The 72,089-nt window shown below is 34.4% G+C and overlaps 3 protein-coding genes across 3 annotated transcripts; 1 reads left to right on the top strand and 2 right to left on the bottom strand.

Annotated features, from left to right (window-relative positions):
* Positions 1 to 21,425: 21,425 nt before the first annotated feature.
* LOC109003418 (protein arginine methyltransferase NDUFAF7 homolog, mitochondrial) lies at positions 21,426 to 48,562 on the top strand. Its single transcript, XM_035692703.1, has 14 exons — positions 21,426 to 21,564; positions 21,644 to 21,684; positions 21,773 to 21,884; positions 25,172 to 25,254; positions 26,035 to 26,100; positions 27,250 to 27,350; positions 34,412 to 34,530; positions 35,020 to 35,060; positions 37,332 to 37,420; positions 37,781 to 37,958; positions 38,034 to 38,150; positions 46,409 to 46,453; positions 46,907 to 47,035; positions 48,045 to 48,562. The coding sequence occupies exons 1-14, from the start codon at positions 21,507 to 21,509 to the stop codon at positions 48,177 to 48,179; spliced, it is 1,314 nt and encodes a 437-aa protein (XP_035548596.1). The 5' UTR covers positions 21,426 to 21,506; the 3' UTR covers positions 48,180 to 48,562.
* A 456-nt stretch (positions 48,563 to 49,018) lies between these two features.
* Positions 49,019 to 54,255, bottom strand: LOC109003419 (probable pectinesterase 29). Its single transcript, XM_018981530.1, has 7 exons — positions 54,111 to 54,255; positions 53,765 to 53,853; positions 51,044 to 51,231; positions 50,675 to 50,834; positions 50,323 to 50,529; positions 49,976 to 50,223; positions 49,019 to 49,178 (listed from the first exon to the last, which is right to left on the bottom strand). Exons 1-7 carry the CDS (start codon positions 54,253 to 54,255, stop codon positions 49,019 to 49,021), a joined length of 1,197 nt encoding a protein of 398 aa, XP_018837075.1.
* Positions 54,256 to 59,691: 5,436 nt separating this feature from the next.
* Positions 59,692 to 62,396, bottom strand: LOC109003420 (60S ribosomal protein L13a-2-like). Its single transcript, XM_035692357.1, has 4 exons — positions 62,018 to 62,396; positions 61,373 to 61,489; positions 61,154 to 61,241; positions 59,692 to 60,100 (listed from the first exon to the last, which is right to left on the bottom strand). Exons 1-4 carry the CDS (start codon positions 62,287 to 62,289, stop codon positions 59,957 to 59,959), a joined length of 621 nt encoding a protein of 206 aa, XP_035548250.1. The 5' UTR covers positions 62,290 to 62,396; the 3' UTR covers positions 59,692 to 59,956.
* Between the last annotated feature and the right edge of the window lie 9,693 nt (positions 62,397 to 72,089).

Below are 72,089 nucleotides of genomic sequence, written 5' to 3'. Positions count from 1 at the left end.
TAAAAAGAGAAAATTTATCATTTTAAAAATAATATTATTATAATTTTAATTTTTTTTAAAATATAACTGTATGAATTTATATAAATAATTTTTATTTAAAAATTGTATGTAGATTAACTGTTTTTAAAATCTAAATAAGTAAAATATTTAATACTTTATATGAAAATGAAATGAAATGTGAAGTTTATATCATTATTGTACTGATCAGAGTAATAATGCAAGTGACATTATAACTAGTTGTGATCGAAAACCCAAGATCTCATGTATGCGATTGTGATGAGTAATTCCAACAGCAAAAGAAAAAAAAAAAAATTGTGTAATTTCAAGCAAATGATGATGATAAGCTACAATACCTATATACAACACTACTCTACAGTAAGATCACGAGTGCCATTCAAATCACACATGCATCAATGAATTGTCATAATTCCATGCATGCATGCATCTCTATCTTGCTGTCCTCTTGCCTTAACACAGCTCTCTCTAGTTTGAACATGGAGTTGAGATTGAAATGACATGACAGTACAATCTTTTAATAATTTTGTTTTAAATTAAAGATATTTTTATAAAGTAATTATAGGAGTATAATTTATTTTATAAAATATTTTTATTTAAAATTCGTTTGAACAATAAAATGATATGAAATAAAATAATTTTAAATTAGTTAACTTAAATATTATTAAAATATTATTTTTAAATATTATTATTATTGTAAAATTTAAAAAAATTAAATTATTTATTATATTTTATATAAAAAAAATTATAATAATAAAATAATATGAGATGAAATTATTTTTATATCCAAACGATCCCTTAAAATAAAGTAATAATAAAATATATATTATATATAAAATAAAGTTGTGTATTTAAAAATATTTTATTTACTAAATTCACCTAAAACAAGATGCTTAATTCCGGGATCTGCACTCAAAATGTTCTATACATGATTACCAGATTTTAGTCCTGCTTGAACACATTAATTTAGGTTACGTTTGGATGTTAAATTGAGTTGAGTTAAGTTAAGATAATAAAATATTGTTAGAATATTATTTTTTAATATTATTATTATTTTAAAATTTAAAAAAGTTGAATTGTTTATTATATTTTATATTAAAATTTAGAAAAATTATAATGATATGTACGGCAACAATTTCACACAGCTGGTGGATTCACTCACAGGCCGGGATATATATATGAGCTTTGCTACACAACCTCCACCACACTCCACACTCCACACTTTTTTAAATTTTTTAAATTTTTAATATTTTTTTAAAATTTTTTTTTGAGTTTATTCTTTTTAAATTATTTCAAATTTTTTATTCATTATTCATATAATAAATATTTAATAAAAGAAAAAAATAATAAAAATTAAAAATAATGTGGAGTGTGGAGGTTGTGTGAATAGTAGGAGGTTGAGTAGATTTTTTGTATATATATATATATGACAGTGCTAACGTGCAGACCAGCTTTGATTGTTGGGCATGCTCGTTAACATATAAATCTCTCTTTTTTTATTTTTTTTTTATTTTATATTTTTTTAATATTTTTAAAAAATAAAATAAACATATCAATATATTAAAAATCAATTTTTTAATTATTAAATAACAAAATTAAATACATAAATAATTAAAATGAAGAGATAAAGTTAAGGGGACATACTAACATTTTCATATATATATATATATATATATATTAGGTAGGGTACGGGGTGGTTGGAAAAGGGAGACAAAGCCAATCCAAAAGAAGGAAGGCCAAGAAGACAAAGAGCGGGAGGGCATGATGCAATCTGGACCCCTCCACGTAGTACTTGTACCAGTAGTGGATCGATGCTATTCATTGGAAGAGGAACTCATGCAGACATTGGGAAACAAGCTGACAATGAACTCTCAGACAAAGATGTCTTCCAAATCTCCAATTATATATGGTGGTGGTGGTGGTGATATTGGTATATATAGCAGTAGTACCACAACAGCGGTTCCTTAGTCTTGTTGACAAGACGGCCTGCATGCATGCATGCACCTCTTTCACTTTGAATCATATCATGCAGAAAGAAAAAGAAACATATACATACATAATAAATTACAAATTAACCAAATAAAAAGCTGTTATTGGTGCAGCTAGCAATGGAGTGAGTCAGAGACATATCAACAATCATACGTTATCCTTTGTTATATATAAGCTTTTTTGATTTGTAACAGAAAAGAGTGAATATAATATAATATATACATCTGATGAAAATCTAGTTAGGCTCTTTTTTCCATGTATCTGATTTGAAAAAAGTTATAATAAAGTCTCGTTTGTATTCGTAACTCATCTTAATTCATCTCATCTTATTATTACAATTTTTTTAAATTTTTATACAAAATATAATAAATAATTTAACTTTTTTAAATTTCAAAACAACTTTATCAAATTTCTACACAAAATATAATAAATAATTTAATTTTTATTTTACTATTCATAAATCATTTCAACCCATATCAATTTAACTTATCTTTAAATCCAAATCACTCGTACTTAAATGAATTTCTATTCATTATAAAAGAAAAATGAATTGGATGTGTAACATGGGAATGGATGGAGTTGCCAAGACAGACTTTTTTGCTTTACCTCTTGTAATTGTTTTTTTAAAGGAAATATTGACCGATTAAGAAAGATGATTTGCCTACTGATTAAAGAACAAATTTTGGATGATTGCCTTATTGATCACTTGGTGTGTAAGTAACCTAACTTCTTTGTTAATTAGCACAATGAAAGGATAAGTGGTCCATAGATATTATTAAAAACAAAGAATAATAAAAATTAGTTTTTTTTTTTTTTTTTGTGATGAGAGACTGATGTCCCATTTTGATATAGAAATACTCTCAGTTTATCTCATCTCATCATTATAACTTTTCTAAATTTTCATACAAAATATAATAAACAATTTAATTTTTTTAAATATTAAAATAATAATAATATTAAAAAATAATATTTTATTTAATTTATCTAAAACCATATCATCTTATCTCATTTCATCGCATCTTACTATCCAAAACGAGCCCCGAGGCAAGCTGACAGATAATACAAACCAAATGCAAAACAATTTAGTACTTGAGGCACATTAAAGAAGATGCACAGGTAAATAATTGGCTACCTTCTTATGCCAATCACTATCAATATTAAGAAGATAAGCTTTAATAAAACACCAGTGATCAAATGGAGAAAGGAACATTCTTTAATTAATTGGCAAACTTATATTACATTCTTAATTTTTCTTTTGCTCCATATTCAACACAAACTTTTTATAAACAAGTTGATGAGTACCATCACCTATCTTTTTCTTCACCAGCCTGCACTATATAATTATATGATCTCTATGGTCAATTAAAATATCACTATTCTAAGACCCCATTTCCAATTAGAATCAACTGAAAGAAACAGCTGTGAACATTTTATTTTGGGGGAAGGATAGGTTGGTTTTAGTTGAGATGGTTTTAATATAATGAAATGGGTTTGATCATTAATTGTTTCAAGCTTAAGGTCATGCACCATATTTTAAGACTAATCAATGTTGGGAAAAAGGTCTCTAGCTAGATTGGCATTGTCATTAATTATTTAAAAACGACCCCAAAAAAAGACATCAAAAGGCATGAAATGGTCCGGCAGACCAGTTACATCATCCATGTTATTAATAAATATAAATTTTTCTTTTTTTTCGACCTATACCCATAAAATATTACCCAAAAAAGAAGAAGCAATCACGGCCATGGCCAATTCCCAATATTCATATGATGATCATTTGTCAGGCAAACAAGAAAAAATAAATAAAAGAAAATATGAGGATCTAAAGTATCTATGTATGTGTGAATGAGAGTGTGTAGTACTGTGGAATTGATCAAGGGTCCCCTCCACCAAATGATAAAAAGATGCACAATGTTACTCTCAAGAATAAGACCCACGTGAATGGAGGTTGCTCTCTTTTCACCTTCAAGGAAATTAAGCGGGTTTAGATGTATGAATTGATGTGAGTTGTGCAGATCAGAGCTGGCTGAGAGCCTCACCTTGCATTTTGGGTTATGATCAAGTCAACCCATGAAAGTGATCTTCATGAGGACCACTCTTCTTCTTCTTATTCTTCTTCTTTTCCCAAAACAAAAAGCATATTGAGAGCCCCATGATGCAAACCACCCAATGCCATCCATGCATGCTTGTATTCATTCAACCTGGGCCACCCATAACCAAGAATATGCTAGACTATTGCACTGAACCTAAGTACTACTCCAATATATATATGAGTTTTGCTATGTACAAATAAGTTTGTGTACCAATTTGCATATTAATGTTGTTGCCTTCACATTCTAAATTTAAATTAGCAATATTTTTAATAAAATTTACTTTCTGACCAATCATATTGAATGAGTACGCGTATTAGTACGCATAATTGCTTACAATTAGATTTTTCATATATATATATATATATGAGCTTTGCTATTCATAAGTCTCATACACTACATATCATAATTTAAAAAAAAAATAATTTTTTTTTGTTTTTATCTTTCTTAAAATAATTGAATTCATCTACTTATCATTTACATACCACACATTTAATAAGAGAAAAAAATTAAAAAAAATAATAAAAGAATGATATATGGTGCGTGAGACTTATAAATAAAAAATAAGTTGAGGCCACTACAAGAAAAATATCTTTCTGCAGCGCCAACTTTTAAGTGGCTAAAAGTGGCCAGTTTACACAACAAACATATATATTATATTATATATATAAAAATATATATATATATAAATATATCATGTATGCATGCATGTATCTGTGTGTGTTTTATACCTTTCCATACTTTGTGGAGTAGGGGGCTCGCGCGGTTTATATCCATTATTGGGGCCACAGTACTTATATTTTCATTTTTGGTTCTTTAATTTCTATACTGTTAATGATCAAAGTACCAAAAAATCATGATATATAGGGCTTCACCTGATCTCCAAGACTGACATAATTAGATAGATCTACTATCGATCGCTTGTGGGGAAAAAAAATATATATCTTTACATGACAGATTAATTACTATAAATTTTAAAACATTCATTAATTAGTTATCTAGAACGACTCATTAATTTGAGAACATATAAAAAATACTGAAAAGTGTGAGTCGAATCTTTTGGCCATAATATTAGTTAAAATTAAATATAAAATTTTTCTAAGTACTTTACAGTATTTATATATAATATATATAATTATAAGAAAAATATGCATTAATAACAGATTATTTGTGACGATAACGATTATTTATAATAAAAATAGACTGACAAGAAATAATTATTTTCGTTAAAAATAACTGATTACAAATAAATAAATTTTTTTTTTTTTTGGTAATGATTGACTTTTTCAATATTATTACTCATTAAAAAAATAAAACGAATTTATTTCTGCATCATGCACTCCATCCTTGTACAATACATGTCCAAGATATGCACCTGCAGCAGTAGTAGTAGTACTAGCACATAAATCTGGATATATACAAGAAACGATTTAATATTCGAATAAAAAAAATCATCAATTCAACTCTTTTTCAGCTTTGACATGATTGATTAATATATCATGTAAAAGTGAATAAATTAAGGGACGTTGAATTAGGTTGCAACAATCTATATGATTGGAAAGCTATATTATTATGTTATTTCACAGCAAATACAAGAAAAAAGTTCATAACTTATATGCATGTAGCCAGTAATATTATTTATTTGCGATGAAAATAACCATTTTCCATTATTATAATGAGTCATTCTCATTGAAAATAATTCGTTACAAATAATTATTTTTTTTTTGTAATATTGAACAAATGAGAAACATATATAATAATATGAAAAATTATATTCGTCATCTTCACACACTACACCATACACTATACATACTTTTTTCCTTTTAATTTTTTTTTTCTCTTAGGAGTGGTTTGGATTTAGAGATGAGTTGAGATTGATTGAGATGGTTTGTGAATAATAGAATAAAAATTGAATTATTTATTATATTTTGTGTGAAAATTTAAAAAAGTTGTTTTAAAATTTGAAAAAGTTGAATTGTTTATTATATTTTGTATGAGAATTTGAGAAAGTTGTAATGATGAGATGAGATGTGTTACGAATACAAACGAGACCTTAAATGTGTAGTGTATGGATGATGAATAGAAAAATTCAATTAGTTTAAGAAGAATAAAACAAAATAAAATAAATAAAATAAATATGGTATGTAAGGATGATGAGTAGCAAAATCTTAATAATATTAATAATAATAATAACAACGTATAAGTGTAATATCACATGGGGCTGTTGATCAATGAACCACTCTTTGGCAAACCAACTGCTCCAAGTGACTCATAAAATAAGAAGATTCTGAAAAGAAGGAAAGAAAAATACACTCTTGAGGCAATGATGGAAGCTGATCCAAACATGCTAAGCCAACTATCATTAGGATAGATGCATGATGAATTGGACATTTTTGGATATACATGATGGATCGGACTAATGTTTTATATTTATATATATATATTGCTATTTATTTAGCCCCTAATTTATTTAAGTTTAAACCTTAACTTAAGTAAGTAGTAGCCGTACACATATTTTATAAACAATGATACCAGCACATTCACATTGACATGCTTTTTATTTTTTTATTGATTTTTTAGTTAAGTTCATTACTAACAAATTATTTTAATGAAAATTTGAATTCTTGACCTCATATATCCCACCATGTGCTATTAATTTTGTCCAATAGACCTTTCTACGCGCGCTCGCACACGTGTATATATATAAGTTTCATTAGATAAAGAGTTGGTGGTTATTACGTTATGAATTAAACTATCCATCAGTCACTATTTAATACCATATACTCCACTTTTTATAAAAAAAAAATTATCAGATATGGAGTGTAGAGATAAATAGTAACTTATGTATATATAGCAAAATCCTTTGAGCCATATATATATATATATAGGAAATGATAGATGTCCCGCTGGGGGCTATGCAGTAGCCCTCACTCTCAATTTTTTTATTTTTTTTACTTAATAATTAAGGAGATATTTTTTAATAATATTGTGATTTTTTTTTATTTTTTTAAAAAATATTTTAAAATGTTAAAAAATTCACATATGAAAAAAAATTTAAAAAAAAAACAATCCCATGACTAGCAGTGGCTTCCAGCTCCGGCTAGAGCAAAGTGGTGGCTATAGAGCCATCCTCTATATATATTTACATTGATAAAATATTATTTATGCTGATTAGTCAGGAAAAATAGCCTCGGTCGGGTACCATTTCTGAGCCAAAAAATGAGGTTGTTCACTTGTTCCCAAGTTGGTAGGATAAAGTAGTCCTAAACTAAGCATGAACAGCCTAAGATTACGGGATCAGAGGCATTTTACTAAAAATATGTAAAACTTTTGGAGACAACAATAACAACAGAAAATAAAATGAACATAGCAGCTTCAGAATCTCTTATATAAATATCAACAACTTATATCCAACACATTCGTGTTTATAAGTATACGTCTGCTTATATAGTCACCATTTTCAAACTATGTGAATGGGATTTTGTTCTCATGAGCATTTTCATTGGTTTAGGAAAAGTTTTAGACAAGTTTAACTAATATGCCACTTTTTAGCTTTTGGTTAATCACTCAAAACTTGAACTACACATTGAATTAGCCATCTCACTTTTTATGATAATAAAATAATAATATTTTTTAATCTTTTATCTACTTATTTAATGCCTTATTTATTTTTTAAATACTTTTATTTTTATTTTCATAATTTCCAACAATCTATATAATAAAATACATAAAAACCCATTTATCAACCTAAATTAACTTCATTTTCAAATACAATATATTAAAATATATACAAAATTAATTCACAAAGGAGTGAGAAATAATATAAAATTCATTTGGGTAAGTTACTATAGCTCAACGTATTTGTTGAATTACCGTAGCTCATAATCAAATTTACATACCAATACCTAATCCAGTGTAGAAGTTTTAAGGAGGATATTAATTAAATTTTAGTTAAAGTTGAAGTATGGCTAACCAAATAAAGATGCTCTAAGGTGGGGAGACGCTTTAGGCAAAGTACAATGAAAAGCCCACACCACACATGGGCTTGTACTCTAACAAAACTAACTGTTGGTATTTTTTAATAAATAGTATTTATCAATAACGTTTCTCTCTTTAAATTGGTTGTTTTTAATGTTTTAGTTGCTCAATTGTTTTCTAAATGCTCATTATCATCCGTTTTAACAATCAAGCCGTTTGAACTTTAATTTTATCAGTTAATTTCTTACCGACTCTTTGTTAATGCTCCCTAAGTTTCAGCCGTTGGTTTTTTCTTTAATATTTGGTAGTGGCCGATTGTTCATTGTACCGTTTTTGAGAAGTACGTTATTATATTTCATCGTGTCATTGCATAATTATGAGTGTTTTTGAATTGTTTTAAATTGAATGGAGGTTGGCATTAATGGGTTGTAAACGTTGGTTTCTTTATTTCACTTTATTCATTTTTCCATTTACGTCTATCAACTATATATATGTATATATTTGTATAGTCTTGCGGATGGTATGGAGAAAGGAATATACTTTGGAGAAAGTGTGATAAGAATAACAAGTTTAGTGAATATATATTTTTGAGAGTATTTCCAGATAAAAGAGATGTGTTCTTTTGAGTGGAACTTTGAACTCAACCACTTGTGTAGAGTAGGCTTGAGTCATATGACGATCAGTTGGGCTGTTGTATCCTGGAGGAGTCAAGTCAAGAAGATTTCTGCTGCACTGGTTAAATTGAGATTTTGTACACTTCAGAGGGCTTGAATCTCCTTAAAGAGAGCGATATTTCCGTGCCTCAGTCCAAACTGGCTTCGTCTTAATTTTTATTTTAATTGTAATTTTTATTATATTATTGTGTAATTTCACCAACACTAACCATGCCACACATTTCTTCCTGTAGTTTGAGAAGTGTATTATGAGGATACCTTATTATTATTTATTATTTATTAATATTTTTTTATCTATTTTTTATTATTATTTATTACTATTTAATATTCTATCATTATTTTTTATTATTATTCACAGAATATTTGAGAATACTTTTTACTATTTTTTCATCTACTTTTTTTACTATGATATCATGCATAACAATCCATGAAAAGTTTAAGCCACATCTCTAGGCCGTGTTTCAAAATGACTAATCAATGTTTCAATTGAAACCCATTTGAATTATACAAAGAACAAAAACTTACAACTTTCGAGTAATATAATTTCCCATATCTTCTTGTACTCAATTCAGTGTATTAGACCATGTGCATTGATTTTATTCTTTTAAGTAATATAATATTTTATTCTTTTGTTTATAACCATGCTTATTTGGAAACAAAACATATTTTAATAACCATGTCTCCCTTTAACAATCCAACAAGTAATATTTCAAGCTATGGTTGGCCTGAGCTTGGGGCTATCATCCATTGCTTTTGCTTTTGGGCTCCCTAATTTGACGAGCATATATTGATTGCAAAAGACCATAAGGAATATGAGGAGAGAGAGAGCTGTATCCTCGCACCTCAAAAAGGCCATTTGGGTCTAACTCATCTTGCACCAAATTAACTAAATTACAAATAGGATTATAAAGAAAAAAACTCTATTAATTGCTTTTAATAATCATTATTTCTGTTAATTATTTTTTAATTATTTAATATCACGTTAAAGACGATGGGATGATAATTTTAAAAACGTAACAAATAGCGCTTTTCAACTGTAGATAATTTTGAAATTTTTAGCATAATATTTTATTTTATTTTTTTATTAGAGTTCTTTATGCACTTATATTAATACTTTTTATAAATACCATCAAGGTAATATAATAATTTATCCCTATCTTCCTATAAAATCTTAATAGTTGTGAATTAGGAAAAGAATATAGACAATAAAAATAAAAATAAGAAATGTTGTAAAACTAAAAAGAAGTGGCAAGACAATTGGAATATACCAATGTAAACTTAGCTATTCATAAACTTAATATCTTTCTCTTTAAATTTATTGTTATATAAATAATTCTCATGACACCTTTTTATAGGCATAAAAGGGTAATGAATATAAAGTGATGATACATGAATTAATAAGATATATTGATGAATTTAAGAATTCCAATAATTGGTACATGAATGAGAATTCTAAGAGTCGGTACATGAATGAGCTAGAATTCTAAGAGGTGGAAACCAAATGGTCATCCACCAAATTCATATTTGCATTTATAATGCTCCCCTTTGGATGATCATACATAAAAAAAAAAAAAGTCTCGTTAAAGTCTTGCTAAGAAAAAATCCGATGGAAAAAAAATCTAACGGTAAAGAACAAATAGTACAATATTCTTATATACCTTGAAATGTTTTAGAATTGTCTCGTTAAAACCTTGCAAAGAAAAACCTAGTGGGAAGAAACCTTAGCGAAGGAAAAGAAATGGACAATCCTTATGATAATTTTCTCTCCCTCAAAAATATGTAGAACTTCAATAGCTTACAATGAAAGATCTTTAAGTTGACGCATTCTAATATCATATACCAACTTCTTAAATGTTACAGTTGGTAATGCTTTAGTGAATAAATCCGCCAAATTATTACATGATCGTATTTGCTTGACATTAATATCATCGCTCTTTTAGAGCTCATATGTAGGGGTGTAAGGTGGCCGGTCTGGACCGGAAAAACCGACCTGACCGACCGGTTCGGTCCGGACCGGACCGGACTGAAAAAGTATAGAGTCGGTCCTGCTCCAGAAAGTTGTAGAATTTCGATCTTCGGTCCGGTCCCGGGGTGGAGATTTCTCGGACCGACCGAAATTTTTTTTTTATAAATATATTATTTTATATAATAATTGTAAAATAAATTATGTAATTTTCATCTAACCTATCCCTATTTAGAATATAAAATTTTAAATATGTAATTACAAATTAATATTATATTAATCATATATTATCAATTAACCTATCAATTCATAATTAACTAATGTGTGACCACCAACATCTATGAGACTATAAGAGTCTAAGATTATGACCTAAGTTGCAACTTGCAAGTAAATATAAAGTATGTATGGATGTATGGAATCATGGATAATTAAATTATTTATGCTTATTAGTTATTGCTTCATATACAAAATGTAAAAAATTGTAAATAGCTCATTATAACTAATACTAATATATAACTATACTAATAGTATAATATTAATACTATTATATAGTCTAATATATTATATAGCTATACTAAATCACTAAGTTTATAACTAATACTAATATATAAGTATACTAATAGTATAATATTAATACTATTATAATGTCTAATATATTATATAGCTATATTAAATCACTAAGTTTATAACTAATACGAATATATAACTATAGTCTAATATTAAATATAGTTATACTAATATATAGGTTTATAACTGATACTAATACTAATCACTATAGTCTATTAAAAATTTAAATGTATTACAAATATATATAAATTATATTTATACTAATATATAAATTTATAACTAATATTAAATTACTAATACTAATCACTATAAATCTATAACTATCACTATAGTCTATTAAAAATTTAAATGTATTACAAATTTACAAATATATATAAATTATAATTATCAATTTTTCAAACCATAAAATTTTTAATTATATTAAATATAGTTATACTAATATATAAATTTATAACTCCCATATTTGAAAAAACGGTACCGTTTCCATGGATAAGAAACCCTAAAGTCCCTTGTCTCTCAATCCCTCGTCTTTGTCTCTGTCTCGTCTTCACAGAATCACAGATTCACAGCCCAACGTCTCGCGTCGCGGCTCTCGCCTCTCTCAGTCCCTCAACTCGCCTCTCGGTCAGTCCCTCGTCTCGCCTCTCTCAGTCCCTCGTCTTTCCTCTCTTAGTCCCTCAAGTCCTCAACTCCCTCATCTCTCCTCTCTCTCTCGTCTCTGTCTCTCTCGTCCCTCGTCTCGCCTCTCTCTCGTCAGTCATCCTTCCGAGGGACACCCTCCATCCCGCGTCTCTTAATCAACCACGCACAGACCCACTCACCCACGCATAGACCGACAGACACTCAGCGAATTGGCCTCACAAATTCACAATCAATTCACGGTAATGGACTTATGTAAATATGTTGTTACTTTCAAATCTCAAAGACTCAAATCTGGTAGATGGTTTTATTGGAGTTTTTGAATCCGAAAATTATTTACCCCTAATTGTGTTTGTGAATTGTGATTAGGTTTATGAATTGTGTTTGTGAATTGTGATTATGTTTGTGAATTGTGATTGGGTTTGTGTTATTAGGGTTTTGTGAATTGTGAATTGTGATTAGGTTTATGTTATTAGGGTTTTGTGAATTGTGAATTGTGATTGAGTTTGTGTTATTAGGATTTTGTGAATTGTGAATTGTGATTGGGTTTGTGTTATTAGGGTTTTGTGAATTGTGAATTGTGAATTGTGATTTTGTTCGTGTTATTAATAATTAGGGTTTTATGAGGTTTATAACTTTAAGAAAATGATGGTTGAAGTGTAATGTGGGAGTAATGAGTATTGTAAATTTGTATTGCACATTTATAACTTTACATAGCTTCAGCCTTCATGTTAAAATAAAGGGCATATTTACAACGTTAAAATAAAGGGCACATTTACATTACACATTTAATGTTGATCAATGACTAAACCCAATGTTTTTTCAAATATTGTTAATGTTTGCATTTTTCCTAAAAATGCAGATTATGTATTTTTAGGTCAAATATTTTTTGTAAGAACTAAACCCTTAATTATTCTTGGTGAGATCGTGTAAGAACTAAACCCTTAATTAGTATTTAATTATTGTTCTTTCTTTTCTAGATGGACTATATTCCAGAATTGATTCCACAAGATTCTACTACAGATGATGTAGAGTCAACACAGACTACACATGGGCAAGGCATCCCTCCACTCCCACCTAATGTAAGTGTTAATACTAAACCGAGTAGTAGTGGTAGACATAGGTCAATAGTTTGGGATCATTTTACAATAATATCAAAATGTGATCCAACTAAACCTAGGGCTGCATGCAATTACTGTGGTGCTTCGTATGCATGTGATACGAAGACCAACGATACAAAGTCCATGAAGTATCACATTGAAAAACAATGTAATAAATGTCCATTGAATTTGAGACAGACGGATAAGTCTCAAACTACTCTCGGTTGGAAGGCGGGTATAGGAAGTGATAGTGGGGGATTTGTGCCCATATCATTTAGTGTTGAGGCTTGCAGACAAGTCTTAGCAGAAATGATTATTCTTGATGAGTTACCTTTTAGGTTTGTTGAAGGAGAGGGTTTCAAGAAGTTTATGCTCATTGTTTGCCCTAAGTGGGTAAGGATTCCATCCCGTGTTACGGTTGCAAATGATTGCTTTAGTGTGTATATAAGGGAAAACATTAAGTTAAGAAGTGCTTTTTAAGGGCAACGAGTTTCCCTCACCACGGATACATAGACATCCGTGCAAAACCTCAATTATATGTGTCTCACGGCACATTTTATTGATGATAATTGAAAACTACACAAAAGAATTCTTTCTTTTTGTTTGGTTGAGAATCACAAGGGTGATACACTTGGTAGGGCCATAGAGATGTGCTTGCATGATTGGGGGAGACCGAAAGTACTTGCAATCACACTTGATAATGCAAATTCTAATAATGGAGCAGTTTCTTATTTGAAGAAAAAAACCAAGTATAGGAAGGACACTGTTTTGGAACATGAATTCTTGCATGTTCGGTGTTGTGCCCACATCCTAAACTTAATTGTCCGTGAGGGGTTGAGGGAATTTGATGAGTCTATTGTGAATGTGAGATGTGTTGTGAAATATGTTAAGTCATCACCTCAAAGGTGGAGTACATTTAAGAAATGTATTGGGTTGGAAGAAATTGTAAACAAAAGTGACATTTGTTTAGATGTACCGACTAGGTGGAACTCCACCTATCTTATGTTGGAAGGGGTTTTAAAATTTCGAAAAGCTTTTGAATGGTTAGAAGAAGAAGATTCGGGGTTCCTTAGTAGTGTTGGAGACGATAATAACGATGATGATCAAATTGATGATGTGGTGAATAAGGAAACATCAAAGAAGTTAGGGCCTCCCAATAATAATGATTGGGAGAATGTAAAGTTATTTGTAAGGTTTCTTGAACTATTTCATGATGCAACTTTATCTTTTTCGGCGAATGAATATGTAACTTGCAACTCCTTTTTTCTGGAGTTAGTTAAAATATCCGATGCAATTGATGTAGAGTTTGAAATAGGAAGCCCTGTGGTGGGATTAATGGCCACAAATATGAAGAAAAAATTTGACAAATATTGGGGCGATTTAGATAATATGAATATGTTATTGTTTGTTGGGATTATTCTTGATCCTCGGTATAAGATGCGATATTTTGACTTTGCATTAGAATGCATGTATGCCAATGATCCCACAAAAGTTGTTGATTTGAGTTGGAAGGTTAAAAATGCTTTAATCCGCATGTATGAGGCATACGCTGATAATGAGGGAGGCAACAATTCTGATCTACAACAGCAGCGCACAAGTCTTCCACGTGAAGAAGTAAATTCTACAGATGGTAGTGGTAGTGGTAGAGTTGATAGGACGACAAAAAGAATGGTCATATTCAAGCAACGGTTACAGTCGGAAAACACTTTGGGGAGCAAGAATGAGATTGATAGATACCTAGCTGAAAGTTGTGAGGAGGCATTCCCAAGTTTTGACATTCTTATTTGGTGGAGGGTTAATTCAGTTAGATATTGTGTACTTTCAAAAGTTGCATGAGATGTATTCGCAATACCGGTATCTACAGTGGCCTCTGAATCTAAATTTAGCACGGCGGGTCATGTCCTTGATCCTTTTCGAAGTAGTTTATCTCCGATGATGGTTGAAGCTCTAATTTGTACACAGAATTGGCTTCGTTCTTCTTCTACTCCAATCAACCTTAGGACTTTAATGAATGAGATGAAGGATTTTGAGAAGCAGTTGGGTATGTTTCTTACTTACTTCATTTTATAACTGTTTTTTTTATAAGTACTTCATTTTATATCTTTTCTTTTATAAGTACTTCATTTTATAACTTTTATGATTTATAATACTATATATTATGAAAATTTATATAATTTGTTTTGTTTCTTTATTGTATAGAACTTGTTCGGGACGATGACAATTCTATGGAGGCTTCAAATATAATGTCTACAACCAATGCAAGTTGATGAGGTGAATTGTATTTTAGCTCGTTAGTTTTCAATTTTCAATTTTTTTATTTGCTAATAATTCCTTTGTTTACACTTTACAGCGTATTGTGAAAACTAAAAAGTGAAAAGTATGCCAAGTCAAAAGATGGAGGAAGCTAGGACTAGGAGCTGCCAGGAGAATAATTGTATAATTTGCATTGATGTAAATTGTAATTTGTATTTAAAGATTTTAATTTTTCAGTTATTTGGGACTTGTATAATTTTTAGTTTTTATTATCTATGCTTGGAAATTGTTTTTTTTTTTTTCTTTCTTTCTTTTAGAAGCCAAATTTTACTTGGGAATGTTTTTTCAATTTTCTTTCATTATCTAGTATAATTTTTAGTTTTAATCTTGTTTAAATTGTTTGGATGGATTATTAGGAAGAAAATCAAGTGGTTATTGATTTTTTGAAGTTTCTGATGGATATAGATAAAATTTATTTTTTGTAGTAAAACTTTTTATTTAAATTTATTCACTATAATTTAGTTAGCATATTGCTTTCTAATTTATTATTTTTTAGACTGTAATTTGTATTTTTTTATAAGCATTTTGTGGGTGGGTTTATAAGTTGTATTTTTTTGTTTCAAATTGGATAAAATGTTAGTGGATTTTACTATTGAGCCGAAAAAACAGAAGAATAAGGTTGGGCTATTGGCCCATCTAAATTCGGTTGGACCGACCGGACCAGACCAACCGGTCCTTATGCTATTCGGTCTGGTCCAGGATGAGAAAACCCTGGATTGAATTGGTCCGGTCCGGTCCACAAAACCTCCTCGGGATCGACCGGACCAGACCGAATTCACCCCTACTCATATGTATAAAAGAACTTTGGCAAAATATGTTTGATTCTAGCTATTGCATTTGATATAGCCTCATTTGATTTGTGTGATTCAAGCAATATTATCTTTATATAATATTGTTGGACTATCTTTGATTGTATATAAACCATATTTTTTTTTAATGTGTTGAATTATTGATCTTAACCAAATACATTTTCGGCTTGTTTCATGAATTGCAATAATCTCTAAATGGTTGGAAGAAATAACAATTAATATTTACTTAACAGATCTCCATGAAATAGTTATACCTCCACAAGTGACCATGTATCTTATTTGTTATCTTCCTTTATACGGATCAGAAATATAACTCGGATCTGCATAACCAACTAATTGAGGATTTGATCATTTTGGATAAAATAATCTCATGTCAACCATTCCATAAAAATAGTGTAGAATATGTTTGACCCAATTCTAGTGCATTCAAGTTGGTACAGAACAATATCTTACTAATAAGTTAACTGAAAATGTAGTGTCTGGTCGTGTGCAATTTTCAAGATACATCAAATCACCAATTTCACTTAGATACGGTATTTCAGAATCAAGAATTTCTTCTTCATATTCTTAAGGGTGAAATGAGTCTTTTGTTTTTACATTAAGTGACCAGACAACCATTGGAGTATTCAAAGGATGAGCTTTTTCCATGTAAAAGTGTTTTAGGGCTTTTTCTGTATATGTTGACTGATGGACAAAAACTCTATTTAAAAAGTGTTCAATTCACAAACCAAGACAAAATTTTGTTTTTCCAATGTCTTTAATTTCAAACTCAATTTTTAAATAATTTGCGGCTTTTATAAGCTTTTTTGCAGTTCCAATAAGATTTAAATCATCTACATATACTGTAACAATAACAAATCCAGAATTTGACTTTTTGATGAAAACACATAGGCAAATTAGATTATTTTCAAATCATTCTTTTATTAAACATTCACTAAGACGATTATGCCACATGTGTCTGTATTGTTTTAATCCATATAAAAGTCTTTGTAACTTGATAGAATAAATATTTCAGAGTTTTGAATTACATGTTTTAGTCATTTTATATCTTTTAGGAATTTTCATATAAATATCAGTATCCAGTGATCCATATAAATATGTTGTAACAACATCTATTAATATCCAAACTTTTTGTGACTACCAAGCTAATAAAAAATTTAAATGTAATTGCATCCACTACATGAGAATACGTTTCTTCATAATCACCAGGTTTCTGTGAAAACCTTGTACAATAAGTCGTACTTTATATCTTACAATTTCATTTTTTTCATTACGTTTATGTAAAAATATCCACTTATATCAAACAGACATCACATCTTTAGGTGTTTGGATTACATGTCCAAATACTTCATGCTTTGTTAGCGACATCAATTCTGCATGAGTTGCTTCTTTCTATTTTGGCCAATCATTTTTACGTCAACATTCTTCAATAGTTTTTGGTTCATTGTCATAATCACTTCTAGTGATATCAAGAGCAACTTTAAATAAAAATATGTTGTCGACAATAATTTTATTTCTATCAAATAATTCTCTCGTACTTACATAATGTATCGAGATCTCATTATTTTTAAATATATTTTTCTCTTCAAGAGATAATTCTTTAGGAAATTCCTCTTCAGGGGATTTCGTTTCAAGGGATTATATTCTGGGAAAATTTTGTACAGAAAGTTTAGATGGATTTATAACTTTTATTGCCTGTTTTGTAGGTATGATCTCTTCAAGAGCACTGATTTTTTTTATTTATGCTTTTCTCTTCTAGGGAATTTTATCATCTACACCGATAGATATTTCAAGCTTCAGACATGTTTTAGATACATTAATCTATCGGGACGTCAATCTTTACTGGAGTATTAGAAGCTGGAATATAATATTTTACTATTTTCTTATTATCAGTAAAGACATTCGGTAATTGATTGGCAATAGTTTGCAAATGAATGATCATTTGAACTATTAGTTCACATTAATTTGTACGATGATGAAAATGAGATAGTGTTAAAGGGTTCCATGTTGTTTGTTTTTGTGCTTCTGGCAACTTTTCTTCCCTTAAAGGAAGGAAAACTGTTTTATCAAAATGATAATTTTCAAATTGAGCTTTAAAAACATCTCTCGATTTATCTAATGATGGATGGAGATTAAAAACTAAAATAAATTCAAAGTCTACGTTGAAAACCTATCTTAGAGTGTTGGGAAAGTGCAATTGGAATATATACAAGACAACCATAAATACGAAAATAAAAAATATTTGGTGGTTAGTCAAATGCAAGTTGAAATGAAGAATATTTATTATAGGCTGTTGGTCTTATTTGAACCAATAATGTAGCATGCAAAATTGCATGTCCCCAAGTAAAGACAAATAGTTTTGTTTTCAGAAGTAATAGTCGAGTGATTAATTGCAGACATTTAATAAATAACTCAGCTAAACCATTATGAGTATGTGTATGAGCAACAAGATGTTTAACATTAATCTCAACTGACATGCAATAATTATCAAAAGCGTAAGATGTAAATTCTTCCGCATTATCCAATCGAATAAACTGAATTGGATAATCAGGAAATTGAGCCATAATCTAATAATTCGTGTAAGAAGTCTAGTAAATGCAACATCTCGAGTAGAGAATAAACAAACATGTGACCATCTAGTTAATGCATATATTAAAATTATAAAATATCTAAATAGCCCACATGATGGATGTATAGGCCCACATATATCACCATGAATTCTTTGTGAAAATGATGGAGATTCAATAACTATCTTGGAAGGGGATGTTTTGATAATTATCTTTCTTTTGGAACATGCTACACATGGATAATCACTTGGTAAAAAAAACCTTTTGGTTCATTGATGGATGTTTATATGAATTTTCAATTATTCGACATATCATGATTGATCTCAGATGACCAAAACGATCATGCCAAACATAAAGATCTTTGGATCAGAGCACTTCTGGTGTACTACAATATGTGATTCAATTGTTTTCAATATTGTATAATTTAACCTAGAAGTGAAAGCTGACAATTTTTTTAATACGAGTTTTTGACCCAAATTTGTTGTTGTAATACAAAAATATTCATTACTATATTCATTGGTGATTTCAACATGAAAACCATTTCGACGAATATATTTAAAACTGACTAAAGTTTTTTAGATTTTGAAGAACACAAAACATTGTCAATACAAAATTTTGTTCTTTTTGGTAACATAATGTTGCCTCTTCCAGAGCCTTCAATTAGGTTCGATGACCATAATATTGTATTGACGTTGGCTCTATTTAATGTTAAATATTGAAAATATTTCTTATCCTAATTGTGTGTGTTGTATAATTATCTTTCAGACACATATTTACCAATCATTTTGGAATTAGTCAATACATCAATAGAACTCATATATCCTTATAAACAAAAATATGTATAAAAACTTATTAATGTAAAAGAATGTTTAACATTATGTATTAAAAGATAACAATTCAAACATAGTGTGATTATAGTAAAAAAAGAAAATTAATTACTATGATCATATGCATCACTAATAAAAGAAAATCATTTTCTCCATTAAAATCTATAAATAAACCAGAAATATGGATATAAGTTAGGTCCATCATATTTGGATTATCCAAATATGTTAGATGATCTTCTATATCTTAGTAGTTGTCAAAATTCATTTCAACCTATTTTTCTTTCTCCTTCATAGATGATTGATATAAGTTTACCAAATGTTTGCATGTATGATAGGTATGTGACTAGTGCCATTTCATACTACACCAATGACATTTATCTATATATTTTTTTACAGACTTATTCTGTAAATCTTTATCTTCATCTTACTTTGTCATAATATGGTTTCACTTCTGGCGGTATAGAGCATTTTCTTTGAGAAAGTTTGAGTACACTCCCCTTAATTCCGATATTTTCTTTCTACCACGTCTGTGACCACAGTTTTTCTTATTATGACGAAATGAATTTCCATTTACTTCAGAAAAATGGAGTAGAACCAGTTGGACGAGACTGAAGATTTTTTATTGACAACTTGTTATTTTGTTCAGCCACTAGTAAACAAGATATTAGTTCAAAATACTTAATAAACTTTTGCACTCAACATTGATGCTGTAAGAGCACATTCAAGGCATGAATATGTTATATGTTTTATTTCAAACATATCATTATTAGTGATTTTTTTTCTCTACACAATTTCAATTGTGCAACTTTCGATTTTTTAATCATAACAAGTTTCTAAGAGGATCATAGTCTTTTGGGACATGTATTACTCCCTTCAACTATTCTATAAAATCAAATGATATTTTATTGTGAGGTACTTTGTCTTCAATAAATTTATTGCTTTAAAACGATCCTTTAGAGATTCTTAATTTATTTCCTTAATAGTATTGAATGAGAAATAAATATTTAAAATCGAACTGACATATAGAAGAAAATAATATTCATTGCATTGATATGATAACATTATACTCTATATAATATCAAGATTTTATAGAATGGTTTATATCACAATATGCATATATCAATATTTATAGAATAGAAACTTATAGTGGTTCGGAAAAGTTGCGAAGTATATATATTGCCAAAAATCGAAATAACTTAACAGTTGGCTAGAGTCTCGTACTGATTATGTATTGTAAAATTAAAGAAAAATAGTAAGAGAATTGGAAGATAACAATATAAACTTAATTCTTTAGGAGCTCAACATCTTTTTATTTGAATTTCTTGTGTTATATAAATAATGCTCACGACATCATTTTATATGCATAGGAGGATGAAGAATATGAAGGAATCATACATAAATTAATAAGGTACATATTAAATTTAGGAATTCCAACATTTGGTACATGAATAAGAATTCTAACCTTATTTGATTATGCAGTTTAGATAAGATGAGATAATATGTTTTATTAAAAGTTAAATAAAATATTATTAAATTATAAAAATTTTAATATAATTTTTATTTTGAGATTTAAAAAAATTAAATTATTTATTACAATAATAAAACCAGATAGATTAAATGTGAGTTTGGATCCCAAACTCATATCAACTCATCATTACAATTTTTTCAAATCCCAACACAAAACATAATAAACAATTCAATTTTTTCAAATTCTAAAATAATAATAATATTAAAAAATAATATTCTAACAATATTTTATCATTTCAATTCAACTCAACCCACTTCAACATCTAAACACGCCCTAAAGGATTTGTATATCTAAACCGCACTAATGGTCATCTATCAAATTCCTGTATCCATTTATAATTAGAAAAAGAAAGAAGGGAAAGAAAAACCCTTAACAAATGGGGTTTTAAGAATCGGTTGCCTTCAGCACATCACTGACAGAACCCATCTGATAACGGAGCTCCAAGATATGGTCTCTCGCAGTTTCACCACCAAGAAGCTTCCCCTACTCTTTCATACTCCCAAAGGTACACTCTCTCTCTCTCTCTCTCGTTCATTTCTCTGCAGTGATTCCATCTGAACATTCATGTGCTCCGCTTTTTCAAGCCCTCTTCTCCACGCACATTGTGGGCGACAAACCGATCCTTGTAAGCAATTCACTCTCTCTCTCTCTCCACCTCTTTTCTGAAATTTGAGTGTTGGTATTTCTTGGATAATTGCTGTTCCATTGGATAGGTTCGGGATTTCATACATTCTGCGCTTTACGACCCGAAACATGGCTACTTCTCTCAAAGATCGGGGTCAGTCGGCGTGCTTGAGAAAAGCATTAGGTTCAATCAGCTTGAAGGTGCTTCCAGAGTTTTTTACTCCACATTTGATATATTCTGTTTCACACACAACCGCTCAATTTTTTTTTATGAGTAAACGGTAAATATAATTTGAACTTAGGATTCATATGTAACTCAAGTATAATGATTGAACGGATTATGTATGAGATTTTTGGCCTGTTGGTTTTCAGTATTATGTGTGAAACAATGTTGGAACAGTGAACTAAAACATACACACGCACTCTCAGTTTGAGCTTAGGATTCATATGAACTCGAGAAAATAGATTGAACGAATTATGTATATGATTTTTCGCCTATTGATTTCAGTACTTATGTACAAAACAATGTTAGAACAATGAACCAAAATTATGCTAATATAATAGATATTGAAGATAATAGTGGAGTAGATGAAATAGAGGGGTGTTCAGTGCTGTTATAAATGAAATGGAGGACTGACGTTGCATTGTTTCTAAATTCCAAATGCTTTTTATTTTTGATAATGTTCAAGTTGCCTGAGAGAGTTTTAAAACTAGGTATGTGATATGGTAGAGGATGACTGTGGGTAAGAAATCAAATGTGTGAAAATCAAGCGTGGTTGAATTTTGGATTTGAGGTGGATGCATGGCTGTAATGACTAACGTGGAAGCCTGAATATCTGTGGGAAACTTAAAAGGGACAAGGGAAAATTTGATGGAAATCTCTCTAAGATTGATGTTATTTTGCACGGAAGGTCAGTAGATGGGTTAGTTGCATTTAACTGAAGTGGTGCAATAGGGTCCCAATGAAGCACCAAAATTTTAAATATAGGTGGAATGAAAAGATTTGGGTGCCTGCCATATGATGGGAGCATGTGACCCTTGATAACTTCACATGGCAAAGCAAAAAAAAAAGGGAAAAGAAAAGAAAAATCTTGCCAACAACCTCAAGTGGTAGGCTCAAAAGGGTCTCTACAAAGTAAAACTGCAGCTTTTTATTCCAGCTCAAAGAGTAATGATACACATTGCTATCCTGTACCTTTACTGGTGAAATCAATTTTTTTGCTAAATTTTGATTTAGAGCTCTTTTTATTCACCAAACATTTCAAATACTTAGCCCAAATTTTTAGCTGAATTAATAAGTATCTAATCTTTGTGTCCAATGTCTGGATTGTCTTATATTTGTCCGATCCTCTGAAATTAATGTAACCCTAACACTTCTGCTTTATTGGTAAAATTATTATTTTTTGATCGTTAAACAAGATTTTATTGATCAAAGATTCAAAAGAACAGGCAAAAGCCCAAGTATACGAGACATATACAAGAACAATGTCTTGGCGTGTTTAGTTTAGAGATACAAGGAATGAAACGACAAGTCATGAAAATCTATTACAATTGACCAATGGAGTAAAGTATTGAAAAACATACTTCTAAGCTCATCCACTGACTGTGTTTAATCTTCAAAACTTCTTTCATTCCTTTCCCTCCAAATACACCACCATAAACATATTAGAACCATCTTCCAAATAGGGGCGATCTGAGAGTTACCCTGAATGGCTGAAGCTAGTAGGTCCACTACCCCGTCTTGACATCACCCAAGCTAATCCCACCCGAGCAAAAACTTCATTCCACAATATCCTAACAATCTCACAATGAAGTAGTAGATGGTCAACCGACTCTCCACTCTTTTTACACATACAACACCGATTCATGACTATGATTCGACGTTTTCTTAGATTGTCTAAAGTGAGGATCGTCCCCAAGGAAGCTGTCCCAAAAAAATCTTGCCTTTAGGGGCGTTGTTGTCTTCCAAATACTCTTCCATGGGAATGAATTTGTACTGTACATTGTCATGGTTTTGTAGAAGGAGTGGACTGAGAACTTCCCTATCTTAGAAGGGCACCAAAAGATCTTATCTTCAACTCTTGCCAACAAACGGGCGGAGTACTTTGAAAAAGCCTTAATTTCCTAATCTTGTGCATCTCTAAGGAAGGTAACGTTCCATTGGGGAGTGCCGTTAGAGAGATGAAGAGGTCTGCAATCGAGGCTTCTTTCATGCTTGCCATGCCATAAACTTGTGGAAAAGTTTCCTTGAGCACTCTATCACCACACCATACATCGTACCAAAATTTAATTTTGGATCCATCACCCACTTTAAAGCGGGTATATCTTGAATATGTGTCCCAACCTCTTCTTATATGCTTCCATAGCCCCACACCATGAGGCCCACTCACCTCCTTGGTACACCATCCTCCCCATGGTTCCCCATGCTTCAATTCAATGACAATATTGGTAAAAAAATTAATGTAACCCTAACACAAATCGTATCCTAGTGATGTCTTGCATAAAACGTTCAAGTATGACAGCAGCACAAATGGCGGAATCAAGAAAGAATTCATAAATGATGGGCACTTGTTTATGATATAATGGTATGAAATGATGCTCTCTAGAAGCTGGTTTAACTAGAGAATATGACTATTAAAGGGTACTAACTGCAGTATTGGTTGGCAGTTCTTTAAGACATCTTAATTTTTAATGGTCAATTCGCCTCCCAAGGACTTTTTTTTTTTTTAATTGGTAAACAAAATTTTATTGAGAATAGGACTAGGCAAGAGTCAAAGGACACAGGACATATACAAGAGTATCACCCACGCATGATAATCTAGTGTACCTGAAAATCATGAATGTTCATGCCATTAGAATCAATTACAATCGACCAATGGGGTAACATATACAAAAAGGAAGTTCTAAGCTTTGCTTACGATCTTCAAAGGACTATTTGTACATTGCTAAACCATAGGAGTTGCTATTTGCTCTACTATAAGCTACAGTTGGACTCTAACCTTACTGATTATTTCTCGCAGGGAGGCATACTAATTGAGGATTCAAGAGTATTCATGCTTTATATTGACTCGAGCTTAAAAAAAATTATTTTACATGTTGAGTAACACCGGAAAAGCGAATTTTGAAAGTATCATCAAATATTTGACAGTTATTAACTTGGATCCATACTCAGTGAAGCACCACTGACAGTTTTGTATAATTTTGAATTGAGCTTGTGTGAGATATTCATAGCTGTAGTGTCTGTGACTCTTGTCATTTATTACTTATCAGCCGATGCATAAAGTGCACCCTTGTATGAATGTATTTAGAACCTTTTTTTTTGTTTGTACTTTTTTTGATTGATTAAAAAGAAAAGTACAAACAAAAAAATAGGTACTTGGTTAAGGTATATACTCTTTTCCAATTCAATACTGAACAGACATGCTTGACAGCTGCATTTCTTTGAAGTCAACATTGATCTTTTGCTCTGAATTCTTTACATATTGTAGGCAGGAAAGCTTATATGAAATACTTGGATGATATATACAAGCGAAGTGACATAGCTTGGTTCACTCCAGTGGAGCTTTTTAAGGTTCTCTGTCTCTGTGTGTGTGTGTGTGTGTTCGTGCATGTATGTGTGTGTGACAGTACAGAGAAAGTCAAACCCTTATAAGCTAGAAAGTTGGGTTCAAACAAACATGCGTACTTGTATTTTTCTATCCTTTCTTCCCTGTATTCTTCAATGAGATAGTTTCTTAGCTTTTCAGCATTTTCGGTTGTACGGAGGTAAAAATGCACTGGAAATACCAAGATAGACATGTTCTGGAACCTAGTGGTCTAGTTTTGTTTTGGAGCTTTTGTTTATCATTTTTTTTGGCTTTCTTTGTCCAACTGTTTGGTGGTGGCTTTACACTTTTCTGTTTGGATCAGCAAATGAAAAGTCCACACTTTTCTGATTGGATCAGCAAATGAAAAATTCATACAGTTCCTTCTTAGAGATATATTTGTGGCTGAGAGGGGAGTCTACGGAGACGAACAATATTCCCCAAAATACTCATGTCATTAGGAGAAAAATAGGTGTTGTGCCTTTACATGTCAATTTAATTAAGCATATTTTTGGAAGTGAAATTATATTTTATAATATTGGGTCTACAGGAGTCTGTGAAAGATATACGCGTGTGTTCCATTGTTGACTATCGAGAAATATTTAATTTTCCTCTAAATCTATCAAACAGAGCTCTTTCCATATTAGGGATATGGGTTTCTTTTTGTTTCATAGGGCTTTTAGGTGTGTGTGTATATATATATATATATATATATATATTTGCTTTCTACTTTTTTAGTGATGTTACGAACTTTGGCTTTCTTGTAGCCTTGGTATGCTCATGGAATTGCAGAAGCCATAATGCGTACTGCTAACCTTTCAGTTCCATTAAAAGTAAGCTCTCTCTTGTTCATAATGTCCTACTGGAAAAACCAGCTCAGATTTTGCACGTGTTGTTACGATATGTTCTTATTGCCTATATGTCACAAGTAAACTTAATTTCAGTTTCTATTTCAGAATACATAATTAAAATCATTTATGATTTCTGGAGGAAAGCTTTATTTGGTCATATAGATGTTCAATAGCATGGATTTGTTTATGCCTAACAAAAATCTTAAGAAATGGGGATCAGTGTGGATGTTAAATTATGCCTCCACACGAAAGCACTTTGCTATGTTTGATAACTGTTTCTGTACATATGTTGCTTGTTGCCATGTACCAGAAATTATTTTGATGCATATGGTTCCCATCATAAATTTTTTTTTGATGTTATATGGTGGATGAGCTTAGAACCATATTGCTAAAGACTCTTTATGTTTGGATGTCTGCTCATAATATTCCTAGCTTCTTTAATTATATTGATTCTATGCATCTTGTTTTCCCTCTCTTTCCTTTCTCTTGTATACACCTGGTGTACTTGGGTTCCGCCACTCTGTGCTCTTAATAAAATTCAGTTACTTATAAAAAAAATCAGATACTGTAGGAATTTCTTTAAAGAAATTTTAAAAAGCTTTAAATTGCGAGGACAGATGTAATCACCTTTTCTTTTGAACATATTATGTCTCTCCTACTGTTACCATTTTGCTCGTTAGCATATTTGTGAACCTAATGCAGTTGGGAGCTTGGTGAGAGATAGATCAGTTCAATTATTATTAAAGCTGAAGAACCTTAGGTGAAACATATGAAACCCCCTTCATGGGTGCTGAAATAAACAAAATCCAAGAGTTCTTGGACGTAATAGAAAAGGACAAGGCTGTGCTATTAGTACTGAAAGTCAATTGTCTTGCACCGATGTCATAATTTTTTATTCATGATAACGATAAACCAAAAAAATTTATACCCTTTTATAACCTAAATGTACCAGATTCTTAGAGTGCCGTAAATAGTGTTACCGTTGATAATGCCCTTATAATGACAATATTTAATTATTTGAAATCATCATGCCAGCAAATGATTCCTCCCAATGTCTTTGTTATTAAATTTATATTCTTGTTTAATAATTTTAGTCTAAGTTCATCCTGCTGTTTGATAATGTGCACTCAGATATATGAAATTGGTGGTGGATCAGGGACTTGTGCGAAGGGCATAATGGATTACATGATGTTGAATGCACCTGCTAGAGTTTACAACAGTATGACTTACACGTACGTGCATTGACCATATCCCTATATACTGTAATATAAGTTAGGCACTTATGCGCCAACACTACGTTTATTACATGCCACCCTCTGATACATATAATCTACATGCTTTCTCCAGGCAATATGTTAGTCTTTTGTTGCCTTTAGAAAATATCTGAAATCCAGAATGGCACTTTATTGTCTTGAAAGTGGTCCACTTTATCCATATGCATATGTATGTACATATCTATATATATACATATATTTTTTTTTGATAAGTAATCGATAATATTATTAATAGAGATAGGCAAAGCCCAAGTACACAAGATTGTATATATACATATATACATATATATATATTTGATTGGCACCGGGTGTCTGAGAACAGCATCCCGACTAATTCCAGGGGTGCACAGACATATCTATATATTTATACGTATGTATATCTGGAAATTCCTATTTGTGTCCCTGAACTACTATCATTTTTCTATTTGCACCCTAAATTGTTAAATTTCGAAAAGTTGCACCATCGATTAAGACTTGAGCCTTAAGATCAATATAAAATAGGATATGTGTTACAATCTTAATGGTCAATCATAATCAGGGGTGCAAATTTCCAAAATTAGTAGTTTGGGTCCCAATTGTCAGTTTTGATAGTTTAGGGCACACTGCAAAATGATTGGTAGTTTGGAGGTGCAAAAGGTAATTTTCACTATATATAAATATATATTTCTAAATTCCTTACTTATAAAAAAAAAATCCCTTATGGCTTGTTTATTTGAGGTTCTAGTAATGTATTATGCAATTGAGCATTGAATGTTAGGCAAGATTTAATCCATAGGTACATATGCATGAGAGAGAGCGAGAGAGAGAGAGAGAGAGAGAGAGGGGGGGGGGGGGGGGGAGGGACATAACACATTATATTATAAAATGACTTTTCAAAAATTCTGTCACTAGATGGCTCTGCACCATTTATCAACAACGTTGCGACCCACCCTACTAGTAATAGCTGTTCAAAGAATGATGTGAAGAGGTCCACCGATCATTAGCCTCCCTAACATATTGACACACCACTGAGGAGAATCATGTATGGAATAGATAAAGGAGAAAAATCAAATACACTGCGAGTGAATTAAAACTCCTCCCAAAGAATTACAATCTAACAGCAATAGCATTTAAGAAATCTAAGAAAAGTCATGGAATGGACACTGCATAAAGCAGTGATACAATCATTGTAACGCCCCGACCCCGAGGGTCCGGAGAGTTAACTCATAAAACCTGATAATCAACTCTAACAAGGCTAGAGTACTTTCAAATTCAAGAATATATCCATTTTCCCAAACCTCAAATCGAACGTAAATACTTCAATTAAATAAATCAAATAAACTCGTCTATCCAATATTCAATTAAACAACCCAAATAAAATCAACTCTTCTTCATGTCTCAAATAACAACTAGAAATAATATAACATTAACATAAGTCTCCATAAACCGTCTAAATCCATTGAAGTAAATTTAAAAAAGATAATTAACCTCCAACACCAACACTGATACCCAACAACAAATCAATGCTAATCATCTCCATAGACTCGAATACTGATCTTCAGCTGAGCCATCGATGTCATCTGAAATATTATGAAGATTAATGGGGTGAGTTATCAATAACTCAGCAAGCAGAGATCATATACTAGCATGTAAATGAACATTTATAACATTTGATAAGCCGAACAAAACATTTACTTTCAGAATGCAGAAACAAAACTTGTACAAAAACATTAGAGCGAAATTTTCAGAAAAATAAACTTATTCCAAAAAGAAGATTCGTTGGCATTTCCAAAGTGAAACATTATAATTAAACCATCTCTTAGCATCACAACGGAACAATACCATGTTTAACCCCCGTGGTAGGGATATAAACCACCATTATACCCGTGGCTGGGCCATATTCCATGTTTAACCCCCGTGGTAGGGTTATAAACCACCATTATACCCGTGGCTGGGCCGTATACCATGTTTCACCCCCGTGGTAGGGTTATAAACTACCATTATACCCGTGGCTGGGCCATTTTCCATGTTTCACCCCCGTGGTAGGGTTATAAACCACCATTATACCCGTGACTGGGCCGTATACCATGTTTCACCCCCGTGGTAGGGTTATAAACCACCATTATACCCGTGGCTGAGCCTTAACAGAAACAGAACGGATTTTATCGAAAATCCGGTTACAAACATATACAGAATCCGAACTTCATGCCAAGATTTCAAATGATACATCATGTCTAAACAAAACACTGAAAAGCTTCAGATCATTTCACATGTTCGAGATAAACATAAACAAAATATTCTCATTTGTTCATAACAAAACTTTTAAAATTTCTTATTCGCTCTTTTACATAGTTCAGAAACAAAGTGCACAAAACTAGCTCATGTCTACACAAGTTATGATAGAAAACACTTTCTCTTATATTGAATTTATGCGTATGCAGAATAAACATCTGAGGTTGTTTTCAGATCATTTCTTTTAAAAAACAAACACGTTTATTTTCAAAGTCAACCTCATTTTATTTCTTTTATGCAAAATTAGTATATGAACCCCGCTTACCTGGACAACTTAGCTTTTCAGAAATTTCTTTAAAAATGTCGAGTCGACTATAAATCGTCACCTATAAAAAAATAATCACACAATTTCCGTAAGTTTTCAACCAATCACGGATTTTCATATTTAAGCCCAAGCTTCTAAAATAATCTATCTTAATTTCTCAAAACTTAAAAATCCTCATAATCCCAAAGTATATCACCACTTCCTAAAAAAATCACCAATATCCACCATGACCAACGTCAAACTCAAAACATTAATATTTAAATCCGAAACAGTCAACAAATTTCATAGCATAAACCAATCTCACACAAACAACTCCATCAAATCCAACCGACCCCCTTCCTCCTCGGACTCAGTCCGGTACAACCAACAAATTCACAGTAAATATAAACTAGTGCAGAAATACGTTTAAATCTCAAAAGTTCTTTGAGAAAAATACTTACAATGCTATAATATAATTTTTGAAAGATCACGGAGGTGCTGGAAGCGGCAAGTAGCAATAAAACAGTGCGAAATGCACTGTGGCCGTGGGTCTCAGAAACCCACTCTTGAACGGGTGTAAACGAAGACCCGAGATTGATAGGGTATGACCTAGGGATGTCGGTGAAGCTAGTGGTAGTGGTAGTTGGCCGTGGATGGCGGCGTGGGCGGCGGTTGAAGGCCAAAAAGCACGAATCGGAGATGGAGATAGATGGGCTTCACCGGTGACAGATCGGAACCAAGGATGGGTGCATTAGATTGCTAGGAGGTCGATGATGAAGTGGTGAAGAGATGATGGCCGATGGTGGCGCGACGGCGGCGCTGGAGTGAAGAGAACGCCGCGGCTTGGTATGGTGCGTGGGGGCTATTGGCGACGAGTTAGAGGCTGAGATTGGTGGGGTGGTGTCGCCGGCCGGTGTGGGAGGCAATGGACTGGGCAGTGTCGGGCACGGCGGCGCGGTGGTGGTGGGCTGGGCGGATGAAAAAGACGCACGGGAGAGAGGGAGGGGGCTGGGTCGCGCGGGAGTAGTTCCGGAAAAAGGAAAAAGAAAAGAAAAAAAAAGAAAGAAGAAAAAAAAAGAGAAAAGAGAAAAAGAAAGTGGAAAAAAGAAAAATGAAGGGAAAATAAATGAGGTCTAAAACTCACAACTTGAGTCACAAAATTCCAACGAAAATTATTTCAATACAATAGTTTTAAATAAAATAAATTTAAACACAGTGACTAAGTAAAATAAAATAATTAAATCCAACAATACAATAATTTTGAAACCCACAAACTAATTTAAATTAAGAGAAATTTAAATGCATAACAATTATTAATATTAAGGAAACACGTCAAATTTAATTTTTACAAATTAAAAAATCATAAAAAAAATAAACCCAATAAAATATGAAAATTTAAAACAAGATAATCAAATTTTAAATTAATAACAAATAATCATTCAATTAAAAAAAAATACACTAAAAAAAAAAAAAATACGGGGTGTTACAATCATAACATGATCTAAAAAATAAAAGACTTAATAACACGCCATGGATGTTCAGACATCCTTGACATTCTTCTCTCCTCAAATTGTACACACTCGAAATCTCAAAATTCGTGGTGACCAGAATTCCCTTGCAAACATTCAAGTAGCTGAATTATGCTATTTGGAATTCCCATAAGACTCCAAATAAGGAATACCAGACAACTAACGGCTCGTTTGAACACTTAGAATATCTTAGAATTCTGTGAATAGTAGTGAAATAGTTTGTGAATAGTAGTGAAATAATTTGAGTTAAGATGTTTTATTGGATTTTGGGAAAGTAGAGAAAAAGTTTTGAGTAAAAATATTATAAAGTTAAAAAATTATTTGAATATTGTGGCGCTCTCGACCCCCATGTGTGATTTGGTAGGAGTCGTGACACCGGGGTGATGGCCGCTCGGGTCAAACACTCCATCGCCAAGTGCAAGTGTGTGTGGACATGCAAATTGTGTACAATTTATAAACACAGCGGAAAAATATAATAAAGCAGTCTTAAACTAAGTACCAGAAATTTAAAATTACAACCCAACAAAAAGTCCTCCATAAAGTTATTACAATCATCCGACTGATCAAAATAAGAATAGAACTAGAAGTCCATCGACTACAACAGAAATAAACCCCAGGTCATCACTCCTCAGGTGGGGGCTTGGTCCATTATGCTCAAACCCGTCCTCTGCATCAAATTCTACGGTTTAGTAGGTGGAAACACCACAATGAGATCTTGCAATCTCAGTAAATAAATCCACAGATCAATAAGCAAGAATTTCAAACATGAAGGCATACAAACAAACATGCATATCAGTCATGAGAGACTTTCCCAAAATACCCATTTATGTGATCTAAAAAAAAAACATAATATCATTTAATTAGCCACTCACTCCAAAAATCTAATTTGTAGCGAATTTACAACCATTTATTACAGTGTACACCATGGTCTCCCCTCGGGACCACTTGCACATTCTGGTTCCTTTTGTCACACTACGGGTAACGACTGTGCATGTGACTTTGTAACGAGGGATGCCCAGCTCCGCGCTCAGCGCATAACCCCCCCCCCCGCGCGCGCGCCAGAGGGGGCTACGGACCAAGAGTTACTGTCTTGGCCGAGCCAATTGTCGCCTGACGGCAACCTATGGGACGTACTTAATTTTACACGCTCCCGAGTGACCAGAGGAGCTCCACAGAGATAATACCCCATCTCAGCTTGGGTCGTGACACGCACACACCCACACAAAAAAAATATTTCTGATGACACCCAAAAACCCAGTTTTTAGATTACGCAGCATAGCATAGAACATAGCACAATTGAATAAATCATGGTAGATATTAATAACAATTAATATGCATATGCATGACAGGCAGTTATTGGATGGCATGGCATAGCACAAAATAGTCAATCACACAACAACACAAAAGTCACAATTTCAACAATTTCACAAATCCCAACTACACGCGTTTCCCAACTCTTCATCCGGCCCTTGGCCCACATTTCCGACAACAACTAGATCATTAATATCCCAACACTTCACAGGGCCCCAGGCCACTTCTTAATCACAACCAGACTGCAACAAAGTTAGCGATAATTCCACGTTAGTAAAATCAAGGGTCGATTTGGAGATTTACTTACTACGCAGAAGGCAAATTTCTGGATGATCAAGAGTGATGGCTTAAAGTGTCCCGCGATTGAGCGTGTGCGCGTGTCGTTGTGCGGATGGACATATTTGGTTAGATTAATCTGAACATGATAAAAAATTTAAAGCATGAGGCAAGAGGCAGAAAGGCTTACTGTGGGGGCGTCAAGAGGGGCGGAGCACGCAGCTGCAGCGGCGGTGCACGATGTGGGCAAAATAGAGTGGCAACCAATGGGGTTATTTCAAGGGGGTGGAAGAGCTGACGTGCTAGTGGGTGGAGGAGGGGAATTTCACGGCGGGGTGTGGCGGAGCATGTTGGGGCAGTGGCTAAGGTGGGCTTTAGCTCACGGGTTGGGTGGAACTAGGGGAGAAAGATGGCGGGAATGGAAAGTGGAGTACCAAGAGGTGGTCACGCGGCCACTAGAACACAACTAGGAGTGGTGACTCACTGCGGTGCACGGCGGCGCTAGGGCAAAAATACTCCTAAAGGCTATGGGGAGTAGATCTGGGGGTGAGGGAGGTGCTAGAATACGATTTGAGGGGAGGAGAGGATGCTTGAGGGATGATTTGGGGGAGGAGAGGCGAGGGTTGGGTCTCGGCAATCGCAGCTGTGGCTGCGATTGGGGGTGCGGGACGGTGTTGGCTTCGCGAGCGTTGCACACTTGGCATGAGATGAGTGGTGGGCAGTGGCGGCGAGCAGCTGCCATGGCCGAGGCTTCAAGGGTTGTAGAGTTGCGTGGATTGGTGGAAGTGGGGGTGGCGGCAGACGAAGGCGATGGCCCGTGCTCGACGGACGCGTGGCGAAGGCGCAGAGAATATATGAGTGTCCAAACAAGCCCTAAGTCTATGATGGCATTGAAAAATTGAGTAAAACCTACAAAGCTGATCATGATCAATAAAATCCTTGTACAAAGAATGTCTACCAATAAAATCTTTTCCAACACTGTTCTCCATTTGGAAAGAGCAACCTTCGGAGGCATCTTATTGCCCTACTCTTCCTAGGAAATTCACACCAACAAACCCTTCTAAAGCATCATAAGATGATCGAACCTCAAATGTTCCAGACTCTGCTGATAAAAAGACATAGCCCAGTACACAGTACGTATACAGGAGACATAGTTTGTGATTATATGATTACAATTTTGATATTTTCTACTATTTTGTTATTTAAATATGCATGCTGGAGCTAGTTCAGTAATTTTTTCTCAGTCCTTGTTAGCAGTGATTTTTTTAATCCACCTAAACTAAGCCAGTTGTAGACCTGCCGCTGTAAATTTCGATTTATGTTAAGTGTTCCATTCTGGTTCTAAGATCTATAATGAGTGGTGACTATAATCACATATGTAACCGCAGCTCAGTGGAAATCAGTCCTTCACTGGCTGAGATACAAAGAGAAACTGTCGGAGGAGTCCGTAGTCACTTGTCAAAATTCAGAGTAGAATGCCGTGATGCTGCTGATCGAACTGGATGGGGTAAGTTGTTTCTATGTTTTCTACCTTATTTCCAATGCTTCTGAGTCAGCATAATTTGTATGCCTTATGGTTCACAAAAGTGAACAATTATTGTATCCTTATCATAGTATATGGTGCATTTGCCATCACTTTTCTTTTACATTTTAACGTCTGGGTTAGATCTCATATATCTATCAAGCTTGGTCATCACTACTCAAAGACACTCATAGATTTGTATACAACGTGCATACACATTAAAAGGTTGGCCATATGGCTTTCTAACCTTTTAGCAACAGAGACATGAATCACCTAGCCAAAAGCACACTAGCCTAAACAAACAAGTAACAAACATCAATCAAGCACAATCACCTTTCTGAGCTGTTAACAGCTGCAATCTCGCAATTACCAGCTATTGCATGTGATGCATGCATAATTTCATGTGCAGTTCTTGCATCAGTTACTTGTCTATTATAAAGTTAGATATTAAAGTTAATTTTCTTTTATTAACAGGGGCTGTAGAGCAACAACCATGCTGGGTAATAATGCTTGAGGTATGCTCTGTCGTCTTTGATTTGTTTCAGTTTCATCTGAGTGATTGAATGTTGCCACTAGAGTTAAAGGGTAAATTTTGTAAGTATCTAATGTTCGTGAATGCACTTCACGTTATGACATATTTCATATGTTTGTTTTATCACGCATTTCATGTTATGACATTGATGCATGTGAAATATCCGATCACTTATAAACCCCTAGGGGTTGGTTCAAGTGGTGAAGGCCTTGGGCTTGGGGGTATGCTCCCCCCAAGTCTAAGGTTTAAATCCCATTGGGTGCAAACAATCTCTACGGACCATTGGACTGGGGAATTTTTCCCTTGAATTACCCGAGGTGCACTTGCGGGAAACTCCTTGCCGAGGCCTGTGCACCCTCGGGATTAGTTGGGAGTTCCTAGACACCCGGTGCCAATAAAAAAAAAAATATCCTATCAGTTATAGAGAGTTGAAGCAATATTATGAGGCCATTTCAACCCAAAATTTTCTTCACATAATTGTTGCTATAGGAGCAATCGAGAGTAAATTGTCCAAGAATTCAAAGTTGATCAGTACACTTCACTTTTCCTACCACACATGCTGGTTTTATGAATTATTTTTCATGTTTCAACTATAAAAGGATTTAAGTTCTCCAATATTGCCAAGCCAACCACCCACATTCTTTGATACATGTGCACTGCTCCACCATAACCCATGTACCCCTCTTGCTGAAGTGTCCAAGCAAGAACGTCGTCATGCTCTCTAGTCTCTACCTCAAAACCATATCGAAACAACTATCTCTAGTTGTTGATAAAGAGACTGTGTTCTGACCTCCATTTTCATTTCCTAGATCCAAACCCACTATCTTTAAATTGGATAAATGAAGTACATGCACCAGAAGTTGATTTAGACAATGCATTCCATCCGTTTGCCAAGTTTGCTTGCTAAAAGTTGAACTACTGGCCCTGAAAAAAATATATCAGCTACGCAAAAAATATATCAGATCAACTTTAGAGAGGGATCAGTGTTGTAAAAGCATGCCTATGCGAGCTTAAAGTGCAAAGAACAAAGCTTCAATAAAAATTATTCTTGATCTTAAAGTGAAGCACTTTAAATACAGCACAGTTAATGCACAATGGTGCACATATTTTTCTGAATACTCCTGGTGGAAAAAAGGCCTTTTGTTGTATTTCCTTTAAATATATGATTCATTTGGATTTTACTGTTGATAAGTAACTAATTAATCAGCAACCAATCAAGAATGACCATTGATTAGTCATACTCACTCTTTATTCATTTGCTTTTTGGATATATTTGGTACAACAGCGTGCTTAATTTTGATCATCATTACCATGGTTGGGAATATGTTATAAGACATAGGAGAATATGTTGTGTAAAGAATCAGACAAAAATGTATAATGCGTCATGTTATATTGGATTATTGCCTTGTTGTCCTTTGCTAATTTTGTTCAGATTTTTTTGAAGAAATTTTAAGAAATTTAAGTAGCATGACCTACAAGTTGCATGACCTTTTAATCACATGAACTAATACAGAGCTATCATGCCAACTAAATCACTATTTGAATTAAGTAAACATTTTAGTTAAAAAAGTGTTTTTATTTTTTATTTTTTTTATTTCGATCAAGCTTTGCACTTTATTGTTTGTGCCTAAGAACTATGAAGCCTTCATGGTCAAAACATTGAGATTCACATCTATCCTCTTACACAGCCAGATGTTTAATTGGTCGAAGCACTTTGGAGCAAGAAATCATGTTAATGAGTTGAAGTAATAAATAAGAGATGAAGATTCTTCTTGGATACTTTGTTCCTTTGGGCAATTGCTATAGATTTTAATGAACTAAGCTTCCATGATTTCCTCGTATATATTTTTAATTGGCGCTTTCTCTTATAAACGCATGGACCCATGTACTTTGGAAATACCTATTGTTAATAAAATTTCAATTACTGCTGATCAAAAATAAAATACAATTTCAATTACCTATCCAAAATACCATTTTGAGGGACATCTAAACTAGACACCTAATTTTCTTAGTGTTGCTTTATTAATCCATTGATGAAGGTGTTTGCCTTTTCTTTTTTATAAGTAAAGTTGTTTGCGTTGTTTGCCTTTTCGATCTCTGTGCATGTGTGTGTGTGTATTTGTGAGTGCATGCATAGGCATGCAAAGACACCAGGGGGAAAAGAGGGTTTGCAGGGTGTGTTTTGCATTTATATGGGTAGACATTGTTGATCAAACTTATTCCCAAGCTAAATTTACTAATTTGTTCCTTGTAGGTGCTTGATAATCTTCCACATGATCTTATCTATTCAGAAAATCAAGTTTCTCCTTGGATGGAAGTATGGGTTGAAAAGCAACATGATAGGTACAAAGTGTGCAGACGCCAGTCGGTATCTCCTTTGTTGCAACTTTGTATTATTGTGTTTCACATAAGGGCGTGGTATTGAATTGCTCATTATCTTTCAAATTAAAATTCAGTACACAGAAAGGTCCACTAGAATTTCTCAATTGAGGACTCATCATGAAATGGTTGTCAAGTATTAACGTAAATCCTTAGCATGTTACATGCATACAAATGCACATACTATTGTCAGTCTTACTGTCATGAACATTTTCAATAAGTTAGAGGGCTTATGCCTGAAATTCGTCCACATCTTCATGTTTAATCAGCTGTGGGACAGCCTGAATTAAATCCCACACTGATCCAGGTTTCTTCCTTTAATAGGGAAACACTCTCTGAGTTGTATAAGCCATTACAAGACTCCCTAATTAAGCATTGCGTTGATATTATCGACTTGGACAAAAATCATAGCAGTCAAAGCAGCATAATTTCAAAGACGAGAAGCATTTGGTCTATGGTTTTTCCTACACCTCGAAGATGTTGGCTACCAACTGGTTGCTTGGTAAGAGAAACCTTTGGGAGTTTTCTTCTTCAATATTTCCAACTTCTGACAAAAGTACCCCTTCCATAATTGCAGAAACTACTTGAGGTTCTACATGGAGTGCTACCAAAGATGTCTTTGATTGCTTCTGACTTTAGTTACCTACCTGATGTGAGGATACCTGGTGAAAGAGCTCCCTTGGTTTCAACCAAGGTATATTCTTTTTCTTATTGTTACCAAGGTTAATACTTTGTGATAATGCCTGTAGCTCATTCTTTTTTAATTAATTTGCATTGGTTTGTTTTTGTAACCCTTTAGGCATGACATCAGGGAACATGTGAATATAATGCAGCTTAGTGTGAAACATAATGGGGGTTTAGAACATCTGTTCGTGCCTTCTTATCTGCCCATCGTACTTTTGTCAATGTGACTTGCCTATGAGCTGGGATTTTCCATATCTTTTTTCGATAACTAAGAAATCTTTCTTTGAAAAAAGAGCAGAAGGTGCAACCCTTGTACACATAATATAGACAATGATGTTTGTATCAGCTTAGATGGGCATTAATGTTATTGGATGAGAGGCCAAAAATCAAGAATCCCTATGCATATTGATGAAAAAGACCACTTAATAGGCTTAATTTCCTCATTCTTGAACCTATCACTTCTGTTATAAATCTTTTTGTTTTACAAGAAATTTTTTATTAAGACAAGCAAATAGGCATAACCCAAGTACACATGAAGTATATTAAAGCGCAAACCAAATTACAAGTTAGAAACTAGAAAAAGATACAAGAAAATCGTAAATGCTAGTTCCATTGAATACAATGGCCGAAGCCCAAAGAAATAATAAGGTGTTGAAAAGAAACATCTATGTTCGTCCAATGAGCATTCCCATTCTTCAAAACTCCGGCCATTTCTCTCAAGCCAAGTACACCCCATAATACTAAAGGGATTATGTTCCATATAGCAGCGATTTGAGAATTACCCCGAAGGCCTCTCCAACAAGCCAAAAAGATCTACCACCCTCCTAGGCATAACCCACACCATTTTAATCCTAATAAAAACCTCATACCATAACCCTTTCCATTTCACAATGAAGTAACAAATGATCCATTGCTTCGCCAAGTTTTTTACACGTGTAACACCAATCCATAACAATTGGTCCATGCTCCCTCAGATTATCCGATGCCAGATTTTTCCCTAGGGATGCAGTCCAACCAAAAAAGTGACCTTGGATGCTACCTTGCTCCTCCATATACACTTCCAAGGAAAAGAATGTACAATGTTCTGGCTTGACAACACCTTGTACATAGGTTGAATAGTGAACTTCTTATTTCCAGAATGAGTCCAAATCATATTGTCTATCTCAGCCTTACCAATTCTTGTAGCATACAACAATCTAAACAGATCTGAAATTGCACCAATTTCCCAATCATGCGCAGCTCTAGTAAAGTACCACTAGAGCTGTGCAAAACATACGCCACTGAAGCATCCTGATTATGAACAATCCGAAAGAGACTGGGGAAAGTAAATAATGCATTCACAATTTTGCGATCAATAGATGCATATTGTTAATTAAACAAAGAGGGTAACAATTATACTTGGAATTGTGCATTATCAAGTAATTGATGATAATTCATTGTGTATATATTGAATAATAATGGAGGATAAACCCGAAACTACCAAGTATTCTTTGTGCAAACAAAGATATTCAGACCGTAGTTCCATTGGTTTATGGGACCTCCAAATTAAAACTTAATAAGTCTGCGGGAGCTCTCATTTCCCATCTGAGCCTTCAGTGTAGGAAACTAACTTTTGGAAATTCGTACTTTATATATTTGTTGTAATCCTCAAACAACAAACTTTTGGCGAATAGATTGAGCATGGTGGTTGAGAAGTTAATATCAAAGCCCCAAAATGCCTTTGTTTGAGGTAGGCAAATCCTTGACTCGGTGCTTATTGCCAACAAATGCTTGGATAGTAAATTCAAGTCAGGAGTGCTAGGGCTTTTGTGCAAGTTCAATATGGAGAAGGCCAATGACTGAGTCAATTGGAGATTCTTACTTACATGCTTGAGAGATGTGGCTTTGGTACGAAATGGTGTTCTTAGATCAAATAGTGTATCTCTACTGTTTGTTCTTCTATCTTGGTGAATGGCATACCAAAGGGCTTCTTTGAAAGCTCATGAGGCTTGAGACAAGGTGATCCTCTATCTTTGCTACTTTTTGTTTTTGTAATGGAAGCTTTTAGCAAGATGATTTCAGATGTCATGGAGGACATGTTCTTATCTAAATTTCTGTGAGGGAGGCAAATACCGGCTCGCTTAACATATCTCATCTATTATTTGCTGATGATGCCCTAATCCTTTGTGGGGCCAGCCATAATCAAATTTGAGCTTTGAGGGCTTTCATTCTATGCTTTGAAGCTGATTTGGGGTTGAATGTGAACTTGGCTAAATCAGTAGTAGTCACGGTGGGAAATGTTCCTAACGTGGGGAGCATGACTTCCATTTTGGAATGCAATATATCTTAGTTGCCTATGAAATATCTGGACCTCCCTTTGGGTGCCCCGTTCAAATCAAAATCCGTTTAGGATGATGTACTAGAAAAAATGGAGGGAAATTGGCTAGTTGGAAGATGATGTATTTATCTATAGGTGGTAGGATCACTTTAATCAAAAGTACCCTTTCCAACTTGCCAACCTACTTGTCGCTATTGCCGCTTCCCACCAAGGTGGCTCATCACGTGGAGAAACTCCAATAGGATTTCTTGTGGGGGAATGAAGGATGAGTTTAAATTCCACTTGGTAAAATGGGACATGGTGTGCTCCCCTATCCCAGAAGGAGTATTGGGTATTTAGAACTTGCAATTTTTTAACAAAGATTTGCTTGGCAAGTGGCTATGGAGATACCACAATGAATGAGCTGGGGCTATGGAACATATAAGAAGAGGATGGGACACATTCAAGAAATATCCGTTTTGAGGTGGGTAATGGATCCAAAATCAAATTTTGGCATAATGTATGGTGCGGAAATAGGGCACTCGAGGAAGCTTATCCAAAATTTTATGGCATAGCAAGAATGAAAGAAGACTCAATTGCAGACCTCTTAATCTTATCCAATGGTACACCCTAATGGAACATTACATTCTTTACAGATGCACAAGGTTGCGGAGTTGACGCTTTTTCGGAGTTCTATGATCTGGTGTACCCTACCTATATAATGGGGGGAGTTGAAGACAAGATTTTTTGCGCCCCTCTAAGAAAGGGAAGTTCATAGTCTGCTCCTTCTATCAAGCCATAACCACACACAATACAAATCCATTCTCATGGAAGAGTATTTGGAAGACAAAAGCACCCATGAAGGCGATGTTTTTTTTTGTATGGACGGTTTCCTTGGGGAAGATCCTCACACTAGACAACCTATGGAAACACCTCATCATAGTCATGGATTGATGTTGTATGTGCAAAAAGAGCGATCATCTATTACTTCATTGTGGGCTTGCTACGACCTTGTGGAATGACTTCTTTGTTCGGATGCGATTAGCTTGGGTGATGCCGAAAAGGGTAATCGACCTCCTAGCTTTTTGAGAGGCGTTCAAGGCAACTCTCAGATTGCAACACTATGGAAGATGGTTCCAATTTGTCTATGGTGGTGTATTTGGAGGGAGAGTTATGAAAGAAGCTTTGAATATCGAGAGCGGTCAATGGATGAGCTTAGATATCAATTTTTCAATACTTAACTCCATTGGTCGATTGTAATTTATTTTAATGGCATGAATTTTTATGAATTTCTTGTATTGGTAAACTAGCATGCATAGGTGATGCTCTTGTATATGTCCCATATACTTGGGCCTTTATCTATTTTTATGATCAATAAAATTTTGTTGACAAAATGTTTCTTGTGATCACAGCTACTCTAATTTTTGAACATGAAAGACATGATAGCATATAAAAGAAAATGAATACCTTCCAATGATTTTTATGAAAATAATTGAGGGTCATTGGATATCTAAACTTGAATTTTGATGAAAAGAATTGAGAAAACTTGAGGAAAACTCACCTAAATTACCAAAGGGAAGATTGGCTAGGTGGAAACGGATATACTTGTCCAAGGGTGGTCGATTAACTCTCATCAAGGGCACTCTATCTAACCTCCCTACCTATTTTTTATCTCTTTTTCTGCTACATGCAAGTGTTGCCTCTCGTATTGAGAAAACTTTTTGCAACTTTCTTTGGGGAGGCATTGGGGAGGAAACTAAGTTACATCTTGCTGGTTGGGATAAAGTTTGCTCACCAATTCAATGCGGTGGGTTGGGGGTGCATAATGTGAGGGTCTTCAATAAAGCACTTTTGGGGAAATGCTTGTGGAGATATCATAGGGAAGGGGATGGCTTATGGAGAGAAGTCATAGATTCTAAGGAAGTTAGGGGGACACTGTTACTGTATAAAATTTTAGGAGTTTATACAATTTAGGACTTTGTTAATATTAGCTGTACAGATTTTCTTACCATGGATAGATGCTGAATATTAGGAATCAATTAGACTCCGTGTATGGCATATACTTCTGTGTATAGATGGAATTTACAATATAATGAAAGTGGCCGAACTCACAGAGGGCAATTTTTCCAAAATTTCTCTATGTATTCTCTGTTTTGACATGGTATCAAGAGCAGGTTCCGAATCCTTGCTTGTTTCGAATTTTTTTTCTTCTCTCGAAAGTGTCTTTGTGGCTTTCGGCGTTGTCTGTGCAAGTTGTTTGCCTCTGTTCTGACTTCTCGGCAGTTTCTGTGTTGTTCCTGGTTTGGTTTACTTTCTCAACAGCTTCTGTGGTGTTTTCTGGTCTGGGCTCTTGTTTTCGGCGCCTCTGTTGTTGATTTCTGGTTGGTTGGGGTATTCGGAGCTTTCTGTTGCACGTTTCTGGTTCCAGGGTGTATCTCGGCAGTTTCTGGTGTGTGCTTCCTTTCAGGGCACTTTCATTGTTTGTCTTTCGTTTGGCCTTTCGATGCAATATTTTTCCTGGTGCGTGCTTGTTTGTGCCATATTTGTTTTCGGTGCAAGTTCCAATTTTCTGGTGCGATATTTCCTCTGTCTCTCGGTTGCATCATGTCTTCAGATAAGTTGGAATCGTTCCATATTAGATTTACTGGCAAAAATTATTCTACTTGGGAGTTTCAATTTAAATTATTTGTCAAAGGAAAAGAATTGTGGGGTCATATTGATGGGAGTAATCCCGCGCCTCGCGATGTCGAGGCTTTGTCTAAGTGAGAAATTAAGGATGGTTGGGTTATGACCTGGATCCTTAGCTCGGTTGAGCCTCACCTTATTCTCAATCTGAGGCTTTATAAAACTGCTACTGCTATGTGGAATTATCTCAACACGGTTTACAATCAAGACAACTTTGCTAGGCTATTTCAATTGGAGTATGAGATGGCTAATTTCATACAAGGAAGTCTCTCTATTGAGGAATATTTTTCTGTTTTGACAGACACATGGCGTGGGATTGTGGAAAAACATTAGAGCTGGATGGGGAAAATTCTCCAAGTTTTTCAGATTTGCTATTGGAAGAGATAATAGCGTTTATTTTTGGCATGATGTCTGGTGTGGTGAAAGGGATTTAAAGCAGGTGTTTCCCATTCTCTACCAATTTCTTGTGACAAAGAGGTGGTTGTGGCTGACTTAGTGGTACTATCTAATGGTGCTGTCCATTGGAATGTAAGTTTCTCGAGAGCGGCTCAAGATTGGGAGTTGGATATGCTTGCTGATTTTTTTGACTCGTTATATGCAATGTCGATGGGCAATGATATGGAGGATAGGATGATTTGGCATCTGAGTGGAAATAAAAAAATTCTCGGTGCGCTTCTTCTATAAGGCTCTCTTAGGTTTTTCTAATGATTGTAGTTTTCCTTGGAAGGCTATTTGGAAGTGCAAAGTACTTTCAAAGATTGCTTTCTTTGTATGGACTGCATCTCTTGGGCAGATTCTCTCATCAGATAATTTGAGAAAACATGGTCTCATCATCTTAGATTGGTGCTTTATGTGCAAGAGAGGCGGGATTCAGCGGATCATCTTTTGTTACATTGGGAGGTGGCCAAGTGTTTATGGAATGAGATCCTTAATCGGACAGGGTTGGCTTGGGTCATGCTTAGAAGAGTTAGGGATATTTTGAGGTGTTGGACAAGAGCTAGGGGGAACGCCCACATAGCTGCTGTGTGGGGAATGATCCCTCACTGCATTATGTGGTGCTTGTGGCTGGAGACAAACAAGAGGTGCTTTGAAGACATGGAGCATTCAACCATTATTTGTAATACGGATAATCTTCATGACTTGCTTGTATCTCTCACTAGTACTTATATGTAATTAGGCATGTTTGTTGTATACTACCAGTGTACTTAGGCAATGCCTTTTATATCAATAAATTTTTACTTTTACCTATAAAAAAAAAATTACCATAGGGAGGCCAATAGATTGGATTTATTTTATGAAACGCTTTTGAGTTTTCGGAGCTGAACAGGGGCAGTATCAAGGGAGAATTATGGCTGAGTTGAAGTAATGGGGTTTAGGGTCCTTTTCATAGAGATGTTTAGTGGGGTTTAACGGTGAGATCACGTTTGAGTGTTGAGTTTCTAGGTGAGATTAGTGTGATTATGGGGTTCCCGAAACACTTAGTGATAGAATCGAAAGCTTTTGCTTTGATGAACGATGGAAGTGCATTGCTACCGAGAGGAGTTGGAAGGTAGTGAAAGAGATGAAGTTGGGGTTCTACGATGCAATGGTTTGCCAAAACACTGGAGAAATGTCCGAAGGGAGAAAAAAAGGATTTTTACATCACTTCCAAGGGAGGGGATCAGAAGCTTCATTGCACACAGGTGTTCAAATGCCCGAGGTCACTACATGGCCTTAGTGGAGTACGGTGGTGGTGGCAGGTGTAACTTTATTTTCATACTGGAAGAGCTGGATGGTAAGAGATGGAGGAGGATGGCGGAGGCACTGAGGGAGGAAATGCGGGTCGAGGTAGAGGAGGGGTATTATGAGGTCGTGGCTGTGAATCAACTGTAGAATCATTCGTACAGGGTGGCCTTGGTGCAGATGATGGCGCCGGTGCAGTCCTTGGAGCAAAACAGGGGTTATTTATTGAAAGGAGTGCACTTACCTATCCAACATCCCCATTTATTTTTTATATTTATTCCCTTTGCCTGCAGGTGAGAAGTTATTTTGGGCTTTCTTGTGGGGTGGAGTGGGGGAGGAAACTAAGTTCCATCTTGTTAATTGGAATAAAGTTTGTTCTCCAAGCTCTTATGGAGGCTTGGGGGTGCGCAACTTGAGGACAATCACTAAGCCCTATTGGGGAAATGGTGATGGAGGTACCACTTGGAGGGGGATTCGCTTTGGAAGGAGGTTATTGATCATAGATATGGAAGTGTTTGGGGGATGGGGGGTTGGTGTCTAATGAAGTGAGGGGGGGTGTATGGTGTGGGCTTATGGAAATTTATTATGAGGGGTTGGAAGAGTTTTGTCACTCATACTTGTTTTGTAGCTGGTGAGGGCTCTAGAATCAGATTTTGGCATGACGTTTGGTGTGGAGATTGTGCTCTCTATAGGGATTTTCCAGCTCTCTATCGCATTGCTTTTAATCGGGATGCTTCGGTGTCAGATCTGTTGGCATTTTCCCATGGTTCTCACCAGTGGGCTGTTCGATTTAATAGGGACATTCATGATTGGGAAATGGATACTGTTTCTGAATTTTTCAGTCTTATATATTCTATGGGAGGCCCAACGGGAGCAAACGGTTTACAGTGAGATCATATTACAAGATGATGGCATCACATGGTAATGTTCATTTCCCGTGGAAGAGTATTTGGAGGTCTCGTGTGCCTTCCAAAGTAGCTTTTTCGTACGGACCACCTCTCGGGAATATTTTGACCACGGACAATATGAGGAAGCGGGGTCTCATTCTTATGGATTGGTGTTATTTGTACAAGAATAATGGAGAATCAGTGGATCATTTAGTACTGCATTGTAAGGTGACGAGTATTGTGGGATAAGATCTTTAGAAGAATCAGTGTGGCTTGGGTTATGCCTTTGAGGGTGGTGGATTTAATAGCTTGCTGGAAGGAGATTCAAGGCTGTCCCCAAGTGGTTGCAGTTTGGTGGATGATTCCTTTGTGCATTATGTGGTGTATTTGGATGGAAAGGAATGCTTGGTGCTTTGAAGATATGGAGCGTACAATGGAGGAACTTCGGAACTTTTTTGTGCACACCTTATTGCTCTGGTTTTCAGCCATTGTGCTTAATGGAACTAGTGTTCATGATTTTCTGTTTTTAACTTCTGGTTTCTAGAATGTATTTAGGTGTTCTTTTGTATACTTCCTATGTACACGGGCTTTGCCTACTTCATTCGTATCAATAAAATTTTCATTTTAATTATAAAAAACATGATTTTAGACTGAGCTTGTTTACCTTTTGATCTGCAGAATGGTGGAAGCAGTTTGGATTATGGCAGTTATCTTGATGCAAAGGTGTGGTAATTATATTATTTTACATTACTCGCATCTGTTTTTTTTTTTTTTTTTTAAATTTTTTAATCTTATGTATTGTTTGTATGAAATGTTGTAAATTTCATCAAATATGGTACCTGTGATGACTGCCAATTTCTTCCTTTGACCTGGCGGACTTTTGCAAGTGTGAACAAGAGAAAATTGACGTAGATGATTGTGCCCTAAAGCTGGGGAACTAGAATCATCTGCCATTTTTTTGGGTCGGTAATGATTAAGGGTCCAGTTGATTAGAGATTTATTTAAATAATTTGCTTAATAAAAACACAATCCGCTATAGTAGGATTTCTTCTTTTGAGGACAGTCTCTTGTATCATCATCCTGCTAAATCAGCTGTCATCTTACTAAATCCCCAGATTTTGAATATTAAGAAAATCCAATTAATTGGGGTAATGCTTTTGGTTGTTTCTATTGCAGGGTGATGCTGACATCTTTTTCCCCACGGACTTTTGGCTTTTGGAATGCATTGACCATTATTGTTCTGGGTGGTTGAAATCGCTCAAAGATAAATCATCCAATCAAGGGAAGAAGAGGCGAACACTTATGGTATGTTTGCTTCTCTTAAACCGTAGCATTTCTATTTCGCAAAATAGAGAAGAATTTTTCAACGATAAAAGTATGTTCAGTTTGGCTTGCCTGTTTCATAAAAACATGGAACATGATGCCCTTTTCTAAAGATTTTATCCACTTTGCCCAGCCATATTTTCCAGGTTTTTTTTTAGTAGAAAGAGTTGGGCCACATGTCCAAGAGTGATCCCTCTCCAATTTTATTAATAAACCCTCACTTATGACGGATGAATACCATGGTATAACAAGCACTGGGGGGGTTACAAGATAGGAATAAACAAACACCCAAAACCCTAGTATAAAAAACAGCCTTATACTCTATAACCAAAATCAAAACCAATAATAACAGGAAAACATATAAAACCAACATCAAACAAAAATTAAGCAAATCTAACATGAGGAAGCCCCACTTTATCCGTCTTCAACGTTCCTTTTAGTAAGTGAGGAAGTAAAGAGAAATCCTCCCATATCATATTTTCCAGGTTAGTTCTCATTTTGGAAGCAATATATGGTGCTGCGATTGGCCATGTTTAGGAATCTGGAAGTCATTGATGCTTACAATAGCAATCTTTCTAAAAAGTGGCAATCATATCTACCTAAATGCATAAGTTGAGTTACTTACTGTTTGTTTTGATCGAAAATGAAATAATGGGGGTGTCATTATTGGCTGAAAATATTGGCCATTATATGAGATGAAAAATATGTGTGCATTGCCGACATTATTACATGGTGTCAACAAAACAGGGCCAATAACGTCAGGCACTTTGTTGTACTTTATATTAGTACAAATTTGTCAGCAAAGATATGTTGGTCTAACCAAACTGCAGAAATGAAACACTAGTCACATTAAATTTATGGAAATTCCCTTCAAATATGCTTTATGATAAAATTATTGTGACATTTTCTTCATCTACTTTTCTGTATGCATGGTTCAAAATCTCACAGTTGATTTTATTGTTTTTGCTCAACTATTTTTCATCTGGTGTAGCTTGATACATCTTCATTCATGGAAGAGTTTGGATTGCCGTCGAAGACGAGAACAAAGGATGGATACAACCCACTCCTCGACGACTTTAAGAATACTAAATTTTATATTAGTGTTCCTACCCATAACATTAAATAGACGGCAGTCCAGTCTTCTTGACATCTGGCAACTATTTCCAAGGATGCTTTCTGGTTGAGAATATTGGCAAAGCTCAGGCAGTCAAGATTGCATCTTTCGAAGAGATGTGTGAATGTTGGCAAAGCTTTGCCGAGGTGGTCAAGAGTTCTGCTGGCATCGAAGAAAAGATTTGGGATGTGCATGATCAACTTCTTTTTGGCATTTATAATTGGATAGAATACAATTTCACAGAATAATTTTGGACCATGGGTGGCCTATACGCATTATTTTTATACATGTAAACACAGCCAAGGGCGTAATTCCGCATAATAGAATGCTCGCATGGCTACAATTTTTTCAGATTTTCTCTGATAATTTAATTTCGAGATATCAAATTTTCTTCATCCTGGTCAATTCATAAAGCTTGCTGAGCAAGAGTTTGTTGTCTATTTTAGTAATTTATGGTGTATACATGTAACAGGGGTTAAACCACTCTAGCTGCAGCCGGCCTGTTTGGATAACGAGATGAGATGATATGAAATGAATTGACAATCTTGAATTTGTTCTCAAATCACCCAACTACTTGCCGCCATCAGACGACAATCTATTGTATACTTTCTTTCTGAAATCTTTTACAAGAAAATTAGCATTTCGAAGCCAAAACGAAAGCGAGGTTTTGAAGATAACATGGCAACAAATGAGTGAGTTGAGTCACTTTCATTATCAATTATGATCCAACAATATCTCAGTACCCATGCATTTGACATAATAAATCAAGCACCCAAAATCTTTTAAAAAACAATAAGAATGACACAGAAAGTGTATTATGTTGGTGGAAACGTTAGCAAAAAATTATGAATTTAGAAAGGTTGGTCATTGAGCCATCCTTCATTGTCGATGAAACTAATGTTAATAAACTTATTGAGATCAGTCTGGCTCAGCTTGTTTGACCAACTCACCCGCTGGGATGTGTCCGCCCCCGGTCCGAAGCAGCCGTGCTCATCATATGTTAATTTTTGCCTGATTATTTAAGCACCCCCATTAACGCAACACAATGAAAAATTGAGTTTTATAATGCATGCAGATTTATCAATGTTTGCAAATTTTGTTGTTCTAACAAGGCATATATATATATATATGTATGAGTAATGCTATATGTAGTCGTAAAGTGTGTAAGCGTCGTGCAATCTCTTTGGAAAAGAGTGTGATCTACTATTAAAAAATTATTATTAATTTTCATTTGGGTCTCGTATATATTTACTTTTTTCAAATTGATTGTGTGACGCTTATGCACTCAACTATCATTTATATATATATATATATATGATTATATATAGAGCAATCTCCAACTCGAGAACGGATTGAGGTTATATATCCAAAAGTACTAATTGTGACGAGGTGTTCAATATATGATCAAGGCATAATCAAAAGAGGGGTGAAGTTAACAATATTCATGTGTTTAATTTCTTGTATTATTTCATAGATCAAACGCCTTCGAAAAACTCTCGAGATCAAGAAAAAAAAAAAGAATAAATGAAACTAGAATTAATTTTGTTTTATTTTTGGAAAGAAAAATGATAAACACACGTCATTTTTCACAACATGTTACACAACTATATTTTAAATGAAGAATAATTTAGTAAAATATTTTATAAAAATAACATCACTTTAGAAAAATACCTCACTTCAAAATATGTATTGTGAAATATGTTGTGAAATGTGTTGTACAAAAGTGCATGTAGGGATATCATTGATCGTCATGTGCATGGTATTATATATATTACAAAAGTGCTGAGAGAGAGAGAGAGAGATCTTACTCGGAGCCAACAAAGTTCCATTGATCCCATCCCTTGGGAACAACGACGTGCGAGAAATTGGTAGTGTAAAAAATGACCCTGGAATAAGCTCTCCAAGGCCTTCCCAAGTAGGTTGAACCGCTGCCATGCAACTTGCAATCCTTGAACACAAACCCGTTTGAATCATATGGACCCTCTCTTCCCTGAGCTGTCACATAACCCAACAGACCTTCCTCTACAGCTTCTCCAAAATACGCTATGGAACATTGCTATATATACATGATTAGACATAAACAAATCATTATTATTTGCAAATAATGGTAAATTAAGACAAAAATAAAATAAAATAAAATAAAATACACGATTACCTCAAAAATAGACTGTCCAGCACCGAAGATGAAATCAATGGCACCCTGGATGGTGCATTTCTGGTAGTAATGTCGTCCTTGAACATCCCATAAAGTGTCTTGCAACCCATAAAAGCCACATCGGTAGAACGAAGATTTATCACCGCTAATCATGGCTGCCACCGCCGGTGCTCTAGGGTTACTATTAATTGGATTGTTGTATGTATTCTGTTTAATTATATATGATGCAAAAGCAAAAGCAAAATTGATTAAGATACAGTAATTAAGCAGTTTTCTTGTAGTGATTTTCCATTCAATATTGTAAAAGTAGTACTAGTACAGGCTAGAAATGAGATTATTAATGATTTCTTACTCTAAAGCTCAAACTTTTGGCCACGATATTATCAGCTTGAGAGGTGAAAGTAGGGCTTTGTGCAACGGTGTCGTGATCATCCCATTCAACCCAAGTCTTTCTCTTTCCCCCTCCTTTCAGGATGATGTATGGCTTATCATAAGGGATTATGATCTTCTCTCTACAACCACACACGAACATATTCATCAACAAATTAAGAACTGTATATGCGTATATATATTAATTACACACGCACTTGTCCATCAAATCCAAACAAAATATATATATCATAGAGAACATGAAGTACTACAAGTAATGGGTTGATGTAACATATATTGTAACAGATTAATAAAGCATAGACCGCAATAAAAATGATCAAAAAAAGTTTACCTATAGGTGCCGGCTTTGATCCTAATGCAAATCCAATGCATGTTGTTCGAAGGAACGGCATCTATAGCCGATTGAATGGTGGAGAAGTTGCCATGGCCAGACTGATCCACGAAGAATGTTTGATAAGGCAGCTTCTTCTTCCCTACCTGTCTGTAATGACGTTGGCCATTTGCTGCTAAGCATAAGTACTGATCAAAACCCACCAACAGAGCAATACATGCACAGAAAATCCATGGAAGAAACCCCATGTTTTGAGCGTGGAAGGAACTGTATACGTACTGAAAAATGAAAGATGCCTTTATATATATATATATATATATATATATATATATATATATATGTTATAAGCTGTAGAGACTGCAACTGTGATATGGAATGCTTTTAAGATCATTATCATCATGTATGGCTGAGTTCTGTACTAGTTAAGGTAAGAACTGATTTTAGAGCGGAAACTGGAAAGCGGGAAAGTCAAGAGTCTGTATATGGAACAATGATCAATTATGATTAATTTGTTGATTCTATTCTATTGATCTAAAATATGCTTGCCATATTTATTTATATATATATATAAGGTAAATATCACTCATCATGACAGAGATTCTAATTAATTAACAAGCTGTCGAAATTGCGCATTATGTAATATTTGCGTGAGATTCATAATATGGGTCTTTCTAATGTCATGCATGTGATATTACAATCGTGTGTGTGTATGTATGTATGTATTGTCCAGATCAGCTTCATGCAGCCATAGGCTTATAAGATACAAGTGATTTACTATATTTGATCTCCAAGAGGAGCACTAGTCTCATGAATGTATAAATCTTGTATTTTGCATCATGTATATCTAAAATAACCAATTATTCTTGTATTTTACATCATGTATATCTAAAATAGCCAATTATCTATCAAAAAAGGAGTTCCAATTAATGCATCATGCATGTATTTTATCTTCATTTTACATTTTGCTACAGTGATCCCTGATCTACATTTAGTTGGCACTATTCATCTATGTAAATTCTTATAATTTTTACTCATTTCTCTTTCCACTTTGTCTTCCTAATCTCAACACTTGCTAGATGAAATGGGCTTTAATATTTTGCTAGATGCATAACTAGGAATGAAATGATTTCTATGCATCTAATATTTCTAATTTTGTTTTTATTTTGATTTAATTTTTAATTTCTTTTTGCTTATAATTTTTTATTGTGTATAGGACGAAATTATATTATATTTTGTATGAGTAGATATTGCAAATATCAAAAGATATAGAGATATTACAAATTTATTGATAGTTAGAAAGAATATTTGAGATTAATAAAATATTTTAAAAAAATAAAACTTAAAAGATATGTTGAAAAAAATAGACAAACTAATGTATAGTATATTATAAAAGTCAATAGTTAATTTTTTTTTTTAAATGTGAATTTTGGTGATGTATTGTGAAGAAATTAAATATACACAAACCATTGGGAGTGTTGAGCATTGACCCCATTTGAAAGGTTAGTGTATATAACATGGAAGTTCTAAGAATTTGAGAAGATTTGAATCTGTAAAATAAACTATCAGAATTCTTCCATAGGCAAGAAATTTACACATAAAATGAGTATCTTAAAATATTTTTTGAGTAATTAGTGTTACTCAAAAAATTTATACAAATAACAATAAATGTAGTAGGATATACCTTATATTTCTAAATTTCTCTAAATCTGAAACTCCAAATTCAAATAAGAACTTGAGAGAATCTCTTTTATCTCAAATAATGTTTTGTGGATGTTTATCTTAATTTAATGAAGTTTATGCAATGTCAATCTGTTTGGTTTGGTGGCCAAACTATAGAACTCATAAATATGAATCAAAGAATGAGAAATGATATTTGCAGTTAGAGTGCGCAAATATCACACATTATTTTTGAAAAAGTGAGTAAATATAAGGCTTATATAAAAAATTAATTTTTCATATGGACTCCACTCTTATTTAGAGGTGTTACTTGCAACATACGATGCGGGGCACCCCCTCCCCGCCCTGCATGGGACGGGTGTGGGGTTTTCTCCCTCGGCACTCACCCCTATGGTGCGGGGGTGGGATACCCCTTCCGGGTACCGGGGTGCGGGGGGTGGATATCCTATATGTCCGCCCCCTGCCCCCCCAAACACAAATGGGCCATGGGCCCAGAAGCTGTTTTGGGTCCAAAATGGCCCATTTCAGTGTTTTTGGGATATTTTGGGCCCAAAAATAAAAATATGTATAATTTTTTAAATAGAAATAAATTGAACTTACAATAAAAAAATACAAATTAAGAGAAAAAAGATTAAAGAAGTACTACTAATAGTATAATACTCCTAAGTTCTAACTCCTAAGTTATTACAATTTACAATAATAAAATTTATAATAAAACTATAATAACTAAACTATTACAATAATACAAATTAAGAGAAAACAATTACAAAATTACAAACATAAAAGGGACATTGTGATTGTATCAATATTACAAAGAACTGAATATGTAAAATCTAAATAAAATTGAACATAAATGATAAAAGTGACAAAGGGGAACTTTGAACTTTGGCTTTGACATTTGGGGCAGGTGGAAATAGAATTTAGTGCTGCCTACTGTAAATCGCGAGATCATAAAATTTGAAACATTAATAATTGAATAGGAATATAGATTAGAATTATAAACAAGAAACAAATTAAAAAATTACAAATTAAAACCTGACTAACCAAGATGAGATGAGGATCATGTGACATTGAGAATATATCATTTGAATCTTGGCTTGGAATTAGAATTGGGGCTTGAGGTGCACATATGACTATATGACAGTAAGATTATAAAAACAATTAGATACTAAAAATTATATAAATACGAAAAAATAAATTAAGGGATAATACAAATTGTAGTATGTACAAACCTATGGCAAATGAAAATGGTGGATCGAGGTCCAATATGGTTAAGTTATACTACAATAGAGGTAGAGGTCGTATTATGTATGACTACAACAATTAAATTTGAAATAAATAACAATGAAATGCATATAAATCAAAATAATAAAATGAAATCAACGATTACCAGATCTAGGTTGATTAACACCTTCCTCCTCGTCGACCTCATTAAAGTCAAGAACATCCGGAACATGAATTTGAGTCATTTTGATCCAATTCTGCTTGCAAATCAATGCCTCCATAGGGGACAAAGAACTCCGGAATGGATCCATTATGCGTCTTTCAATGCTAAAGATCGACTCTGAGGCTACGATGCTAATAAGGATGACCAAAATATTACAAGCTACATCTCCAAGAATGTGATACTTTAGGACATTGATCTTCCACTAAGCTAATATATCAAACCCTTCTATATATTGGAGAAGATCACCTACCAAATATCAGTCTACTTCCGACTTCGCCTCTATAATTTGATGGACTAGTTAGGGGTTCTATGAGAGGCTTTGGGCCCACACCAATCTACGCTTTTTCCCCATCCTGACTTTTGGAGGAGGCGCTGGGGTAGGTGGAGGTGTAGGTGCGCTACCACCCCTAATCACGGTAAACTCATTAAACAATCTATCGAGAATGTCTCTAACCATGCCCCCAATAGGCTCCGCCCATGCAGCCCTGTGCACAAATCTCAAACATATACCATGCCATTAATCTTGAGCTGGGGGTCAAGAACAACAGTCAAATATGACAAAATATTTTGCCTACTCAAATTCCCCAATACTTGTCATATTTGACCCTCATCATCAATGTCATCTCCCGCATCTTAATATGGTCACTCATACACATATCATCTAATTCTTCTTTCACCCTACATATTTGTTGAGTGAACTCATTAGATGTAGGGTACAAAGAACCATATATTTCCAATATCACAACGTAGAAAAGACTCAAAAAATTTACAAAGATAGCAACCACCTCCCAATCATCATCAATAGGCTTTCCTAATTCTTCGTGCTCATCAAAATATCTGACATATTAGATGTCTTCATCACCCTATAATTCAAAACTGCCTTATATTTTTAGGCCGCCTCCAACATCAAGAATGTTGAGTTCCATCTTGTAGGGATATCAGTATAAAGGCCTTTATTGGATGTTATGCTCGCACTCCTTGCAGCAACTTCGAATTTCTTTAATCTAGCAAGAAAAGATCTCACAAATCTCACAGCTATTTTGACTCGTGCAACCAAGTCATCAATATCTTTCAAGCCATCATACATAATTAAATTTAAACTATGTGCAGCACATCTAACATGCAAACAAACACCACCCAAGATTGTCTTATTCGCCTCTTTAAGATAAGGCTTAAGATATTCCAATGCGGCATCGTTAGACGAGACATTATTAACTGTAACCGTCAAAACCAGTGCCAACTCCCACTCATTTATTGCGGCCTCTAAGGCCTTTCCAATCATCTCACTCTTATGATTGGAAATTAGACAAAATTTTACAATTTTTTTTTATGTAGTGTCTAATCAAAATCAATGAAATGTACAGTCAAAGACATGTAATTAGAATTTTGGATGGATGTCCAAGTATCGGTAGTGAGACAAACAACTTGTCCCGCCAATTGGCCCCTCAACAAATCTTTCTCATTTTGGTAATGTTTTTTAATATTATTTGCCACAATGTAGTGAGAAGGAATATTAAACATAGGTTCCAAGCAACTGGAATATTTTTGGAACCCTTTCCTCTCCACAAACTGAAAAAGTAGTTCGTTCATGATAACTATATGAGCTAACTTTCTTCTACACTTATCGTGATCATACTTAGTATACTCCTTCAACATAGAACCCCCACCTACTCCTATCCACCTTTTTCTTAGTCCAATCTCTAGTCTAAATTGATTATTCTCTTGTAAGGATCTTAATATTGGACTCTTCTTGCATTGTTCTTCTAAGTGCACATTTAACTGTGATATATCATGTTTCCTATAATGACATAAATAGTTTACCACAATGGTTACACTTTGTTTGGGGGTTATTGGGGTCACCACTCTCTAGTTTGGTAAAGTGAGATCAAACTATGAAAACATGTTTATTGTTTTGTGTGTGCTTGGGGGCAGGGAAAGATTCTGTGAGGTTAGGACTAGGGTCCATAGGGTTAGTGCTTGGTGTATGGTTAGGTGTTAGGATAGACCCGGTATGAGTAGGGGAGCTATCACTAAAATAAGATGGAGTAGAGGAAGACATTCTCCAAAACAAGTAACAAAACTGAAATTAAAACAAAAACATGCCATTAACATCAACAATCAACATATAGGGATCAACAATCAAAACATGCTATTAACCTTTTCATTATTATAATTTGTTTTATAAAATAAGCATGCACAATCAAATTTCAAGCAAAAGCCAAAAGCTATTGGTCAAATTAAACCTCCTGGTGTAGAGGTCACAAATTTGATTTTTCATTCCACTTTTTATTTTTATTTTTATTTTCTGTTTTTGAGACTTTGATCAGTAGAATCTAGTAGCCTAATATTAGAGTAAATGCCTTGTCTATGCAGGTTCATTTCATTGTGGCAGCTTGTGAGAATATGATAAGTGGAATGGGTACGAGGCCTGGAGACATTGTTACCGCATCAAGTAGAAAGGCCATTGAGGTATAGGTTCTCTGGTTTGTGAAGAGATTGAACACGCAGTAACCAACTTATGAGAGGTTTCATTTTTATACTAACAAAATAATGAGAGGCTCATTCTCATTGGATTGCATCAAATTTTAAAATTATTTTTATTCAAGGAGTCAAGCATTTCACAGATTGGAAGAAAAACTTCATCTTGAAGTTCTTTATTCATTATTGTATCAGGTCCTATTGGGTAATGAATGAGTAGTAGACCTGGTTCAAACTCAATTGGGATCATAATTAAGAAATCCATCATATTTTGTTTTGGTTTATAATTATTTTTCTGGTTTTTATATATAGTTTGCACATAAGTACTTAATTTTGATATGGTAGCTATTGTAGCTATATTCAAACTTAAATCCAAAAGAAAATCAACTAGGACTTATTTTTTAGGGTTTTGAAATTCAGATTAGAACCCTAAACTAATTTAGGGTTTCAATCCAAAATCCTAAATTAATTTAGGGGTTTCAATCTTTTCAAAACCCACAAAATCACTATCATAGATTCACACACATCAATGATCAAAACACATGCACAATCGAGTCTCCACAACACACAATTCATAAACATACAATCCCATCCTTCAACTCCAGTTAAATCTCATCATTCTCAATGTTTTCAATTTTGTACCGTACAGGCCGGTACTGTCGAAATTTTCCGTATTGGTCGCTGGGACGGTATAGATACTATATATGTTTCGTAGTACCTCAATTTCAGCCTGTACCGGCCTATATTTTAGCCTTCAGTTTTTTTTTTTCAAATTACAAGCTTATTTTTTGACCTCCAATTCAGATTAGGCTATTTAAAATTTATATATGTGTATTTATATATAATTTATTCATATATCGACTATCTCGAAATGGTACCGTTACCGAAATATTTTGTTACAGTGCCTTGACCGGTACAATATTCAAAACATTGATCCTTCCTCCAATCTCCATTCCATAACTCAACAAAAAATAAAATAAGCATAATCGAAGAGCTATTAGATTCGATTCTTACCTTCGGTGACAGAGATGCAGATGGACGGCGATGGCGTAGTGCATACGACGATGACGTTGGACGGAGAGAGAGAGAGAGAGAGAGAGAGAGAGAGAGAGAGATTTCACAAAAAGGGAGGGGGGGAGTCGGGGCTCTTAACATATGACCAGAACGATGTCGTTTTGTTTATGACAAAACAACGTTGTTTGGTCATATGTTATTAAGTTTAAAAAAAAAAAAATCCAGGCATGTAACGACGTCATTTAGTCATATACAAAACGATATCATTTTATGCCTGATTTTTGTTTAATATATATAAATACATATATAATTATTTATATTACATATATAAGCAAGGAGGGAGAAACATGGAGTGGGGCTGGGCCTCCTCTGTCCCCCGCCTCCGCTAGAGGCCTCAAATGCGAGCGGGGCCACCCGCTCCCGCATTTGCAGCACGGGGTTGGGGGTGGGGCAGCGGGGGCCTGCTACCCACTCCTACTATTTAAAAAAAAAAAAAAAATTAAACGATACTTGCACAATTTATAACTATAACTAATATTAATGTTAAAGAATTACCTACGTGCAAACAAATTATACAACTCTTTTTTTCTTTTATAGGAATACGTACGCACAGAGAACAAAGCATGTGCTCTTCTATTTTCTTCTTCGATCCATATTGCCCTTAAAATTAAAGCATACGGGCTATATATATTCATTGTTGTTTTGTGTTTAGAAGAGATCAGTTATACGTTGTAGGGTTTAATCCATGAAAGTGAGTGTGTCCTACAAATTGTACTTTCCACTCCAATTACGAGCCTGTTTGGTTTTACGTAGTTTTCAAATTATTTCATTTCATTTTATTTTATTTTATTTTAATATTTAAATATTATTTAAATATAAATATATTTTAATTTCAACTTTTCAATTTGTTTATTTTAAAAAATAAAACAAAAGAGATAGGCCATTCTGTAGGATGTATATATATATATATATAAAAATATATAATACGTCTCATATTATATATAGGACAAAAAACACTAATTTGAATCTATACGTCCTAGAAATAATTGGGGTTCCTCACTCATCCAAAATTAAAGAAACACATCTACTAAATAATATTGGACATTTTGAGACGACCTCTGACAAATCACCATATATAATCATAATAGTTATCCAGGTTGGCAGCTGCAGGCTATTAAAATCATAATCCAGATCATGATGAATTTTGGATTTCTAAAACGGGTTTTCATGTAAATTTCAATATTATTCGTCTAATAATTAATTGGAATTTTTTTCTTTTTCATTGGCTAATATTCCAATATAACAATATTCCGATATTGTTTTTCATCTTACTTTTTTTTTTTTTCTTTGAAATATGCTTATATCAATATGTATGGCTGAGAATAACAAGACGTAGGATGAACATAATTTTAACATCCATTTAAGTTAATTTATCGTGTTACTGTATCTTGTGGAGACATCTTTTGAGTATCAAGAAGGATTAGAAGAAAGAAACGGTACATCTTTTGTGTTGATTCATTTGGATTTACAGTGAGTCAATCGGATTTAGACAAGTTTATATGTATTCATGATATTTTTATCTTTCTCACTCTATGATTGATTGTACAGATAGATTTTTCTAATGAAGTTATATCAAAATCATATTATTACACGCATTAATATAATATACTAATAACATCCATAATATAAGGAATGTATCTTTTTTTTATAAGCTACTTTCTAAATATGAAGATGAAGAACCAGGAATTTCTGCAATATACATCAACTCCGGAATTCCTAATGGATCTGGCTGAGTTTTACCAATTCCCTAAATGCCGAATTCAGGAGTTCTTCATTTCTTCGAGTATTGATCTTCACTCTTTAATTAGTATGGAATTCTTATAACTAACATAAAGGTTATTTGATTCTTCACAATTTGAAAACTTTTGGTTTTAAAGATTTGTAAATGTATTGAAACTTAGACAGCTAAATTCATAACGATTACCCAAATAGTAAAGAAATATAGCATTCAGGAAGGCAGGCAGCATGCAAATAAGAGACGAGAACAGACCACCACAATTCAAGTAGTCATGCATTGTGGAGGACATAATTAATACACAATACAAAACTTAGACAGCTAAATTCATAACCCGATTCCAATAACAATCTATCGCAAAAGATCCAAGTGAAAAGCTAAAGCAAGTTATCTTAAGTTTTAACTGCAATGTAACAAAATCAAAATGTAATTTAAATTGCATGCGGACTCTCCTCAACATTCTCATTCTTTTTCTAGAAAAAAAAGGGCCGCCCTATGGATATCAATATTTGATGGGAGCAATAATTTCTAGATGGGAGCCAAGTTTCTCCTCGGCTGCCTTCTCAGCTTTGACCCTCAGTTTTGTCAATTGCTTCTTTCTCTCATAAGCAACCTGAGACCTCTCCTTTCTCTTCCTCTCAAGCTCCTGCAGAGTTAATCGGCATAACAAATGTTATAAACGCTAATGGGAAGCATTCGCAAGCTATTATAACTAATGAAAGGGTAATGAATATGGAAAACCATGCAAATGATATTAAGAGATTGTCTATTTGATTTTCTAAATAAATGATCCATCGGATATCCAAAATCCAAACTCTAAAAAGTAATCAACTGACTTCTTGATTTTCTAAGTGAATGAATGGATCCCTCCGATATCCAAACTCGAAATAGTAATACTATCAATTTATCAAACAAATGCTCAAGAACTACAGCAGAGGCAAAGTAAAGTGACCTTTCTCAATATTAGAAGTATAATAGCACCCAGGGGTAATCGCGAGTCAATTAAACTTCCAAGTTTGTTCAACTGAGGATTTTCTAAAATTCAAGTTTGAAAGCAAAAATTCAAGCTATACATTTATGCCTAAAAGCAGTACAGAGCGCCCAATCATACAGGAAACTAGGCATACAACACTTGATAATTACAAAACTTTTCCAAAAATAAATTTAACCACTAATTTAAAATTATTTTAATAATTTCTTTTAATGATATTGGAAACAATGAAAAAAAGGGACAACCTCAAGTCAAGTGTCAAAGAAGTAGCATGGAATGACAGTAGTGAACATGATGTGATGAAAGCACATCCCTTAGACTGAGCCTTACCATGTTACAAATCTTTTTGATCAGTGAGCCTTACTATATTACAAATTACACGAGAAATCTCAAAAGATTAACCGCCCAATAATTTTTCCGATAATAAATTAATCTGGCTATCAAATTATCATACCATATACAATCAAAGATTAAGTTTAAGGAAAGCACAACTGCTCATATGTTTGCTACATGATATCCCAAGAATAATCTAGACGGCTACCATTGTATGACAAAAACAAAAGCAATTAATGCCTACAGTGTATGACAAAACTATCATCTAATTCTTTTTTTAAAGGTAAAACTAACATCTAATTATGAAGGTAAACCAACAAAAAATTACGCAAAGACCAAAAGGAAAAGGCAGCAAATTAATTCACGAACTCTCACCTTGATAGTTTCATAGTGGTTCCATCCAACCTCGGAAGAAAGCTTGCCCAACAAGCAGTACTTGTGCCCTGCTTGAAGCCTCAAAACCCTGATTTTTCAAAACCCAGAGGTAACAATAATTTTTTTATGAGTAATATAAAAAATCATGATATTTGAAAACCATCAAATCACATGAGGTTCAAATTAAAATAAAAACTCCAGTAGAAAAGAAAAACTTACTTGAGAGCATCAGGAATGACCATCCGCTTTATCTTATCGTACGGAGGTGGAATCCCCTCACAGGCCTTCAATCGAGCAAGTGCTGCTGCTCCACGCTTGGTCTTGTGTGGAATCATGCTACAAACAACAACAAAAATTTTAATTTGGCACACAACTCAAAGGAGCCAACGCATCTATAACAAAAGGGAAGGAGCCATCAACGAGAAAAAAATAAAGACAAATGGGTTTCGAATTTTCTTAGCCAATCGTCTACCAAATAAAAGAACCAAAAACCATCTATAACCATAATCCAATGCAAGACTTTTAAAATTATCATTGATATAAAGAAACATTTTCTCTAAATAAAAATACGGACAGAAATATATATTTTTGATTGGCACCGGGTGTCTAAAGGAATTTTTCGCAAGTTCGCCTTGAATAATTCAAGGAAAATTCGACCAGTTCGACTAGAGATTGTTTGCACCCAATGAGATTTGAACGTTGTTAAGCTTTGCCTATTTTTGTGAATAAAATTTCTTGATTACCAATAAAAAAAAAAAAAAAGCTTTGAACGTTGGACTTGAAGGTAGCATACCACCAAGGCCAAAGCCTTTACCACCTGAGCCAACCCGGGTTATACAGACAGAAATATATCGAGGAACATACCCACGAATGGTGCGCCAGAGGATCTTAGCAGGGGCACGGAAGTGGATGGGGCCATGGGAAGGCTTGGTGTTCATGCGCTTACGGAGGAACCTCATGTACTTCATCTTCTGGCGGACCAAACCACCAGAGATGGCGATCTCCTCACACCGCACTACCACCACCTTCTGCCCGTTCAGCAGCTCCTTCGCTATGATCGAAGCCAGACGACCCAGCATGTGATGCCGCGCGTCCACCACTACGCGCTTCGCGCAGATACCCGAGCCCGACACCATCTCTGCCTCTCTCTCTCTCTGTGAAGCGGCTGAGTTTTTAGGGTATGGGAGATGAGCGTGCGAGTAACAGAGGTTAGGGTTTTGAGGGGATTATAAATGCGCGTAATGCGTTGAGGTTTGGATTGGGTAGTTTTCGGGTGTACGTGTTTACTGTGATTTGGATGGGCTTTCGATAGGAATCGACGACTAGGATGTACCAGAAAATAGAGAGGCTCTCTGTATTGGGCCAATAGCTTGGACTCAAAAAACTTGGATTTCACGCCATTAGGATTGGCCCAATAGTTTAATACGACGAAGTATTTCTTTATCCACAATAGAACTAAAAAATAAAAAATAGATTCTTAGAAAATTAATCATGAATTGTTAATAATATTTTTAAAGAAAAATTCTATTCATCATCCTTATATCACATACTGATTTTTATTTTTTAATTTTTTTAATTTTTTTCTTTTAACAGATGTGTAATGTAAAAATGATGAATAGAAAAACTCATTACTGAATATAAATTATTTTTCAAAATTTTATTTTCAAGTTTCTATATTTTCTTTAGATAAAAACGACTTGTTTAGCTGACTTTCCTTCTAAGAAAATTTAAAATTTAAAAATAAAATAAAAAGTGAGTACTGGTGAATTGTTAAGGAAGTGATTTCTAGTTTTAAATGTTTAAATGAGGGAGCAAAAAATGTTTAAAAGAAAAATGAAAAAAAAGTACAATTGTACTGGTGGTAACTTTTCGGGGGCAAAATCATGGAGAGTAATAACACCCTTTATGTTTCATTGCACAACATTCTATAATAATAATAATAATAATAATATTTTCATATTTAATAATTAAAAAATGATTTAAGATTTTCATTTACGCACCAATTATTTAATGTAACGCTATAAAAGATAATAGTTTAATAGAGGATGAATAGTTATTTTCTAAACCTAAAGAGTTGAAAGGGTGCGACTCTAATGCTTATTCGGTAGGCGGCGATCAGAATACCTACGTCCAACCTTCGAATCACCATCTTTATATGGTCGCTCTTGGGATCATCCCTGATTCCCGATAGGAGACCTACAGCACATGGATGGAAGCATGATGAGAGAAAGTGATGTGAAATGTCCCATATCCCAAATGGCAGTGACCCCCATGCACCCACAACATGCTACAATAAAGAGGATGAAAGATCAAAGTAAAAGAGGATCCAATGTTTGAAACTGTTTTGTAATCCTTGTTCTCTCCACCACAAAGAGCCATGCATAAACTTGCTTGGGCATCGGATCTTGCTGATCCTGGCCGGCGAGCTTTCGAATCTGAGACCTTTTATATATATATATTTTCAGGAACCCTCTATAGATGGACCGTTGATGCTCGATAAACTATGCTAACGTTGCTATGTATACATACCAAAAGTACGTATTATATATCATTGGCAGATCAAAGATATCCAAGCAAAGGGTGGTACAAAATAATTTTGAAAGGATGACAGTACAAGCTGCAAGGTTCTATTTTAACTATTATTCCAGTTGCAAAAACAACATAGAGATGACAAATCTGTGTTCTAAAATTATTGCAAGCAATCTAGGTACAAATTGTGTCGCCACAATCCACAACTCCAGGCTGCCTTGGTGTAAAAGCGGATGCCGACAACTAAACCCAAGATTGCGAGGGGAATAAGGAACTGGAGCCTGGAGGAGCTTGACAATGAATTCAGATGTCTTGTCCTTGATCGTAATGAGGCTGGTTTGGAGGCTTGTACGTGGTCTGGATGGTTGAGGCATCAATCTCTCCAACATAGTACTCATTCATCATTTCTCTGGCACTATCGCTGTGACCTACATCCTCAAAATCATCGGTTACATCCTTCCCCATGTAAAATTTCAAGTTATTTGTAACGTACAGAATATCCAATTAGAGAGTCTGTTTGAAAAAAAGATGTTTGAAAAAAGAGTCTGGACTTTCCAAAGGGTCTCTGGCTTTTCCATAACTACTCTGCACAACTCATGTTCAAATCCAACAAAGGTAGCCTCACGAAATCATCCAATGTATGCTCATCTGGTCTGGACTGCAAAAGCCATGGAAGATTAATTAACTGAGATATTGCCAACTGATATAACTAGTACTAAAAAATCATCAACAAAATAAATGGCCTTGGTTCATGTTGCAAGGGCCGGATAAGTCTTAAATTCTAGAAAAATGCTACAAATACTGCATTTTCATCAAATTCCCATCCTTCTATGATGAAGTGACATTCATCAACCTTTGAATTTGTTATTTTAAAAATATAAGTGCTGATCTTATAGTTGATGGATAATGCTACATCAGCACATTGTGATAAGAATAAGATGAGTGTATATATAACATAATTATAAGTTTTGGTCTTCTAGGAATTAAAAGAAAAAGCAATAATAAAAGACAAAGGAAAAAAACACGCTTCCAAATAGCACTAAAACTAGTTAAGCTAAGCTTTTTGAAACTTTAGTAACGGCAATAATAAGATCTTTTAGTAACTAGTGCCAAGGAAAGGGATGCAACTGCTAACAACCAGGAGTCAGAAGTTCCATGCCAGATGGTCAGGTTGATGTTTGTTCCGGCAGGCTTGAATTTAGTGATTCTCAGTGCCAAAAACCAAAAATAAGTCAAGTTCCACCATATAAAGAGATGAGTAGAAGCATATCAGATTGTTCCTAAAAAAAAGGAGATATGTTATGCATAGATGTCAGCTCCATGGAGAAGGGAAAGTCTTCACACACCAACCATTTGAGATGAGAGATTTTCACCTGTACTCTAATAAAGGCTTTTGATTCCATTTGGCCCCAAACTGATGGATTTGTTTGAAAGCAGGAACTCCAGAGAGAGCATACAAATTAGAGGTACCGCATAGGTACTTTATACCACACAACACATTTCACAACATATTTCACAATGTATGTTATAAAATAAGGATATTTTCGTAAAATGATGTTAGTTTTATAAGGTATTTTACAAAAAATACCCCTCCTTTTAAAACATTGTTGTGTAAAGTATTGTGAAAAGTGATGTGTGTTTTTTATTTTTCGGGATAAGTTTTGGGAACCGCTTTCACCAAATAATGTCATGCTCACTGCCAAAAACGTACTTATAGAAAAGCTATATTATCACCAATTTATGTTGCTGATAGGCCTCCTCTTCCCCCACAATGAAGGAAATAACTACAGGCTACAGCTATATTTTCTTTCCCTCTGTTAATAATTATCTTTCAATTTTTTCTTTCTTCAAATATCTTGCTACGTACATCTCCTTTATCTCATCATATTATGCATGTAGAATTACGCTATCTATAGCTCTGTTAAAATCTGCTGAATCCATCTTATGCTCATGATATATAGAACATGGTGAGACAAAGCCAACCAAGAACGACAAGGAGCTGGTCAAAGTTTATTCCAAGAAAAATAGTACATTGCAGTTTAGGCTGAGGGAAAAAAAGATGTCCTTGGCACCTTAAGCTTGTATTCAGGATCTGAGAAACATACAGAAAGCCTATGTCAAGTCTATATAAGATCATTGTGCAAAATATTCTGAGTAAGTGGTAGGGACAGAACTCTACAGCACCAAACTTTGAGGGCTCTTTTAAAGATTGTATTTTGATTCCTTTACTTGTGTAAGTTATCGTTGCCAAGTAGAAAAAAACAGTTCCATTAGAAAAAGCAGTTGGAGTAACTATCAGAGAAATGCAACACCTACCTGAATACTAGAGAGGAAAATAAAAGGGAATACTAACCTGGAGTAGAAGAACAACTTCTGAAAAGAAATCTTGGAAGCCGTATACATTTCAGCCTTACTTGCTGTTCTCTCTTAAATAAAGCTATGAAAAAGCTGGAGTAATGCGAAATTACTTTTCCCATTCCAGTGAGCTGTAGAGTTAATTATCCCTTATCATCCCTGGTATTCCTCCTCTCTATAATTCACTGGTATCATCAGGCCTATCCATCATTGGAAGAAGCAGTTTGACTTCGTCTGTACTAATAATATTAAAGGTTATATTGGAGACAACCTACAGACAACAAACTTATACAGATTGTTATATACGTGTGTATGCATGTATGTATGTATGTATATGTATATATAAGAGAATACGCGTGAACAAGAAACTCGTATTCTGTTTTTTAGTGTTTACTTGAAGTATGAAGCAAAGGTTAAGGCCTCGTTTAGTTATACAGTTCAGATAAGATGAGATGTTTTATTAAAATTGACTAAAATATTGTTATAATATAAAATTTTAATATTATTTTTGTTTTGAAATTTGAAAAAGTTAAATTGTTTATTACATTTTATTTGAGAATTTGAGAAAGTTGTAATGATTATACGAGACAGACATACTCAGAGAATTGAATAACTGTGCACCATACTCAGAGAATTCTCCTGTCCATGCAGCACATCTTCCACTCCTCTATTATGTTAATGAATAAAAATTCAAGATCAAGTTGAAATGAAAATTAGGCACTCAATATATAATTTTGGAAGCACGAAGCTTTACTCCAGTTCAGCCACATCATCCACTCCCCTATTATGTTATCAAATAAAAATTAAAACCACTACAATACATACTTTTGAAAGCATGCCTATTATCATCTACTACCTCATTATGTTATTAAATGAATGTTAACTGATATATTTAAATAAGTCAAAGTTTTCAAAATTAAAATAATATCTCTAATTAAATTAATAATTTACATTTAAAGTTAGCAGTTTTTAAGTACCTGACTATTATTCATTATTTTATTATTACTTTACACTTATTTTTTATTACTATTCAATATTCTATCATTATTTTTTTATGAGAAAAGATACTTACAACTGTGAATTGCGTAACCGCCGCGTAATCGTTTTGAAAAAAATGAATAAAACATGGAATCTACATGAAAAAAATTAATTTTTTAATAGCGGACCCCACTCTTTTTTAAAGCGATTACGCGGCGGTTACGCATTTTACAGTTGTATGTAGAATTATTCTTTTTTTATTACTTTTTTACTACTATTCACAGAATATTTCACTATCCAAATGCAAACTTTTTACCTGGCTGTTAAGATTGTAAATAATTAATTCTTTGTGTAGGCATCTAGAGCCATTCATTCAAGATTGCAAATGGTTAATTCTTACCTGACACTGCTTAAGTTCCGTCAACAAAAAAGTTTTCAGCTACATTAATTGTATACACAACTATAATACACAAAATTCTCTGGCTTTTCTAAAGATGCATATGCATAAGGTAACAATTTAAGTATGTGGAGGATGGGAAACTAATACCAAACGTTAATGTATAACTTCTAACTTGCAGAAAAATTATTAAAAGCATTTTGGGAGAGACTTGCTGTAGAATGATAAAGATGAAAGTAAATTGTTCCTGTGCTTTCTTCAATTTTGTCAGCCATTACACTCAAAAGAAGGAGAAGCACTTCCCATAGTGCAAACAGTAAGATACATTAAAATTCTTACCATTCAAGTTAATTGAGTCGAATTACTGTAATGCTCTGGGTCAGAAGAAAGACACATGTCACAGCCAGGAGAAACCAGTGATAATATATCAAGAACTTCCGAGGGTACGGTGCACGAGCCAAGGAAAATGTTGGGCTTAATATGTAAGACATTTCTCTCATGCTTGCTTACGTATTGGGCTTAATATAATGCTAATTGCATAACATACAAGCCAAGGAAAGCATGTGCAACGTTAACCAAGCACATGCTTGTACGCTCAAAATTTTGCAACGTTCCTCCTTATATATAGAGTAGATGAATGGAGCTAAAGAGCAAGCATTGGGTTCTAACGAACAAACCTTTTCAATGCATGGCAAGAACAATGGCACCAGAATTAATGAGAACGTTAGTTACAGAGCCCGTCCTGGGCTCAATTTCTAGCACCATATCGCCATTTTCAACATTGGCTGCACTCACAAGCTACTCATTGATCTCATTATTCAACATATAATGCTGCTGTAACATCCGAGCCCAGTAATAAGCCATTTTTAATTTTTTTTTATAAAAGTGGGCTCTACCCCACCAACCCAGGACCCACGCCCGTTTTTTTTTTCCTATTAAGTTGAGAAACCCAACTGCTTAAAAACTCCCCACCTTTCTCACGTCTCTTTCCGTTAGTCTCATGCATGTCTCTTTCCTCGCATCCTTTCTAGGGTTTTCCTTACTCCCTATATATTTACACGTTAACCTCATATTTTCGTACAACCCTCAATCCCATGTATACATATATATATATATATCGAACATCCTCAACCCTAGACTCAATTGCCGCCGCACCACCTCTACCTTCAGTCCCAAGCTCCTCTCGGGTTTTCCTTGTTGTCGTAAGCATGGTAGTTCCTCCACAAGTTACCAGCTTTCGTCGCAGCCATGCACCACCGAGAACCAACACCTCGCAGTCGCAGCAACAAACTGTTGCGTTGGGGACGTTCATCTTTCGGGCGAGCTCAGCAACCTCGAGCAGCACACACGCACGACCAATAGTGAATCAACACCTTCACATAGTTGCCGCCCGGTTCATCCACCCCACAAAAAACCTCTGTCCAGACCCACCACCATGCCCAGCCACACGAACCGCCTCCCAACGCCTCCTGTAGCCTCCGTTGCAAGCCATGAAACTCCCTTATTTTAGACAACCGAAACAGAGTAGCCATGGCACAACCAAACCACTGCCCTTAAGCCATTACCCACCTAGCCACATAAGGCACCGTTGGCTGTAGAAGACGTCGGAGGACAAGGCCCAACCATTAGACGTTGCCCTGGTCGACGCACAACCCCATATCGTCGCACGCCTCGTTGCATCACGTGCTCCGCCGAGATCACCACCGCTACGTCGCACACTGCCACGTGATTCCTCCGTGATGCTTAATTATTGTTCGACATTTTTTAGAAAAATTCTGAAAAAGCTAAGAAGTCTAGGTAAGGGGGTTCCTATGCTAGACTTTGCATTAAAATAAAATGAGTTGAGGTTGACTTTTTAGGAAAATATACATATCTGGTTATGAAAAGAAAGTTGAACTACCTCAGTTATTTGTTCTGCATTATTCATGAGATTCTGTTTAAGAAGAAAGTATTTTCTGTTATGACTGGTGTAGACATGAGCTTATTTTTTTACATTCTGTTTTTGAACTGTGAAAAGAGAGTGAATATGAAATTTTATGCATAAATTATGTTGTGATATGATTTTGTTCTTAATGAATAAGCACTTGTACCCTCGGACACTTATTCCGTTACGAACATCACACCTTGCTAAAACCTCCTACTCTTGTTCTCCAGCTGAATCATCAAAATTATCTGAAAAATAATTGGAGATAAGGGGTGAGTTATCAACAACTCAGTAAGCAGATGACATATACTAGTGTGTAAACATGAGCATTTATAGAGTTCAGAATGCAGAACAGAATATTTTCTTTCATAATGCAGAATCAGAATATTGTTTTCAAAATGCAACGTCAGAGCATGTTATAAAAATATCAGATTGAAAGTTTGAAAATATTCATAATCAAAATTCCTTTGGCATAATATAAACTGAAACATCACATCTTATCTTATCATATCAGAACAAATACCATGTTTAACTCTCATGGTAGGGTTGTGCAAATCCCAGTAGCTAACCGAGCAGAAACAGAATGTGAATATTCCCCTTATTCATTCTCGGAGCCCCGAGTGTGCACATAGTAAAGACCACCCAGAAAACCACTTTGTTTCCAAAGTGGGTGCACCAGAAACAGAAAAGTTGGTACCAACCCGAACAGAGGCCATAGTTTTACACCCGTGGTGAGGTCAGAACGGAACATAAATGTTCTTCTGGAATTTCAGGCGTTAGGCAAGATATCTTCTGAAATTTGAAGGGTAGGATTTTTATAGATCTTCTGAAATGGTCATGTTGATTGAGGTTCGTTTCGGTTTTGGAGACCGCATATAAGGCTTTTGACATGATTGAAGGTTTAGAGTCTAGAGTTATATAGTTACTACTATTGCGTGTACAATTTTTTATATGTATTTATGTTTGTTTTACTATTACCACCATTTGCTTATTTTGTACGAACCCTTTATTTTTGTAATGATTTTTAATAATCCAAGTTGTCAGGATGCCACCTCATCGTTGGGAAAGAAGTGTATCGAGTATGAATGTGACAAATGATGAATGAGGATGCACCATAGAACAGTTTAATCGAATGCATCCTCCCACCTTCGATGGTCGAGGCGACGCAACCTTAGCAGAAGACTGGATCTAAGACATTGAGGAGATACTCCGCATTATAAACTGCACGGATGAACAGAAGGTTCTATACTCTGCTTTCAAACTAACGGGAGAAGCAAAAAGATGGTGGATTTCTGAAAGAACTATCAGAGAAGCGGAAGGGATGGAAATAGTCCGTTGGCTGCACTTCAAGCAGATTTTTTTGGAACGCTTTTTCCCAACCTCAGTCTGAGACGACAAGGCTATGGAGTTCGCTAATTTGGTACAGGGAGCTATGACAGTACACTAGTACGCAACTAGATTTATTGAGTTATCACGTTTCGCTGCATATTTGATCCCTGATGAGGAGAAGAAGGATCGTAAGTTTGATCAGGGGCTGAATGAAAAGATTTACGAACGAAGTGTGGGCTTTCAAATCTGAAACTTTTCAGAGTTGGTGAATAAGACCACAGTATTTGAACGGAGACTTCAAAGAAGCGCTACACTATTGGAACAGAGGAAGAGGACTGGAAAAGGAGGGTCTCAATCTGCAATGGATTAAGGGCCGTGGAAAAGGAGAAATGATGGGAGTAGCTCGGTGAAAAAGCAAATGCAAAGAAATCAATCGAATAGCCTCTGTAAGTTTTGTAATCGTGCACCTACTGGAGAGTGCAGAAGGGAAATGGGGGCGTGCTTTTGATGTGATAAGACTGGACATCTTATCAGGGAATGCCCTTTGTTGCTGACAGACAACAAGAAGCCTAACCCACATCCAGGTTCCCAACAAGCGAATCAAGGAAATAATCAACATAGAATGGGACAGGCACGAGTGTTTGCACTGACATCTGAAGATGCTGAGAACGACAACAATGAGATCACAGGTACCTCACTCTATTTTTCTCTTTGAAATCTTTTTAATTGAGTTCAGATTAGTCATGCTTGTATGGAACTGTTCTAATAGGATAGCTTAGAATATTGAAGTTTGGTTGAAAGTAGATTTTCTGAGGATTCGAAATTTGTACATCGAGGCTATTCACGACGTAAGCTTGAGACTTTTGATTATACAATATTATTTTGGGGGTTCTCTATTAGTAGTCGTGGCAAAAAAAAAAATGTACAAACTGGATAGATGTGGAGGTTAGTTTTTTTTTTTTTTTTCGATGTATATGATTGAGATTCAATGTTTTTAGGACTATAAGTTATTAGGGTGGGTAGAGGAAGCATGGTTGTAGTGATATGATAGTGTGAGAGTTTATTTCGTTGGTTATTCCAGTTTTATTTTAGGTGGAGATGTTGGAATTTATTTTTGGTCTTTAACTGCATTATGGAGGTTTATATTCTAGATTTGAGAAGGGCAGTGTGACTGAACGTGTATGGCTAGGAAAAATATGGGAGAATACGATCGACAATATTGGAGGGTAAGAATTTGGAATATTAGGTTCGACAATTCCGAAATATTAATTAAGTTCGACAGTATGATTAATGAATGGGACAGGCATGGAATTGATGTAACGGATAAATAATTAGGCCTTGCTTGTGGTACTAGCGAATTTCGAGGACGAAATTTTTTTAAGGGGGGAGAATGTAACATCCGAGCCCAGTAATAGGCCATTTTA

This window comes from Juglans regia, chromosome 7, assembly GCF_001411555.2.
Source record: "Juglans regia cultivar Chandler chromosome 7, Walnut 2.0, whole genome shotgun sequence".
Lineage (NCBI taxonomy): Eukaryota > Viridiplantae > Streptophyta > Magnoliopsida > Fagales > Juglandaceae > Juglans > Juglans regia.
The sequence above is the reverse complement of the archived record's forward strand: the minus strand, read 5'-3'. Positions and strand labels throughout refer to the sequence as shown.

Excerpts from the sequence above, each read along its gene's own strand:
- LOC109003418 (XM_035692703.1), top strand. The coding sequence starts at position 21,507 with ATGGTCTCTCGCAGTTTCACCACCAAGAAGCTTCCCCTACTCTTTCAT. Across the intron at positions 21,885-25,171 it reads TAGGTTCAATCAGCTTGAAG|GCAGGAAAGCTTATATGAAA; the intron begins GTGCTTCCAGAG and ends TACATATTGTAG. Across the intron at positions 46,454-46,906 it reads GCAGTTATCTTGATGCAAAG|GGTGATGCTGACATCTTTTT; the intron begins GTGTGGTAATTA and ends TTTCTATTGCAG.
- LOC109003419 (XM_018981530.1), bottom strand. The coding sequence starts at position 54,255 with ATGGATCCATTCCGGAGTTCTTTGTCCCCTATGGAGGCATTGATTTGC. Across the intron at positions 51,232-53,764 it reads ATGATCCTCATCTCATCTTG|TACTTATGCTTAGCAGCAAA; the intron begins GTTAGTCAGGTT and ends GGTTTTGATCAG. Across the intron at positions 50,224-50,322 it reads CTGGACAGTCTATTTTTGAG|CAATGTTCCATAGCGTATTT; the intron begins GTAATCGTGTAT and ends ATGTATATATAG.
- LOC109003420 (XM_035692357.1), bottom strand. The coding sequence starts at position 62,289 with ATGGTGTCGGGCTCGGGTATCTGCGCGAAGCGCGTAGTGGTGGACGCG. Across the intron at positions 61,242-61,372 it reads GTCATTCCTGATGCTCTCAA|GGTTTTGAGGCTTCAAGCAG; the intron begins GTAAGTTTTTCT and ends TTGAAAAATCAG. Across the intron at positions 60,101-61,153 it reads ACCACTATGAAACTATCAAG|GAGCTTGAGAGGAAGAGAAA; the intron begins GTGAGAGTTCGT and ends TTAACTCTGCAG.